Genomic DNA, 69,946 nt, shown 5'->3' on the forward strand with positions numbered 1-69,946 from the left:
CTCTCTTGGGGACCAGGATCAAAGGGTTGGGCAGCAAAAACTTCACCCACATGGGATACAGTTGCTTGAATGTCTGGAGAGGCAAAGGAGCTGAAAGGCAGCACCTGTGATTTTTTGGCTCATTTTAAATGTGCTGGGGCGGCTAAAGCCTTTTCCCTCTTGATCTTGCAGGAGGCTCTGGAGATGCTGCTCTCAGAGGGGCCTGCAACAGCTCAAGGCCATCCCATGGCTGATTATCATTACGCAGGTAAGCAAAGCAGAGCTTCTTGCGTCCCTGACAGATGCTGCCGTCCCCTTCATTCTTGTGGCAAGGGTTTCTGCTTCAAGAAATTGTGCTTAACACCAGCACAAGGTCTTGTCTCCTCTGCAGCTGGGGAAAGCACCAGCATCTAGTCCTTCAGCTTTACTTGTTTTCCAATCCTTCTCCCCGGGCAAGGCCTGCTCTTGTCTTCACGACCTTCTGAGGGAGCAGACACGTACACACACGTGAATGACGGCCTGCGACCGTTTTCTTTCGGCAGCCAGTGGGATCTACTTGGTGTGGATCAAGGGATCCCTTTACTACCCGCTGCTTTTTATTGCCAGGCTCTGATAGATGGACACCTGAGGAGAAGGAGTCCTTCCAAAAGGCTTTCCACACCTACGGCAAGGATTTTCATCTCATCCAGAAGCAGGTAAAGCCACGGGACATTCTTTACCCGAGCAGATCAGCAGCAGGAAAGCTGGGTTATTTCTGGGAACAAGCACCGGGCTTCAGTCTCTCTCTTCTCAAGGAGCAAGTATCTTCAAGTAGTAACAAAAGGGGACATCAAAAGCCTGTGTCAAAAGGATGATCCTGCCTCTCCAGCCCTTTGCTCCAAGCTCTTTTGGAAGATGAAGCTTTATTCTGTCAGACTTGTGGCACAGGTCTGCTGCTGCTTCCACAAGACGCTGTGCTGGCACAACTGGAGTGAAGCGGGGAAAGAAGAACTGTGCTAGATGGATTTGTTGTTGATCTGTGCATTGCGTGTATTAGCACCTAGCATAAGACACGCTTTAAGACATTGCATGATGCCTCTCTTTCCCCATGTTGATTTCATTTTACACCCTACTCCATTTACTTCATGCTTTTACTTCCTAGTTGACTCCATAGTCTACTTTTTCCCCAGTGCACCCGACACCATTTTCGATTCCTTCTTTTTCTCTTCACAACAGATCCAGACTAAGACCGTGGCCCAGTGTGTGGAGTACTACTACTCCTGGAAAAAGGAGCATAAACTTGCCAGCACTCTTGCTCAGGTGAGGGGCAAGAAAATGGAGACGTGCCAGGAAGGTCGAGAAACTGGGAGAAAAGCTGCTGGCGAGCCATGCCAGACGCCCCTTTGCCAGGATCACATCGTCCCGTACGCTGGGAAAGGCACAGCAGATGCTGCCCGGGCCTTCCTTGTGCTGCTGCCCTGAAGTATGCAATTCTGGAGCCTAACTTTGACCCAAGAAAGCAGCACCGCCACCAAAATGGGCTTTGACTCTCTACAGATGGGCTTCTCAAGGGCTGGCACCCTCGCTGACTCCAATCAGACCCCAAATTCCCCACTGCTTGCTGACATCAGCAATCCGGGCTGCCTTTGTGGATATGCTGCAGATTTTCAGGGAGTTTTTCTAGCATGCCAGCATAGTCCCCAAGAAGGAGCTGCTGGTGCTGTGGCTCCCCTAAAACTTTCCTTACTGGCAAAGAGCAATTTGCTTCCCATCATGTGAGAGAGAGAGAGAGAGAGAGACAGGGAGGGAGATTATTTTGGGGACTAGAAAATGGCTAACCACGTGTCTACCCTAATTGGACTGAATTGAAATGCCATTGCCTAGACATTTGTGGAGGAAAAGCAGAGAGAAATAGATGTTAGGCAGAAAGGTAGAAATAAGAAATGTAGAGCTCTAAATAGCCAGGTATTTATCCCACCCCTTTGGCCTGTAGAAAAGAGGAGTATTTTCCTCCAAGCTCTGGCTTGGCAGCCCACCGCAGCCCATTGGCAAAGACAGCCGGTTTCTCAGCTCTTGAGGCTTTGGAAGGATTTGCTTAGGCCGATAGATTTTTCTGCTGGATGCTCTGATTTCCAGCTTTGTGAGAGGAAGGAAGCATTGATAAGGACTCTTTGATTTCCAGAGTGTGGGCAAAGCAAAGAGGAGCAAAAGCCCTCCCAGAAAGGAGAACGGGGAGCCAGGGAAGAGAAGCCGCAAGAGGGCTCGCAGCGCCCAGTGTCCCTGCTGCCAACCGCGCCAGCCGCCCCCTTCGGCGGGAGGCCCCTTTCCCTGCGGGCAGTGCAAACGGTGCGTAAGTTCCTCCTCTTTCTGCTCAAAGCTGCGCCTTTGGACTAAAAGGGGCTGACCCTTTTCAAAGGCACCGCAGGGGAAGCTGGGGGCACTTGCAGCATCGCCCCCGGCAGCCGTGCTCAAGCTTAACACCCACCTCAAACCCAAAGAGCTTAGGTAAAACCCAGCCTTCACAATGAAACCTTGCCGTGCCCCAACAAGACCCAGTTGATACAAGTAGGAATAGATCCATCAAAGCTTGGTTTGATGCTGCTGATCAAGTTCAAAAGAGGATGCAGCAAAAGGAGGAAGACATTTCAAGGCATTGAAAGTAGAACCATCAGACTCATGGTGCTGATCCATTGACAAATGCCACTGCCCGAAAAGACAGAAATTCATACTCAAACGGAGATCTCGGCACTTGCTTTCATGGTGTGTACTAGCGTCAGCAATGGATGGTTTGTTTCCTATCTTGCAGGGTGTTTGAAAGCATGAAGGAAAGGAACAAACACAGCAGAAGACATCGGCCTCGGAAGGAAGCAGAGCCTCTCCCCAAGAAGAAAAGACTCTGAAGTTAGACAAGCCTGCAGCTTGTCCAGGGCTAGCAAGAGTTAGGTGTCAATAGGACTAGATAGGAATAGGACTGTTTTTTAAGCTTTTAGGGTAGTTGAATCTTCTACATAGTTAGTGATAGGACATGATAGGAATCTCCTCAATTTAGTAGTTAAGATCCATTAGTATTGTTCAAGATTCATTCGTTTCATTAGATTTCTCAATAAATTTCAAAGGTTGGGTGTTGTCTATGCTCTGCCTTTTGTCATTTTGCCTTTGTGGAGAGCCAATGGGTCTTTATCATTAAACCAAAGTTTGTTCCATTTTGTCTTTTTGTCTGTGTAAAAACACTCCGGCAATGTTTGTTCCATTTGCCTGGTGTTGCAAAGACGGCACTTGCCCTGAGAGAAGAAGCTGGGCAGGCGCCACCTCCCCCAGGCCCAGCCCCTTGCTCAGCTGGCAGGACTAAGTGAGGTGTGTCTCCTTTACTGCCAGTGATGTAATGCTGGGGCTTCAGCCTTTGATTCCTCAACATCTCAGCTGGGAGTGGAAAGGGAGGCTTTGTTTAGTTCACTGAATTGCATCTAGATGAGTGGTCTGGTCTCCCCATATTTTCTGGCATAAAAGCAGCGGCTTGAGTCCTTTTTGGAGCCCAGCCAGAAAACTTGCTTTCATTTTGGGGGACTGATGGAGCTGACCACCTTGGAGGACGTTTCTAAGCCCTCCGATTCTATCCAATTCCTATCGGCATGCACCACAAAGGCATGGCTAGTTCAGTTTCAGTTTCTCCTGAAAGGACCAGTGTCCCGCTCTGGGCCTCCAGCAATCTCCTTAGCTAAAGCCGAGCGGGTGTGATCATTATCCTCTGACTTGTCACAGCTGGGGCACTTGCGCCAAAGAAGAATCCAAGTCACTCTTTTATTGAGGCCAGCAAATGGCCCTGCCTAGCAAGGCTTTGGTGGCAGGGGCTGTGGAGGGTGGATGGAGAGGGGGCGAGGGAGGGGGCAATTGCCAGGCTGCTTCTGGGAAGCCGAGGCAAGCTTGCCCTTGTCTGATGGAGCCCGTGCAGGTGGGCTTTGGAGGTTACAAAGTATCTGCCTTGCAGTGGGACTTGTTCCAGCTGCCCCCTCAGTTTGCTGGCCAGTGGGTAACATGCAGGCTGGGAAGGAAGCAAGATTGGGACTGAAGCAAGATTTGCTTTTCTTTAAGGACAGGCAGGAAAGCAGCAAAGCTGCCTGGCTTTTGTCATATCGGCGATCTAGGCGTTAAAAGCAATGTGAAGGCCAGCAGTGTGCAAAGGTAATTCTGTTAGTGTTGCTTCCTTAGAGGAATGCCAGAGCCTTTTGGGACAACCACCGAGCTTCTCCAAGGGAGCTGGAAGAGGGATCTAGAAATTCTGCCTGAATGTTTGCTAGAGAAATGCCCGTGTGCTGTCCCTGTGTGTGTGTGTGTGTGTGTGTGTGTGTGTCCCCATCAGTTGGCCTGAAAAACATCCTGTTTCTCCAAGTTTCAAGGGAGGAGTGATGAGGTGAGAGACCAGCTCAGAGGCCCAAAGGAGGGAAACCATGCAGTGACATTATTGGGCAGCAAAAGGAGAATTGAGAAAGGGGGCAGGATGAATGCCTCCACTTTGAGAGGAAGCTTTGGAGTTGGCTTTGCGCTGGACAACTTGCAAATTCCAGCTCCTCTCAGAGCTGGAGGAGAGCCAGTGGGAGGAGCCCTTCCGGCTCTCCAGGGCAGGAGATGAGGTCTGGGCCCTTGCACAGAGGCAGGCTCCTGTGCACCTGCAGCTGGAGGCACCTTGCAAAGAAGCACCGGGAAGAGCCAGGGCTGTCCCTGCACTGCTTTTGCCCGTCTCATCAGACGACTGAGGAGAAAAGGCCCAATGGGAAGCTTCTCAGAGCAAACTTGCAGCAGAAGAAGTACAAGGGGCAGAGGCGGCCCATGCCCCTTTCTGTCCCATGGCTCCCCCGGGGGTTCTAGATGGAATGTTGGGCTGTGCCCATAGCAACTGTCGTTGTCTCCTGCTCCTGCGGCCCTTGCTGGAACACTGCTGGAGCAGCGCTGGAGCAGCAGCTGCAGGATCAGCTCCTGGGCTGTCCCTGACCAGCCGCCTTCTGCACTCAGCACCAGACCCGGCCTCTGCACCGACATCCCGGTCTCCTCGTCTGCCTCCGGGCATCCCCAGAGCACTTGGGAACCCTCCAAGGTAAGAAAATCCCCGTTTGCCCTCAAAGCACTAGCACAAGGGCAGGAGGCTCCAGCTGCCTCTCCCACCAAGCACGACACACAGGCTGCGTGCTCACTTTCCCCAGACGAGCTTCCACGTGAAAGCAGGGTGCAGCTTCTGAAGGAATCGTCTTGCCTCCAGGGGAAACACAGACCTTTCCACAGAGGACCTAGAGAGGTGTCCCAGTGCAGTTGCAGATCCTCGTCCACGCATCACCTGATTAAACGTTCTTAGCACCCATTTCAGTCCTCAAACTATCTTGTGCTGACCCCAAAACAAATTGTTCCTGGCTGAGCAGGTCAGGGCTTCAGTGTCAACAAATCCCCTTATGCCCTGACTCTGCTCACACCCGCTCCAAAGCTTCAAACACCACAATGATGGCACTTCTCCTCTGGCATCCCTGTCGTTCAGGGCATGGAAGCATTTGACTGGGCTTCTCCTCAAACACAGGCTTTCAACTTTAAAAACCATCTGGTATCAGCAATTCTTATCTACTTACCTAGTTCCATTGCTTCTAGATCCATTCTATTTTAATATCTTTAGAGATTCTTTTTTCAGTGCATGTAGGGCTGGTTCTACCTCATGCTCAGGGGCGGCCGTCAAATGCCATCTCCTCAAGAGCACAATCACAGTAGCACAGAATTTTTTGGCTTGGAAGGGATTCTGAAAGATCACTGAGCCCAACTGCAGGGCCTGCCCGGGGCAGCCTCAACAATCACAGCCAGTGCCCAAGAGCAGTGTCCAAACACTTTTGGAGCTCAGTCAGCCTTGGTGCTGTGCCCCCTTCCCTGGGGAGGCTGTTGCAGTGCCCAAGCAGCCTCTGGCTGATGAAGCTTTTCCTTCTATCCAACCTAAGCCTGCACTGGCACATCTCCCCTGCCATTCTCTTGGCTCTTCTCCGTGGCCCCGGGAGTGAAGAGAGTAGTGCATGGCCTTCTGCTTGCCCTCCTGAGGAAGCTGCTGACTGCTGGAGGGTCCTGCCTAGGACATTCCATGTCAAAAAGGCGGCAATGACAGCAAAGAGAAAGGAGCTGGGACACAGGAGCTCGGGCTTTGCAATGATGAGGATGAGAAGGAAGGCTACCAACACATCCTTGGCAGAAGGATTTTGAACTGGAGCATTGCTTTGATCTCTTTCAGGTGGAAAGGAGAGGCACAATGAAAAGGAAAGCAAGAGCCCAGATTCAGCCGTGAGTTTTGGCCTAGGGTTAAAGCACAGCAAACTGGAGGAATGGCAAGGAGGAGAACTGCTCTTTCAGAGTCAGGCTGGGATTGGTTCAAGCCTGTGGGTGCACAGCAAGGCTCTCTTGACCACTTGCCTTTCTCACCTCCACCTCCTTCTTCCTTTAGACGCATCAATGTTGGCAGCGACTTTCAGGCTGAGCTCCCAGAGCTGCAGAGCAGAGCAGCAAGTGAGGATGAAGAGCCTGCAAGCCTGGTCTGGAAGCCCTGGGGGGAGGATGACTCTGACATGGAAAAACCTGACAGAGGTAGCTTTGCTTCAAGCTTTTCTTCCAGCCCTGAGCTACTTGGGTCTTGAAAAGGCTCCTTTTGCCTAAAAAGGCAGCCTTTTGAAGGCTCTGCTTCTCTCCTTGTCTTGCCCATCTTCCCATGTAGAAGTGTTAGAGACAGGAGAAAGAGCAAGCACCTTGCTCTCCAAATTGGTCAGGGCCGTTTGCCACTGGAAGAGCGGAGATTGGCCCCCACTTCTTCTTACAGAAGCTGCTTTGGAGGGAGAGCCAGCACTGCGTGGGCCCTTGCTTCAGCTGGCCCTGTCTTTGCTCTCCTTTTCATGCTCTCTCTCCAAGCTGCTGTCTTTAGCTCCCAGCCTTTCCTTCTGCCTTGCATGGCAAGCTTTGCCCTTGCTGGCCTCCAGGCTGACTTTCGGTGGGTTTTTTCTTGTGCTTGCAGTAAGAGAACTGTTGGACATGGCCAGCTCCCGTGGCATTCCCGGGGCAGCAGCTAACCTGGAGCGCGCCCTGCACTGCCTGCACCAGGCACGCGGCAGCGTTCCGGTAAGAAGCGGCTGTTTGGGCGCAGAGGAGAGGGCACAGGGAATGCAGAAGGCCCGGGCACTGGGACAGCCTTTCCTGGCTGCTCTTGGAAGAAGGGTCTTAACAGGGAGCAGAGCACTTGCTGCCTGCTGGGTCTCCTCCAGCTGCGTCAGGGCTGAGCCCAAAGGGCTCCAGCAGGGAGAATCTCCCTCCTGGAGGCGGCGGCGGCGGAAGGTCCTGCTGCCTTGTAAATGGCCTGGAGATTTGGGTTCTCTAAGATATTTGGAGGGGAAATTCCCAGAAGCCTCAGTCAGCTGAGGCCATTCTGGCTGCAGGAGCAGCAAAATCCTCAGCTTGGTGAGCAAAAGGCCTCTCTTGGGGACCAGGATCAAAGGGTTGGGCAGCAAAAACTTCACCCACATGGGATACAGTTGCTTGAATGTCTGGAGAGGCAAAGGAGCTGCAAGGCAGCACCTGTGATTTTTTGGCTCATTTTAAATGTGCTGGGGCGGCTAAAGCCTTTTCCCTCTTGATCTTGCAGGAGGCTCTGGAGATGCTGCTCTCAGAGGGGCCTGCAACAGCTCAAGGCCATCCCATGGCTGATTATCATTACGCAGGTAAGCAAAGCAGAGCTTCTTGCGTCCCTGACAGATGCTGCCGTCCCCTTCATTCTTGTGGCAAGGGTTTCTGCTTCAAGAAATTGTGCTTAACACCAGCACAAGGTCTTGTCTCCTCTGCAGCTGGGGAAAGCACCAGCATCTAGTCCTTCAGCTTTACTTGTTTTCCAATCCTTCTCCCCGGGCAAGGCCTGCTCTTGTCTTCACGACCTTCTGAGGGAGCAGACACGTACACACACGTGAATGACGGCCTGCGACCGTTTTCTTTCGGCAGCCAGTGGGATCTACTTGGTGTGGATCAAGGGATCCCTTTACTACCCGCTGCTTTTTATTGCCAGGCTCTGATAGATGGACACCTGAGGAGAAGGAGTCCTTCCAAAAGGCTTTCCACACCTACGGCAAGGATTTTCATCTCATCCAGAAGCAGGTAAAGCCACGGGACATTCTTTACCCGAGCAGATCAGCAGCAGGAAAGCTTGCTTATTTCTGGGAACAAGCACCGGGCTTCAGTCTCTCTCTTCTCAAGGAGCAAGTATCTTCAAGTAGTAACAAAAGGGGACATCAAAAGCCTGTGTCAAAAGGATGATCCTGCCTCTCCAGCCCTTTTCTCCAAGCTCTTTTGGAAGATGAAGCTTTATTCTGTCAGACTTGTGGCACAGGTCTGCTGCTGCTTCCACAAGACGCTGTGCTGGCATAACTGGAGTGAAGCGGGGAAAGAAGAACTGTGCTAGGTGGATTTGTTGTTGATCTGTGCATTGCGTGTATTAGCACCTAGCATCATACAGGGTTTAAGACATTGCATGATGCCTCTCTTTCCCCATGTTGATTTCATTTTACACCCTACTCCATTTACTTCATGCTTTTACTTCCTAGTTGACTCCATAGTCTACTTTTTCCCCAGTGCACCCGACACCATTTTCGATTCCTTCTTTTTCTCTTCACAACAGATCCAGACTAAGACCGTGGCCCAGTGTGTGGAGTACTACTACTCCTGGAAAAAGGAGCATAAACTTGCCAGCACTCTTGCTCAGGTGAGGGGCAAGAAAATGGAGACGTGCCAGGAAGGTCGAGAAACTGGGAGAAAAGCTGCTGGCGAGCCATGCCAGACGCCCCTTTGCCAGGATCACATCGTCCCATACGCTGGGAAAGGCACAGCAGATGCTGCCCGGGCCTTCCTTGTGCTGCTGCCCTGAAGTATGCAATTCTGGAGCCTAACTTTGACCCAAGAAAGCAGCACCGCCACCAAAATGGGCTTTGACTCTCTACAGATGGGCTTCTCAAGGGCTGGCACCCTCGCTGACTCCAATCAGACCCCAAATTCCCCACTGCTTGCTGACATCAGCAATCCGGGCTGCCTTTGTGGATATGCTGCAGATTTTCAGGGAGTTTTTCTAGCATGCCAGCATAGTCCCCAAGAAGGAGCTGCTGGTGCTGTGGCTCCCCTAAAACTTTCCTTACTGGCAAAGAGCAATTTGCTTCCCATCATGTGAGAGAGAGAGAGAGAGAGAGACAGGGAGGGAGATTATTTTGGGGACTAGAAAATGGCTAACCACGTGTCTACCCTAATTGGACTGAATTGAAATGCCATTGCCTAGACATTTGTGGAGGAAAAGCAGAGAGAAATAGATGTTAGGCAGAAAGGTAGAAATAAGAAATGTAGAGCTCTAAATAGCCAGGTATTTATCCCACCCCTTTGGCCTGTAGAAAAGAGGAGTATTTTCCTCCAAGCTCTGGCTTGGCAGCCCACCGCAGCCCATTGGCAAAGACAGCCGGTTTCTCAGCTCTTGAGGCTTTGGAAGGATTTGCTTAGGCCGATAGATTTTTCTGCTGGATGCTCTGATTTCCAGCTTTGTGAGAGGAAGGAAGCATTGATAAGGACTCTTTGATTTCCAGAGTGTGGGCAAAGCAAAGAGGAGCAAAAGCCCTCCCAGAAAGGAGAACGGGGAGCCAGGGAAGAGAAGCCGCAAGAGGGCTCGCAGCGCCCAGTGTCCCTGCTGCCAACCGCGCCAGCCGCCCCCTTCGGCGGGAGGCCCCTTTCCCTGCGGGCAGTGCAAACGGTGCGTAAGTTCCTCCTCTTTCTGCTCAAAGCTGCGCCTTTGGACTAAAAGGGGCTGACCCTTTTCAAAGGCACCGCAGGGGAAGCTGGGGGCACTTGCAGCATCGCCCCCGGCAGCCGTGCTCAAGCTTAACACCCACCTCAAACCCAAAGAGCTTAGGTAAAACCCAGCCTTCACAATGAAACCTTGCCGTGCCCCAACAAGACCCAGTTGATACAAGTAGGAATAGATCCATCAAAGCTTGGTTTGATGCTGCTGATCAAGTTCAAAAGAGGATGCAGCAAAAGGAGGAAGACATTTCAAGGCATTGAAAGTAGAACCATCAGACTCATGGTGCTGATCCATTGACAAATGCCACTGCCCGAAAAGACAGAAATTCATACTCAAACGGAGATCTCGGCACTTGCTTTCATGGTGTGTACTAGCGTCAGCAATGGATGGTTTGTTTCCTATCTTGCAGGGTGTTTGAAAGCATGAAGGAAAGGAACAAACACAGCAGAAGACATCGGCCTCGGAAGGAAGCAGAGCCTCTCCCCAAGAAGAAAAGACTCTGAAGTTAGACAAGCCTGCAGCTTGTCCAGGGCTAGCAAGAGTTAGGTGTCAATAGGACTAGATAGGAATAGGACTGTTTTTTAAGCTTTTAGGGTAGTTGAATCTTCTACATAGTTAGTGATAGGACATGATAGGAATCTCCTCAATTTAGTAGTTAAGATCCATTAGTATTGTTCAAGATTCATTCGTTTCATTAGATTTCTCAATAAATTTCAAAGGTTGGGTGTTGTCTATGCTCTGCCTTTTGTCATTTTGCCTTTGTGGAGAGCCAATGGGTCTTTATCATTAAACCAAAGTTTGTTCCATTTTGTCTTTTTGTCTGTGTAAAAACACTCCGGCAATGTTTGTTCCATTTGCCTGGTGTTGCAAAGACGGCACTTGCCCTGAGAGAAGAAGCTGGGCAGGCGCCACCTCCCCCAGGCCCAGCCCCTTGCTCAGCTGGCAGGACTAAGTGAGGTGTGTCTCCTTTACTGCCAGTGATGTAATGCTGGGGCTTCAGCCTTTGATTCCTCAACATCTCAGCTGGGAGTGGAAAGGGAGGCTTTGTTTAGTTCACTGAATTGCATCTAGATGAGTGGTCTGGTCTCCCCATATTTTCTGGCATAAAAGCAGCGGCTTGAGTCCTTTTTGGAGCCCAGCCAGAAAACTTGCTTTCATTTTGGGGGACTGATGGAGCTGACCACCTTGGAGGACGTTTCTAAGCCCTCCGATTCTATCCAATTCCTATCGGCATGCACCACAAAGGCATGGCTAGTTCAGTTTCAGTTTCTCCTGAAAGGACCAGTGTCCCGCTCTGGGCCTCCAGCAATCTCCTTAGCTAAAGCCGAGCGGGTGTGATCATTATCCTCTGACTTGTCACAGCTGGGGCACTTGCGCCAAAGAAGAATCCAAGTCACTCTTTTATTGAGGCCAGCAAATGGCCCTGCCTAGCAAGGCTTTGGTGGCAGGGGCTGTGGAGGGTGGATGGAGAGGGGGCGAGGGAGGGGGCAATTGCCAGGCTGCTTCTGGGAAGCCGAGGCAAGCTTGCCCTTGTCTGATGGAGCCCGTGCAGGTGGGCTTTGGAGGTTACAAAGTATCTGCCTTGCAGTGGGACTTGTTCCAGCTGCCCCCTCAGTTTGCTGGCCAGTGGGTAACATGCAGGCTGGGAAGGAAGCAAGATTGGGACTGAAGCAAGATTTGCTTTTCTTTAAGGACAGGCAGGAAAGCAGCAAAGCTGCCTGGCTTTTGTCATATCGGCGATCTAGGCGTTAAAAGCAATGTGAAGGCCAGCAGTGTGCAAAGGTAATTCTGTTAGTGTTGCTTCCTTAGAGGAATGCCAGAGCCTTTTGGGACAACCACCGAGCTTCTCCAAGGGAGCTGGAAGAGGGATCTAGAAATTCTGCCTGAATGTTTGCTAGAGAAATGCCCGTGTGCTGTCCCTGTGTGTGTGTGTGTGTGTGTGTGTGTGTGTCCCCATCAGTTGGCCTGAAAAACATCCTGTTTCTCCAAGTTTCAAGGGAGGAGTGATGAGGTGAGAGACCAGCTCAGAGGCCCAAAGGAGGGAAACCATGCAGTGACATTATTGGGCAGCAAAAGGAGAATTGAGAAAGGGGGCAGGATGAATGCCTCCACTTTGAGAGGAAGCTTTGGAGTTGGCTTTGCGCTGGACAACTTGCAAATTCCAGCTCCTCTCAGAGCTGGAGGAGAGCCAGTGGGAGGAGCCCTTCCGGCTCTCCAGGGCAGGAGATGAGGTCTGGGCCCTTGCACAGAGGCAGGCTCCTGTGCACCTGCAGCTGGAGGCACCTTGCAAAGAAGCACCGGGAAGAGCCAGGGCTGTCCCTGCACTGCTTTTGCCCGTCTCATCAGACGACTGAGGAGAAAAGGCCCAATGGGAAGCTTCTCAGAGCAAACTTGCAGCAGAAGAAGTACAAGGGGCAGAGGCGGCCCATGCCCCTTTCTGTCCCATGGCTCCCCCGGGGGTTCTAGATGGAATGTTGGGCTGTGCCCATAGCAACTGTCGTTGTCTCCTGCTCCTGCGGCCCTTGCTGGAACACTGCTGGAGCAGCGCTGGAGCAGCAGCTGCAGGATCAGCTCCTGGGCTGTCCCTGACCAGCCGCCTTCTGCACTCAGCACCAGACCCGGCCTCTGCACCGACATCCCGGTCTCCTCGTCTGCCTCCGGGCATCCCCAGAGCACTTGGGAACCCTCCAAGGTAAGAAAATCCCCGTTTGCCCTCAAAGCACTAGCACAAGGGCAGGAGGCTCCAGCTGCCTCTCCCACCAAGCACGACACACAGGCTGCGTGCTCACTTTCCCCAGACGAGCTTCCACGTGAAAGCAGGGTGCAGCTTCTGAAGGAATCGTCTTGCCTCCAGGGGAAACACAGACCTTTCCACAGAGGACCTAGAGAGGTGTCCCAGTGCAGTTGCAGATCCTCGTCCACGCATCACCTGATTAAACGTTCTTAGCACCCATTTCAGTCCTCAAACTATCTTGTGCTGACCCCAAAACAAATTGTTCCTGGCTGAGCAGGTCAGGGCTTCAGTGTCAACAAATCCCCTTATGCCCTGACTCTGCTCACACCCGCTCCAAAGCTTCAAACACCACAATGATGGCACTTCTCCTCTGGCATCCCTGTCGTTCAGGGCATGGAAGCATTTGACTGGGCTTCTCCTCAAACACAGGCTTTCAACTTTAAAAACCATCTGGTATCAGCAATTCTTATCTACTTACCTAGTTCCATTGCTTCTAGATCCATTCTATTTTAATATCTTTAGAGATTCTTTTTTCAGTGCATGTAGGGCTGGTTCTACCTCATGCTCAGGGGCGGCCGTCAAATGCCATCTCCTCAAGAGCACAATCACAGTAGCACAGAATTTTTTGGCTTGGAAGGGATTCTGAAAGATCACTGAGCCCAACTGCAGGGCCTGCCCGGGGCAGCCTCAACAATCACAGCCTGTGCCCAAGAGCAGTGTCCAAACACTTTTGGAGCTCAGTCAGCCTTGGTGCTGTGCCCCCTTCCCTGGGGAGGCTGTTGCAGTGCCCAAGCAGCCTCTGGCTGAAGAAGCTTTTCCTTCTATCCAACCTAAGCCTGCACTGGCACATCTCCCCTGCCATTCTCTTGGCTCTTCTCCGTGGCCCCGGGAGTGAAGAGAGTAGTGCATGGCCTTCTGCTTGCCCTCCTGAGGAAGCTGCTGACTGCTGGAGGGTCCTGCCTAGGACATTCCATGTCAAAAAGGCGGCAATGACAGCAAAGAGAAAGGAGCTGGGACACAGGAGCTCGGGCTTTGCAATGATGAGGATGAGAAGGAAGGCTACCAACACATCCTTGGCAGAAGGATTTTGAACTGGAGCATTGCTTTGATCTCTTTCAGGTGGAAAGGAGAGGCACAATGAAAAGGAAAGCAAGAGCCCAGATTCAGCCGTGAGTTTTGGCCTAGGGTTAAAGCACAGCAAACTGGAGGAATGGCAAGGAGGAGAACTGCTCTTTCAGAGTCAGGCTGGGATTGGTTCAAGCCTGTGGGTGCACAGCAAGGCTCTCTTGACCACTTGCCTTTCTCACCTCCACCTCCTTCTTCCTTTAGACGCATCAATGTTGGCAGCGACTTTCAGGCTGAGCTCCCAGAGCTGCAGAGCAGAGCAGCAAGTGAGGATGAAGAGCCTGCAAGCCTGGTCTGGAAGCCCTGGGGGGAGGATGACTCTGACATGGAAAAACCTGACAGAGGTAGCTTTGCTTCAAGCTTTTCTTCCAGCCCTGAGCTACTTGGGTCTTGAAAAGGCTCCTTTTGCCTAAAAAGGCAGCCTTTTGAAGGCTCTGCTTCTCTCCTTGTCTTGCCCATCTTCCCATGTAGAAGTGTTAGAGACAGGAGAAAGAGCAAGCACCTTGCTCTCCAAATTGGTCAGGGCCGTTTGCCACTGGAAGAGCGGAGATTGGCCCCCACTTCTTCTTACAGAAGCTGCTTTGGAGGGAGAGCCAGCACTGCGTGGGCCCTTGCTTCAGCTGGCCCTGTCTTTGCTCTCCTTTTCATGCTCTCTCTCCAAGCTGCTGTCTTTAGCTCCCAGCCTTTCCTTCTGCCTTGCATGGCAAGCTTTGCCCTTGCTGGCCTCCAGGCTGACTTTCGGTGGGTTTTTTCTTGTGCTTGCAGTAAGAGAACTGTTGGACATGGCCAGCTCCCGTGGCATTCCCGGGGCAGCAGCTAACCTGGAGCGCGCCCTGCACTGCCTGCACCAGGCACGCGGCAGCGTTCCGGTAAGAAGCGGCTGTTTGGGCGCAGAGGAGAGGGCACAGGGAATGCAGAAGGCCCGGGCACTGGGACAGCCTTTCCTGGCTGCTCTTGGAAGAAGGGTCTTAACAGGGAGCAGAGCACTTGCTGCCTGCTGGGTCTCCTCCAGCTGCGTCAGGGCTGAGCCCAAAGGGCTCCAGCAGGGAGAATCTCCCTCCTGGAGGCGGCGGCGGCGGAAGGTCCTGCTGCCTTGTAAATGGCCTGGAGATTTGGGTTCTCTAAGATATTTGGAGGGGAAATTCCCAGAAGCCTCAGTCAGCTGAGGCCATTCTGGCTGCAGGAGCAGCAAAATCCTCAGCTTGGTGAGCAAAAGGCCTCTCTTGGGGACCAGGATCAAAGGGTTGGGCAGCAAAAACTTCACCCACATGGGATACAGTTGCTTGAATGTCTGGAGAGGCAAAGGAGCTGAAAGGCAGCACCTGTGATTTTTTGGCTCATTTTAAATGTGCTGGGGCGGCTAAAGCCTTTTCCCTCTTGATCTTGCAGGAGGCTCTGGAGATGCTGCTCTCAGAGGGGCCTGCAACAGCTCAAGGCCATCCCATGGCTGATTATCATTACGCAGGTAAGCAAAGCAGAGCTTCTTGCGTCCCTGACAGATGCTGCCGTCCCCTTCATTCTTGTGGCAAGGGTTTCTGCTTCAAGAAATTGTGCTTAACACCAGCACAAGGTCTTGTCTCCTCTGCAGCTGGGGAAAGCACCAGCATCTAGTCCTTCAGCTTTACTTGTTTTCCAATCCTTCTCCCCGGGCAAGGCCTGCTCTTGTCTTCACGACCTTCTGAGGGAGCAGACACGTACACACACGTGAATGACGGCCTGCGACCGTTTTCTTTCGGCAGCCAGTGGGATCTACTTGGTGTGGATCAAGGGATCCCTTTACTACCCGCTGCTTTTTATTGCCAGGCTCTGATAGATGGACACCTGAGGAGAAGGAGTCCTTCCAAAAGGCTTTCCACACCTACGGCAAGGATTTTCATCTCATCCAGAAGCAGGTAAAGCCACGGGACATTCTTTACCCGAGCAGATCAGCAGCAGGAAAGCTTGCTTATTTCTGGGAACAAGCACCGGGCTTCAGTCTCTCTCTTCTCAAGGAGCAAGTATCTTCAAGTAGTAACAAAAGGGGACATCAAAAGCCTGTGTCAAAAGGATGATCCTGCCTCTCCAGCCCTTTTCTCCAAGCTCTTTTGGAAGATGAAGCTTTATTCTGTCAGACTTGTGGCACAGGTCTGCTGCTGCTTCCACAAGACGCTGTGCTGGCATAACTGGAGTGAAGCGGGGAAAGAAGAACTGTGCTAGGTGGATTTGTTGTTGATCTGTGCATTGCGTGTATTAGCACCTAGCATCATACAGGGTTTAAGACATTGCATGATGCCTCTCTTTCCCCATGTTGATTTCATTTTACACCCTACTCCATTTACTTCATGCTTTTACTTCCTAGTTGACTCCATAGTCTACTTTTTCCCCAGTGCACCCGACACCATTTTCGATTCCTTCTTTTTCTCTTCACAACAGATCCAGACTAAGACCGTGGCCCAGTGTGTGGAGTACTACTACTCCTGGAAAAAGGAGCATAAACTTGCCAGCACTCTTGCTCAGGTGAGGGGCAAGAAAATGGAGACGTGCCAGGAAGGTCGAGAAACTGGGAGAAAAGCTGCTGGCGAGCCATGCCAGACGCCCCTTTGCCAGGATCACATCGTCCCGTACGCTGGGAAAGGCACAGCAGATGCTGCCCGGGCCTTCCTTGTGCTGCTGCCCTGAAGTATGCAATTCTGGAGCCTAACTTTGACCCAAGAAAGCAGCACCGCCACCAAAATGGGCTTTGACTCTCTACAGATGGGCTTCTCAAGGGCTGGCACCCTCGCTGACTCCAATCAGACCCCAAATTCCCCACTGCTTGCTGACATCAGCAATCCGGGCTGCCTTTGTGGATATGCTGCAGATTTTCAGGGAGTTTTTCTAGCATGCCAGCATAGTCCCCAAGAAGGAGCTGCTGGTGCTGTGGCTCCCCTAAAACTTTCCTTACTGGCAAAGAGCAATTTGCTTCCCATCATGTGAGAGAGAGAGAGAGAGAGAGACAGGGAGGGAGATTATTTTGGGGACTAGAAAATGGCTAACCACGTGTCTACCCTAATTGGACTGAATTGAAATGCCATTGCCTAGACATTTGTGGAGGAAAAGCAGAGAGAAATAGATGTTAGGCAGAAAGGTAGAAATAAGAAATGTAGAGCTCTAAATAGCCAGGTATTTATCCCACCCCTTTGGCCTGTAGAAAAGAGGAGTATTTTCCTCCAAGCTCTGGCTTGGCAGCCCACCGCAGCCCATTGGCAAAGACAGCCGGTTTCTCAGCTCTTGAGGCTTTGGAAGGATTTGCTTAGGCCGATAGATTTTTCTGCTGGATGCTCTGATTTCCAGCTTTGTGAGAGGAAGGAAGCATTGATAAGGACTCTTTGATTTCCAGAGTGTGGGCAAAGCAAAGAGGAGCAAAAGCCCTCCCAGAAAGGAGAACGGGGAGCCAGGGAAGAGAAGCCGCAAGAGGGCTCGCAGCGCCCAGTGTCCCTGCTGCCAACCGCGCCAGCCGCCCCCTTCGGCGGGAGGCCCCTTTCCCTGCGGGCAGTGCAAACGGTGCGTAAGTTCCTCCTCTTTCTGCTCAAAGCTGCGCCTTTGGACTAAAACGGGCTGACCCTTTTCAAAGGCACCGCAGGGGAAGCTGGGGGCACTTGCAGCATCGCCCCCGGCAGCCGTGCTCAAGCTTAACACCCACCTCAAACCCAAAGAGCTTAGGTAAAACCCAGCCTTCACAATGAAACCTTGCCGTGCCCCAACAAGACCCAGTTGATACAAGTAGGAATAGATCCATCAAAGCTTGGTTTGATGCTGCTGATCAAGTTCAAAAGAGGATGCAGCAAAAGGAGGAAGACATTTCAAGGCATTGAAAGTAGAACCATCAGACTCATGGTGCTGATCCATTGACAAATGCCACTGCCCGAAAAGACAGAAATTCATACTCAAACGGAGATCTCGGCACTTGCTTTCATGGTGTGTACTAGCGTCAGCAATGGATGGTTTGTTTCCTATCTTGCAGGGTGTTTGAAAGCATGAAGGAAAGGAACAAACACAGCAGAAGACATCGGCCTCGGAAGGAAGCAGAGCCTCTCCCCAAGAAGAAAAGACTCTGAAGTTAGACAAGCCTGCAGCTTGTCCAGGGCTAGCAAGAGTTAGGTGTCAATAGGACTAGATAGGAATAGGACTGTTTTTTAAGCTTTTAGGGTAGTTGAATCTTCTACATAGTTAGTGATAGGACATGATAGGAATCTCCTCAATTTAGTAGTTAAGATCCATTAGTATTGTTCAAGATTCATTCGTTTCATTAGATTTCTCAATAAATTTCAAAGGTTGGGTGTTGTCTATGCTCTGCCTTTTGTCATTTTGCCTTTGTGGAGAGCCAATGGGTCTTTATCATTAAACCAAAGTTTGTTCCATTTTGTCTTTTTGTCTGTGTAAAAACACTCCGGCAATGTTTGTTCCATTTGCCTGGTGTTGCAAAGACGGCACTTGCCCTGAGAGAAGAAGCTGGGCAGGCGCCACCTCCCCCAGGCCCAGCCCCTTGCTCAGCTGGCAGGACTAAGTGAGGTGTGTCTCCTTTACTGCCAGTGATGTAATGCTGGGGCTTCAGCCTTTGATTCCTCAACATCTCAGCTGGGAGTGGAAAGGGAGGCTTTGTTTAGTTCACTGAATTGCATCTAGATGAGTGGTCTGGTCTCCCCATATTTTCTGGCATAAAAGCAGCGGCTTGAGTCCTTTTTGGAGCCCAGCCAGAAAACTTGCTTTCATTTTGGGGGACTGATGGAGCTGACCACCTTGGAGGACGTTTCTAAGCCCTCCGATTCTATCCAATTCCTATCGGCATGCACCACAAAGGCATGGCTAGTTCAGTTTCAGTTTCTCCTGAAAGGACCAGTGTCCCGCTCTGGGCCTCCAGCAATCTCCTTAGCTAAAGCCGAGCGGGTGTGATCATTATCCTCTGACTTGTCACAGCTGGGGCACTTGCGCCAAAGAAGAATCCAAGTCACTCTTTTATTGAGGCCAGCAAATGGCCCTGCCTAGCAAGGCTTTGGTGGCAGGGGCTGTGGAGGGTGGATGGAGAGGGGGCGAGGGAGGGGGCAATTGCCAGGCTGCTTCTGGGAAGCCGAGGCAAGCTTGCCCTTGTCTGATGGAGCCGGTGCAGGTGGGCTTTGGAGGCTACAAAGTATCTGCCTTGCAGTGGGACTTGTTCCAGCTGCCCCCTCAGTTTGCTGGCCAGTGGGTAACATGCAGGCTGGGAAGGAAGCAAGATTGGGACTGAAGCAAGATTTGCTTTTCTTTAAGGACAGGCAGGAAAGCAGCAAAGCTGCCTGGCTTTTGTCATATCGGCGATCTAGGCGTTAAAAGCAATGTGAAGGCCAGCAGTGTGCAAAGGTAATTCTGTTAGTGTTGCTTCCTTAGAGGAATGCCAGAGCCTTTTGGGACAACCACCGAGCTTCTCCAAGGGAGCTGGAAGAGGGATCTAGAAATTCTGCCTGAATGTTAGCTAGGGAAATGCCCGTGTGCTGTCCCTGTGTGTGTGTGTGTGTGTGTGTGTGTCCCCATCAGTTGGCCTGAAAAACATCCTGTTTCTCCAAGTTTCAAGGGAGGAGTGATGAGGTGAGAGACCAGCTCAGAGGCCCAAAGGAGGGAAACCATGCAGTGACATTATTGGGCAGCAAAAGGAGAATTGAGAAAGGGGGCAGGATGAATGCCTCCACTTTGAGAGGAAGCTTTGGAGTTGGCTTTGCGCTGGACAACTTGCAAATTCCAGCTCCTCTCAGAGCTGGAGGAGAGCCAGTGGGAGGAGCCCTTCCGGCTCTCCAGGGCAGGAGATGAGGTCTGGGCCCTTGCACAGAGGCAGGCTCCTGTGCACCTGCAGCTGGAGGCACCTTGCAAAGAAGCACCGGGAAGAGCCAGGGCTGTCCCTGCACTGCTTTTGCCCGTCTCATCAGACGACTGAGGAGAAAAGGCCCAATGGGAAGCTTCTCAGAGCAAACTTGCAGCAGAAGAAGTACAAGGGGCAGAGGCGGCCCATGCCCCTTTCTGTCCCATGGCTCCCCCGGGGGTTCTAGATGGAATGTTGGGCTGTGCCCATAGCAACTGTCGTTGTCTCCTGCTCCTGCAGCCCTTGCTGGAACACTGCTGGAGCAGCGCTGGAGCAGCAGCTGCAGGATCAGCTCCTGGGCTGTCCCTGACCAGCCGCCTTCTGCACTCAGCGCCAGACCCGGCCTCTGCACCGACATCCCGGTCTCCTCGTCTGCCTCCGGGCATCCCCAGAGCACTTGGGAACCCTCCAAGGTAAGAAAATCCCCGTTTGCCCTCAAAGCACTAGCACAAGGGCAGGAGGCTCCAGCTGCCTCTCCCACCAAGCACGACACACAGGCTGCGTGCTCACTTTCCCCAGACGAGCTTCCACGTGAAAGCAGGGTGCAGCTTCTGAAGGAATCGTCTTGCCTCCAGGGGAAACACAGACCTTTCCACAGAGGACCTAGAGAGGTGTCCCAGTGCAGTTGCAGATCCTCGTCCACGCATCACCTGATTAAACGTTCTTAGCACCCATTTCAGTCCTCAAACTATCTTGTGCTGACCCCTAAACAAATTGTTCCTGGCTGAGCAGGTCAGGGCTTCAGTGTCAACAAATCCCCTTATGCCCTGACTCTGCTCACACCCGCTCCAAAGCTTCAAACACCACAATGATGGCACTTCTCCTCTGGCATCCCTGTCGTTCAGGGCATGGAAGCATTTGACTGGGCTTCTCCTCAAACACAGGCTTTCAACTTTAAAAACCATCTGGTATCAGCAATTCTTATCTACTTACCTAGTTCCATCGCTTCTAGATCCATTCTATTTTAATATCTTTAGAGATTCTTTTTTCAGTGCATGTAGGGCTGGTTCTACCTCATGCTCAGGGGCGGCCGTCAAATGCCATCTCCTCAAGAGCACAATCACAGTAGCACAGAATTTTTTGGCTTGGAAGGGATTCTGAAAGATCACTGAGCCCAACTGCAGGGCCTGCCCGGGGCAGCCTCAACAATCACAGCCAGTGCCCAAGAGCAGTGTCCAAACACTTTTGGAGCTCAGTCAGCCTTGGTGCTGTGCCCCCTTCCCTGGGGAGGCTGTTGCAGTGCCCAAGCAGCCTCTGGCTGAAGAAGCTTTTCCTTCTATCCAACCTAAGCCTGCACTGGCACATCTCCCCTGCCATTCTCTTGGCTCTTCTCCGTGGCCCCGGGAGTGAAGAGAGTAGTGCATGGCCTTCTGCTTGCCCTCCTGAGGAAGCTGCTGACTGCTGGAGGGTCCTGCCTAGGACATTCCATGTCAAAAAGGCGGCAATGACAGCAAAGAGAAAGGAGCTGGGACACAGGAGCTCGGGCTTTGCAATGATGAGGATGAGAAGGAAGGCTACCAACACATCCTTGGCAGAAGGATTTTGAACTGGAGCATTGTTTTGATCTCTTTCAGGTGGAAAGGAGAGGCACAATGAAAAGGAAAGCAAGAGCCCAGATTCAGCCGTGAGTTTTGGCCTAGGGTTAAAGCACAGCAAACTGGAGGAATGGCAAGGAGGAGAACTGCTCTTTCAGAGTCAGGCTGGGATTGGTTCAAGCCTGTGGGTGCACAGCAAGGCTCTCTTGACCACTTGCCTTTCTCACCTCCACCTCCTTCTTCCTTTAGACGCATCAATGTTGGCAGCGACTTTCAGGCTGAGCTCCCAGAGCTGCAGAGCAGAGCAGCAAGTGAGGATGAAGAGCCTGCAAGCCTGGTCTGGAAGCCCTGGGGGGAGGATGACTCTGACATGGAAAAACCTGACAGAGGTAGCTTTGCTTCAAGCTTTTCTTCCAGCCCTGAGCTACTTGGGTCTTGAAAAGGCTCCTTTTGCCTAAAAAGGCAGCCTTTTGAAGGCTCTGCTTCTCTCCTTGTCTTGCCCATCTTCCCATGTAGAAGTGTTAGAGACAGGAGAAAGAGCAAGCACCTTGCTCTCCAAATTGGTCAGGGCCGTTTGCCACTGGAAGAGCGGAGATTGGCCCCCACTTCTTCTTACAGAAGCTGCTTTGGAGGGAGAGCCAGCACTGCGTGGGCCCTTGCTTCAGCTGGCCCTGTCTTTGCTCTCCTTTTCATGCTCTCTCTCCAAGCTGCTGTCTTTAGCTCCCAGCCTTTCCTTCTGCCTTGCATGGCAAGCTTTGCCCTTGCTGGCCTCCAGGCTGACTTTCGGTGGGTTTTTTCTTGTGCTTGCAGTAAGAGAACTGTTGGACATGGCCAGCTCCCGTGGCATTCCCGGGGCAGCAGCTAACCTGGAGCGCGCCCTGCACTGCCTGCACCAGGCACGCGGCAGCGTTCCGGTAAGAAGCGGCTGTTTGGGCGCAGAGGAGAGGGCACAGGGAATGCAGAAGGCCCGGGCACTGGGACAGCCTTTCCTGGCTGCTCTTGGAAGAAGGGTCTTAACAGGGAGCAGAGCACTTGCTGCCTGCTGGGTCTCCTCCGGCTGCGTCAGGGCTGAGCCCAAAGGGCTCCAGCAGGGAGAATCTCCCTCCTGGAGGCGGCGGCGGCGGAAGGTCCTGCTGCCTTGTAAATGGCCTGGAGATTTGGGTTCTCTAAGATATTTGGAGGGGAAATTCCCAGAAGCCTCAGTCAGCTGAGGCCATTCTGGCTGCAGGAGCAGCAAAATCCTCAGCTTGGTGAGCAAAAGGCCTCTCTTGGGGACCAGGATCAAAGGGTTGGGCAGCAAAAACTTCACCCACATGGGATACAGTTGCTTGAATGTCTGGAGAGGCAAAGGAGCTGAAAGGCAGCACCTGTGATTTTTTGGCTCATTTTAAATGTGCTGGGGCGGCTAAAGCCTTTTCCCTCTTGATCTTGCAGGAGGCTCTGGAGATGCTGCTCTCAGAGGGGCCTGCAACAGCTCAAGGCCATCCCATGGCTGATTATCATTACGCAGGTAAGCAAAGCAGAGCTTCTTGCGTCCCTGACAGATGCTGCCGTCCCCTTCATTCTTGTGGCAAGGGTTTCTGCTTCAAGAAATTGTGCTTAACACCAGCACAAGGTCTTGTCTCCTCTGCAGCTGGGGAAAGCACCAGCATCTAGTCCTTCAGCTTTACTTGTTTTCCAATCCTTCTCCCCGGGCAAGGCCTGCTCTTGTCTTCACGACCTTCTGAGGGAGCAGACACGTACACACACGTGAATGACGGCCTGCGACCGTTTTCTTTCGGCAGCCAGTGGGATCTACTTGGTGTGGATCAAGGGATCCCTTTACTACCCGCTGCTTTTTATTGCCAGGCTCTGATAGATGGACACCTGAGGAGAAGGAGTCCTTCCAAAAGGCTTTCCACACCTACGGCAAGGATTTTCATCTCATCCAGAAGCAGGTAAAGCCACGGGACATTCTTTACCCGAGCAGATCAGCAGCAGGAAAGCTGGGTTATTTCTGGGAACAAGCACCGGGCTTCAGTCTCTCTCTTCTCAAGGAGCAAGTATCTTCAAGTAGTAACAAAAGGGGACATCAAAAGCCTGTGTCAAAAGGATGATCCTGCCTCTCCAGCCCTTTGCTCCAAGCTCTTTTGGAAGATGAAGCTTTATTCTGTCAGACTTGTGGCACAGGTCTGCTGCTGCTTCCACAAGACGCTGTGCTGGCACAACTGGAGTGAAGCGGGGAAAGAAGAACTGTGCTAGATGGATTTGTTGTTGATCTGTGCATTGCGTGTATTAGCACCTAGCATAAGACACGCTTTAAGACATTGCATGATGCCTCTCTTTCCCCATGTTGATTTCATTTTACACCCTACTCCATTTACTTCATGCTTTTACTTCCTAGTTGACTCCATAGTCTACTTTTTCCCCAGTGCACCCGACACCATTTTCGATTCCTTCTTTTTCTCTTCACAACAGATCCAGACTAAGACCGTGGCCCAGTGTGTGGAGTACTACTACTCCTGGAAAAAGGAGCATAAACTTGCCAGCACTCTTGCTCAGGTGAGGGGCAAGAAAATGGAGACGTGCCAGGAAGGTCGAGAAACTGGGAGAAAAGCTGCTGGCGAGCCATGCCAGACGCCCCTTTGCCAGGATCACATCGTCCCGTACGCTGGGAAAGGCACAGCAGATGCTGCCCGGGCCTTCCTTGTGCTGCTGCCCTGAAGTATGCAATTCTGGAGCCTAACTTTGACCCAAGAAAGCAGCACCGCCACCAAAATGGGCTTTGACTCTCTACAGATGGGCTTCTCAAGGGCTGGCACCCTCGCTGACTCCAATCAGACCCCAAATTCCCCACTGCTTGCTGACATCAGCAATCCGGGCTGCCTTTGTGGATATGCTGCAGATTTTCAGGGAGTTTTTCTAGCATGCCAGCATAGTCCCCAAGAAGGAGCTGCTGGTGCTGTGGCTCCCCTAAAACTTTCCTTACTGGCAAAGAGCAATTTGCTTCCCATCATGTGAGAGAGAGAGAGAGAGAGAGACAGGGAGGGAGATTATTTTGGGGACTAGAAAATGGCTAACCACGTGTCTACCCTAATTGGACTGAATTGAAATGCCATTGCCTAGACATTTGTGGAGGAAAAGCAGAGAGAAATAGATGTTAGGCAGAAAGGTAGAAATAAGAAATGTAGAGCTCTAAATAGCCAGGTATTTATCCCACCCCTTTGGCCTGTAGAAAAGAGGAGTATTTTCCTCCAAGCTCTGGCTTGGCAGCCCACCGCAGCCCATTGGCAAAGACAGCCGGTTTCTCAGCTCTTGAGGCTTTGGAAGGATTTGCTTAGGCCGATAGATTTTTCTGCTGGATGCTCTGATTTCCAGCTTTGTGAGAGGAAGGAAGCATTGATAAGGACTCTTTGATTTCCAGAGTGTGGGCAAAGCAAAGAGGAGCAAAAGCCCTCCCAGAAAGGAGAACGGGGAGCCAGGGAAGAGAAGCCGCAAGAGGGCTCGCAGCGCCCAGTGTCCCTGCTGCCAACCGCGCCAGCCGCCCCCTTCGGCGGGAGGCCCCTTTCCCTGCGGGCAGTGCAAACGGTGCGTAAGTTCCTCCTCTTTCTGCTCAAAGCTGCGCCTTTGGACTAAAACGGGCTGACCCTTTTCAAAGGCACCGCAGGGGAAGCTGGGGGCACTTGCAGCATCGCCCCCGGCAGCCGTGCTCAAGCTTAACACCCACCTCAAACCCAAAGAGCTTAGGTAAAACCCAGCCTTCACAATGAAACCTTGCCGTGCCCCAACAAGACCCAGTTGATACAAGTAGGAATAGATCCATCAAAGCTTGGTTTGATGCTGCTGATCAAGTTCAAAAGAGGATGCAGCAAAAGGAGGAAGACATTTCAAGGCATTGAAAGTAGAACCATCAGACTCATGGTGCTGATCCATTGACAAATGCCACTGCCCGAAAAGACAGAAATTCATACTCAAACGGAGATCTCGGCACTTGCTTTCATGGTGTGTACTAGCGTCAGCAATGGATGGTTTGTTTCCTATCTTGCAGGGTGTTTGAAAGCATGAAGGAAAGGAACAAACACAGCAGAAGACATCGGCCTCGGAAGGAAGCAGAGCCTCTCCCCAAGAAGAAAAGACTCTGAAGTTAGACAAGCCTGCAGCTTGTCCAGGGCTAGCAAGAGTTAGGTGTCAATAGGACTAGATAGGAATAGGACTGTTTTTTAAGCTTTTAGGGTAGTTGAATCTTCTACATAGTTAGTGATAGGACATGATAGGAATCTCCTCAATTTAGTAGTTAAGATCCATTAGTATTGTTCAAGATTCATTCGTTTCATTAGATTTCTCAATAAATTTCAAAGGTTGGGTGTTGTCTATGCTCTGCCTTTTGTCATTTTGCCTTTGTGGAGAGCCAATGGGTCTTTATCATTAAACCAAAGTTTGTTCCATTTTGTCTTTTTGTCTGTGTAAAAACACTCCGGCAATGTTTGTTCCATTTGCCTGGTGTTGCAAAGACGGCACTTGCCCTGAGAGAAGAAGCTGGGCAGGCGCCACCTCCCCCAGGCCCAGCCCCTTGCTCAGCTGGCAGGACTAAGTGAGGTGTGTCTCCTTTACTGCCAGTGATGTAATGCTGGGGCTTCAGCCTTTGATTCCTCAACATCTCAGCTGGGAGTGGAAAGGGAGGCTTTGTTTAGTTCACTGAATTGCATCTAGATGAGTGGTCTGGTCTCCCCATATTTTCTGGCATAAAAGCAGCGGCTTGAGTCCTTTTTGGAGCCCAGCCAGAAAACTTGCTTTCATTTTGGGGGACTGATGGAGCTGACCACCTTGGAGGACGTTTCTAAGCCCTCCGATTCTATCCAATTCCTATCGGCATGCACCACAAAGGCATGGCTAGTTCAGTTTCAGTTTCTCCTGAAAGGACCAGTGTCCCGCTCTGGGCCTCCAGCAATCTCCTTAGCTAAAGCCGAGCGGGTGTGATCATTATCCTCTGACTTGTCACAGCTGGGGCACTTGCGCCAAAGAAGAATCCAAGTCACTCTTTTATTGAGGCCAGCAAATGGCCCTGCCTAGCAAGGCTTTGGTGGCAGGGGCTGTGGAGGGTGGATGGAGAGGGGGCGAGGGAGGGGGCAATTGCCAGGCTGCTTCTGGGAAGCCGAGGCAAGCTTGCCCTTGTCTGATGGAGCCCGTGCAGGTGGGCTTTGGAGGCTACAAAGTATCTGCCTTGCAGTGGGACTTGTTCCAGCTGCCCCCTCAGTTTGCTGGCCAGTGGGTAACATGCAGGCTGGGAAGGAAGCAAGATTGGGACTGAAGCAAGATTTGCTTTTCTTTAAGGACAGGCAGGAAAGCAGCAAAGCTGCCTGGCTTTTGTCATATCGGCGATCTAGGCGTTAAAAGCAATGTGAAGGCCAGCAGTGTGCAAAGGTAATTCTGTTAGTGTTGCTTCCTTAGAGGAATGCCAGAGCCTTTTGGGACAACCACCGAGCTTCTCCAAGGGAGCTGGAAGAGGGATCTAGAAATTCTGCCTGAATGTTAGCTAGGGAAATGCCCGTGTGCTGTCCCTGTGTGTGTGTGTGTGTGTGTGTGTGTCCCCATCAGTTGGCCTGAAAAACATCCTGTTTCTCCAAGTTTCAAGGGAGGAGTGATGAGGTGAGAGACCAGCTCAGAGGCCCAAAGGAGGGAAACCATGCAGTGACATTATTGGGCAGCAAAAGGAGAATTGAGAAAGGGGGCAGGATGAATGCCTCCACTTTGAGAGGAAGCTTTGGAGTTGGCTTTGCGCTGGACAACTTGCAAATTCCAGCTCCTCTCAGAGCTGGAGGAGAGCCAGTGGGAGGAGCCCTTCCGGCTCTCCAGGGCAGGAGATGAGGTCTGGGCCCTTGCACAGAGGCAGGCTCCTGTGCACCTGCAGCTGGAGGCACCTTGCAAAGAAGCACCGGGAAGAGCCAGGGCTGTCCCTGCACTGCTTTTGCCCGTCTCATCAGACGACTGAGGAGAAAAGGCCCAATGGGAAGCTTCTCAGAGCAAACTTGCAGCAGAAGAAGTACAAGGGGCAGAGGCGGCCCATGCCCCTTTCTGTCCCATGGCTCCCCCGGGGGTTCTAGATGGAATGTTGGGCTGTGCCCATAGCAACTGTCGTTGTCTCCTGCTCCTGCAGCCCTTGCTGGAACACTGCTGGAGCAGCGCTGGAGCAGCAGCTGCAGGATCAGCTCCTGGGCTGTCCCTGACCAGCCGCCTTCTGCACTCAGCGCCAGACCCGGCCTCTGCACCGACATCCCGGTCTCCTCGTCTGCCTCCGGGCATCCCCAGAGCACTTGGGAACCCTCCAAGGTAAGAAAATCCCCGTTTGCCCTCAAAGCACTAGCACAAGGGCAGGAGGCTCCAGCTGCCTCTCCCACCAAGCACGACACACAGGCTGCGTGCTCACTTTCCCCAGACGAGCTTCCACGTGAAAGCAGGGTGCAGCTTCTGAAGGAATCGTCTTGCCTCCAGGGGAAACACAGACCTTTCCACAGAGGACCTAGAGAGGTGTCCCAGTGCAGTTGCAGATCCTCGTCCACGCATCACCTGATTAAACGTTCTTAGCACCCATTTCAGTCCTCAAACTATCTTGTGCTGACCCCTAAACAAATTGTTCCTGGCTGAGCAGGTCAGGGCTTCAGTGTCAACAAATCCCCTTATGCCCTGACTCTGCTCACACCCGCTCCAAAGCTTCAAACACCACAATGATGGCACTTCTCCTCTGGCATCCCTGTCGTTCAGGGCATGGAAGCATTTGACTGGGCTTCTCCTCAAACACAGGCTTTCAACTTTAAAAACCATCTGGTATCAGCAATTCTTATCTACTTACCTAGTTCCATCGCTTCTAGATCCATTCTATTTTAATATCTTTAGAGATTCTTTTTTCAGTGCATGTAGGGCTGGTTCTACCTCATGCTCAGGGGCGGCCGTCAAATGCCATCTCCTCAAGAGCACAATCACAGTAGCACAGAATTTTTTGGCTTGGAAGGGATTCTGAAAGATCACTGAGCCCAACTGCAGGGCCTGCCCGGGGCAGCCTCAACAATCACAGCCAGTGCCCAAGAGCAGTGTCCAAACACTTTTGGAGCTCAGTCAGCCTTGGTGCTGTGCCCCCTTCCCTGGGGAGGCTGTTGCAGTGCCCAAGCAGCCTCTGGCTGAAGAAGCTTTTCCTTCTATCCAACCTAAGCCTGCACTGGCACATCTCCCCTGCCATTCTCTTGGCTCTTCTCCGTGGCCCCGGGAGTGAAGAGAGTAGTGCATGGCCTTCTGCTTGCCCTCCTGAGGAAGCTGCTGACTGCTGGAGGGTCCTGCCTAGGACATTCCATGTCAAAAAGGCGGCAATGACAGCAAAGAGAAAGGAGCTGGGACACAGGAGCTCGGGCTTTGCAATGATGAGGATGAGAAGGAAGGCTACCAACACATCCTTGGCAGAAGGATTTTGAACTGGAGCATTGTTTTGATCTCTTTCAGGTGGAAAGGAGAGGCACAATGAAAAGGAAAGCAAGAGCCCAGATTCAGCCGTGAGTTTTGGCCTAGGGTTAAAGCACAGCAAACTGGAGGAATGGCAAGGAGGAGAACTGCTCTTTCAGAGTCAGGCTGGGATTGGTTCAAGCCTGTGGGTGCACAGCAAGGCTCTCTTGACCACTTGCCTTTCTCACCTCCACCTCCTTCTTCCTTTAGACGCATCAATGTTGGCAGCGACTTTCAGGCTGAGCTCCCAGAGCTGCAGAGCAGAGCAGCAAGTGAGGATGAAGAGCCTGCAAGCCTGGTCTGGAAGCCCTGGGGGGAGGATGACTCTGACATGGAAAAACCTGACAGAGGTAGCTTTGCTTCAAGCTTTTCTTCCAGCCCTGAGCTACTTGGGTCTTGAAAAGGCTCCTTTTGCCTAAAAAGGCAGCCTTTTGAAGGCTCTGCTTCTCTCCTTGTCTTGCCCATCTTCCCATGTAGAAGTGTTAGAGACAGGAGAAAGAGCAAGCACCTTGCTCTCCAAATTGGTCAGGGCCGTTTGCCACTGGAAGAGCGGAGATTGGCCCCCACTTCTTCTTACAGAAGCTGCTTTGGAGGGAGAGCCAGCACTGCGTGGGCCCTTGCTTCAGCTGGCCCTGTCTTTGCTCTCCTTTTCATGCTCTCTCTCCAAGCTGCTGTCTTTAGCTCCCAGCCTTTCCTTCTGCCTTGCATGGCAAGCTTTGCCCTTGCTGGCCTCCAGGCTGACTTTCGGTGGGTTTTTTCTTGTGCTTGCAGTAAGAGAACTGTTGGACATGGCCAGCTCCCGTGGCATTCCCGGGGCAGCAGCTAACCTGGAGCGCGCCCTGCACTGCCTGCACCAGGCACGCGGCAGCGTTCCGGTAAGAAGCGGCTGTTTGGGCGCAGAGGAGAGGGCACAGGGAATGCAGAAGGCCCGGGCACTGGGACAGCCTTTCCTGGCTGCTCTTGGAAGAAGGGTCTTAACAGGGAGCAGAGCACTTGCTGCCTGCTGGGTCTCCTCCGGCTGCGTCAGGGCTGAGCCCAAAGGGCTCCAGCAGGGAGAATCTCCCTCCTGGAGGCGGCGGCGGCGGAAGGTCCTGCTGCCTTGTAAATGGCCTGGAGATTTGGGTTCTCTAAGATATTTGGAGGGGAAATTCCCAGAAGCCTCAGTCAGCTGAGGCCATTCTGGCTGCAGGAGCAGCAAAATCCTCAGCTTGGTGAGCAAAAGGCCTCTCTTGGGGACCAGGATCAAAGGGTTGGGCAGCAAAAACTTCACCCACATGGGATACAGTTGCTTGAATGTCTGGAGAGGCAAAGGAGCTGAAAGGCAGCACCTGTGATTTTTTGGCTCATTTTAAATGTGCTGGGGCGGCTAAAGCCTTTTCCCTCTTGATCTTGCAGGAGGCTCTGGAGATGCTGCTCTCAGAGGGGCCTGCAACAGCTCAAGGCCATCCCATGGCTGATTATCATTACGCAGGTAAGCAAAGCAGAGCTTCTTGCGTCCCTGACAGATGCTGCCGTCCACTTCATTCTTGTGGCAAGGGTTTCTGCTTCAAGAAATTGTGCTTAACACCAGCACAAGGTCTTGTCTCCTCTGCAGCTGGGGAAAGCACCAGCATCTAGTCCTTCAGCTTTACTTGTTTTCCAATCCTTCTCCCCGGGCAAGGCCTGCTCTTGTCTTCACGACCTTCTGAGGGAGCAGACACGTACACACACGTGAATGACGGCCTGCGACCGTTTTCTTTCGGCAGCCAGTGGGATCTACTTGGTGTGGATCAAGGGATCCCTTTACTACCCGCTGCTTTTTATTGCCAGGCTCTGATAGATGGACACCTGAGGAGAAGGAGTCCTTCCAAAAGGCTTTCCACACCTACGGCAAGGATTTTCATCTCATCCAGAAGCAGGTAAAGCCACGGGACATTCTTTACCCGAGCAGATCAGCAGCAGGAAAGCTGGGTTATTTCTGGGAACAAGCACCGGGCTTCAGTCTCTCTCTTCTCAAGGAGCAAGTATCTTCAAGTAGTAACAAAAGGGGACATCAAAAGCCTGTGTCAAAAGGATGATCCTGCCTCTCCAGCCCTTTGCTCCAAGCTCTTTTGGAAGATGAAGCTTTATTCTGTCAGACTTGTGGCACAGGTCTGCTGCTGCTTCCACAAGACGCTGTGCTGGCACAACTGGAGTGAAGCGGGGAAAGAAGAACTGTGCTAGATGGATTTGTTGTTGATCTGTGCATTGCGTGTATTAGCACCTAGCATAAGACACGCTTTAAGACATTGCATGATGCCTCTCTTTCCCCATGTTGATTTCATTTTACACCCTACTCCATTTACTTCATGCTTTTACTTCCTAGTTGACTCCATAGTCTACTTTTTCCCCAGTGCACCCGACACCATTTTCGATTCCTTCTTTTTCTCTTCACAACAGATCCAGACTAAGACCGTGGCCCAGTGTGTGGAGTACTACTACTCCTGGAAAAAGGAGCATAAACTTGCCAGCACTCTTGCTCAGGTGAGGGGCAAGAAAATGGAGACGTGCCAGGAAGGTCGAGAAACTGGGAGAAAAGCTGCTGGCGAGCCATGCCAGACGCCCCTTTGCCAGGATCACATCGTCCCGTACGCTGGGAAAGGCACAGCAGATGCTGCCCGGGCCTTCCTTGTGCTGCTGCCCTGAAGTATGCAATTCTGGAGCCTAACTTTGACCCAAGAAAGCAGCACCGCCACCAAAATGGGCTTTGACTCTCTACAGATGGGCTTCTCAAGGGCTGGCACCCTCGCTGACTCCAATCAGACCCCAAATTCCCCACTGCTTGCTGACATCAGCAATCCGGGCTGCCTTTGTGGATATGCTGCAGATTTTCAGGGAGTTTTTCTAGCATGCCAGCATAGTCCCCAAGAAGGAGCTGCTGGTGCTGTGGCTCCCCTAAAACTTTCCTTACTGGCAAAGAGCAATTTGCTTCCCATCATGTGAGAGAGAGAGAGAGAGAGAGACAGGGAGGGAGATTATTTTGGGGACTAGAAAATGGCTAACCACGTGTCTACCCTAATTGGACTGAATTGAAATGCCATTGCCTAGACATTTGTGGAGGAAAAGCAGAGAGAAATAGATGTTAGGCAGAAAGGTAGAAATAAGAAATGTAGAGCTCTAAATAGCCAGGTATTTATCCCACCCCTTTGGCCTGTAGAAAAGAGGAGTATTTTCCTCCAAGCTCTGGCTTGGCAGCCCACCGCAGCCCATTGGCAAAGACAGCCGGTTTCTCAGCTCTTGAGGCTTTGGAAGGATTTGCTTAGGCCGATAGATTTTTCTGCTGGATGCTCTGATTTCCAGCTTTGTGAGAGGAAGGAAGCATTGATAAGGACTCTTTGATTTCCAGAGTGTGGGCAAAGCAAAGAGGAGCAAAAGCCCTCCCAGAAAGGAGAACGGGGAGCCAGGGAAGAGAAGCCGCAAGAGGGCTCGCAGCGCCCAGTGTCCCTGCTGCCAACCGCGCCAGCCGCCCCCTTCGGCGGGAGGCCCCTTTCCCTGCGGGCAGTGCAAACGGTGCGTAAGTTCCTCCTCTTTCTGCTCAAAGCTGCGCCTTTGGACTAAAACGGGCTGACCCTTTTCAAAGGCACCGCAGGGGAAGCTGGGGGCACTTGCAGCATCGCCCCCGGCAGCCGTGCTCAAGCTTAACACCCACCTCAAACCCAAAGAGCTTAGGTAAAACCCAGCCTTCACAATGAAACCTTGCCGTGCCCCAACAAGACCCAGTTGATACAAGTAGGAATAGATCCATCAAAGCTTGGTTTGATGCTGCTGATCAAGTTCAAAAGAGGATGCAGCAAAAGGAGGAAGACATTTCAAGGCATTGAAAGTAGAACCATCAGACTCATGGTGCTGATCCATTGACAAATGCCACTGCCCGAAAAGACAGAAATTCATACTCAAACGGAGATCTCGGCACTTGCTTTCATGGTGTGTACTAGCGTCAGCAATGGATGGTTTGTTTCCTATCTTGCAGGGTGTTTGAAAGCATGAAGGAAAGGAACAAACACAGCAGAAGACATCGGCCTCGGAAGGAAGCAGAGCCTCTCCCCAAGAAGAAAAGACTCTGAAGTTAGACAAGCCTGCAGCTTGTCCAGGGCTAGCAAGAGTTAGGTGTCAATAGGACTAGATAGGAATAGGACTGTTTTTTAAGCTTTTAGGGTAGTTGAATCTTCTACATAGTTAGTGATAGGACATGATAGGAATCTCCTCAATTTAGTAGTTAAGATCCATTAGTATTGTTCAAGATTCATTCGTTTCATTAGATTTCTCAATAAATTTCAAAGGTTGGGTGTTGTCTATGCTCTGCCTTTTGTCATTTTGCCTTTGTGGAGAGCCAATGGGTCTTTATCATTAAACCAAAGTTTGTTCCATTTTGTCTTTTTGTCTGTGTAAAAACACTCCGGCAATGTTTGTTCCATTTGCCTGGTGTTGCAAAGACGGCACTTGCCCTGAGAGAAGAAGCTGGGCAGGCGCCACCTCCCCCAGGCCCAGCCCCTTGCTCAGCTGGCAGGACTAAGTGAGGTGTGTCTCCTTTACTGCCAGTGATGTAATGCTGGGGCTTCAGCCTTTGATTCCTCAACATCTCAGCTGGGAGTGGAAAGGGAGGCTTTGTTTAGTTCACTGAATTGCATCTAGATGAGTGGTCTGGTCTCCCCATATTTTCTGGCATAAAAGCAGCGGGTTTAGTCCTTTTTGGAGCCCAGCCAGAAAACTTTCTTTCATTTTGGGGGACTGATGGAGCTGACCACCTTGGAGGACGTTTCTAAGCCCTCCGATTCTATCCAATTCCTATCGGCATGCACCACAAAGGCATGGCTAGTTCAGTTTCAGTTTCTCCTGAAAGGACCAGTGTCCCGCTCTGGGCCTCCAGCAATCTCCTTAGCTAAAGCCGAGCGGGTGTGATCATTATCCTCTGACTTGTCACAGCTGGGGCACTTGCGCCAAAGAAGAATCCAAGTCACTCTTTTATTGAGGCCAGCAAATGGCCCTGCCTAGCAAGGCTTTGGTGGCAGGGGCTGTGGAGGGTGGATGGAGAGGGGGCGAGGGAGGGGGCAATTGCCAGGCTGCTTCTGGGAAGCCGAGGCAAGCTTGCCCTTGTCTGATGGAGCCCGTGCAGGTGGGCTTTGGAGGCTACAAAGTATCTGCCTTGCAGTGGGACTTGTTCCAGCTGCCCCCTCAGTTTGCTGGCCAGTGGGTAACATGCAGGCTGGGAAGGAAGCAAGATTGGGACTGAAGCAAGATTTGCTTTTCTTTAAGGACAGGCAGGAAAGCAGCAAAGCTGCCTGGCTTTTGTCATATCGGCGATCTAGGCGTTAAAAGCAATGTGAAGGCCAGCAGTGTGCAAAGGTAATTCTGTTAGTGTTGCTTCCTTAGAGGAATGCCAGAGCCTTTTGGGACAACCACCGAGCTTCTCCAAGGGAGCTGGAAGAGGGATCTAGAAATTCTGCCTGAATGTTAGCTAGGGAAATGCCCGTGTGCTGTCCCTGTGTGTGTGTGTGTGTGTGTGTGTGTCCCCATCAGTTGGCCTGAAAAACATCCTGTTTCTCCAAGTTTCAAGGGAGGAGTGATGAGGTGAGAGACCAGCTCAGAGGCCCAAAGGAGGGAAACCATGCAGTGACATTATTGGGCAGCAAAAGGAGAATTGAGAAAGGGGGCAGGATGAATGCCTCCACTTTGAGAGGAAGCTTTGGAGTTGGCTTTGCGCTGGACAACTTGCAAATTCCAGCTCCTCTCAGAGCTGGAGGAGAGCCAGTGGGAGGAGCCCTTCCGGCTCTCCAGGGCAGGAGATGAGGTCTGGGCCCTTGCACAGAGGCAGGCTCCTGTGCACCTGCAGCTGGAGGCACCTTGCAAAGAAGCACCGGGAAGAGCCAGGGCTGTCCCTGCACTGCTTTTGCCCGTCTCATCAGACGACTGAGGAGAAAAGGCCCAATGGGAAGCTTCTCAGAGCAAACTTGCAGCAGAAGAAGTACAAGGGGCAGAGGCGGCCCATGCCCCTTTCTGTCCCATGGCTCCCCCGGGGGTTCTAGATGGAATGTTGGGCTGTGCCCATAGCAACTGTCGTTGTCTCCTGCTCCTGCAGCCCTTGCTGGAACACTGCTGGAGCAGCGCTGGAGCAGCAGCTGCAGGATCAGCTCCTGGGCTGTCCCTGACCAGCCGCCTTCTGCACTCAGCGCCAGACCCGGCCTCTGCACCGACATCCCGGTCTCCTCGTCTGCCTCCGGGCATCCCCAGAGCACTTGGGAACCCTCCAAGGTAAGAAAATCCCCGTTTGCCCTCAAAGCACTAGCACAAGGGCAGGAGGCTCCAGCTGCCTCTCCCACCAAGCACGACACACAGGCTGCGTGCTCACTTTCCCCAGACGAGCTTCCACGTGAAAGCAGGGTGCAGCTTCTGAAGGAATCGTCTTGCCTCCAGGGGAAACACAGACCTTTCCACAGAGGACCTAGAGAGGTGTCCCAGTGCAGTTGCAGATCCTCGTCCACGCATCACCTGATTAAACGTTCTTAGCACCCATTTCAGTCCTCAAACTATCTTGTGCTGACCCCTAAACAAATTGTTCCTGGCTGAGCAGGTCAGGGCTTCAGTGTCAACAAATCCCCTTATGCCCTGACTCTGCTCACACCCGCTCCAAAGCTTCAAACACCACAATGATGGCACTTCTCCTCTGGCATCCCTGTCGTTCAGGGCATGGAAGCATTTGACTGGGCTTCTCCTCAAACACAGGCTTTCAACTTTAAAAACCATCTGGTATCAGCAATTCTTATCTACTTACCTAGTTCCATCGCTTCTAGATCCATTCTATTTTAATATCTTTAGAGATTCTTTTTTCAGTGCATGTAGGGCTGGTTCTACCTCATGCTCAGGGGCGGCCGTCAAATGCCATCTCCTCAAGAGCACAATCACAGTAGCACAGAATTTTTTGGCTTGGAAGGGATTCTGAAAGATCACTGAGCCCAACTGCAGGGCCTGCCCGGGGCAGCCTCAACAATCACAGCCAGTGCCCAAGAGCAGTGTCCAAACACTTTTGGAGCTCAGTCAGCCTTGGTGCTGTGCCCCCTTCCCTGGGGAGGCTGTTGCAGTGCCCAAGCAGCCTCTGGCTGAAGAAGCTTTTCCTTCTATCCAACCTAAGCCTGCACTGGCACATCTCCCCTGCCATTCTCTTGGCTCTTCTCCGTGGCCCCGGGAGTGAAGAGAGTAGTGCATGGCCTTCTGCTTGCCCTCCTGAGGAAGCTGCTGACTGCTGGAGGGTCCTGCCTAGGACATTCCATGTCAAAAAGGCGGCAATGACAGCAAAGAGAAAGGAGCTGGGACACAGGAGCTCGGGCTTTGCAATGATGAGGATGAGAAGGAAGGCTACCAACACATCCTTGGCAGAAGGATTTTGAACTGGAGCATTGTTTTGATCTCTTTCAGGTGGAAAGGAGAGGCACAATGAAAAGGAAAGCAAGAGCCCAGATTCAGCCGTGAGTTTTGGCCTAGGGTTAAAGCACAGCAAACTGGAGGAATGGCAAGGAGGAGAACTGCTCTTTCAGAGTCAGGCTGGGATTGGTTCAAGCCTGTGGGTGCACAGCAAGGCTCTCTTGACCACTTGCCTTTCTCACCTCCACCTCCTTCTTCCTTTAGACGCATCAATGTTGGCAGCGACTTTCAGGCTGAGCTCCCAGAGCTGCAGAGCAGAGCAGCAAGTGAGGATGAAGAGCCTGCAAGCCTGGTCTGGAAGCCCTGGGGGGAGGATGACTCTGACATGGAAAAACCTGACAGAGGTAGCTTTGCTTCAAGCTTTTCTTCCAGCCCTGAGCTACTTGGGTCTTGAAAAGGCTCCTTTTGCCTAAAAAGGCAGCCTTTTGAAGGCTCTGCTTCTCTCCTTGTCTTGCCCATCTTCCCATGTAGAAGTGTTAGAGACAGGAGAAAGAGCAAGCACCTTGCTCTCCAAATTGGTCAGGGCCGTTTGCCACTGGAAGAGCGGAGATTGGCCCCCACTTCTTCTTACAGAAGCTGCTTTGGAGGGAGAGCCAGCACTGCGTGGGCCCTTGCTTCAGCTGGCCCTGTCTTTGCTCTCCTTTTCATGCTCTCTCTCCAAGCTGCTGTCTTTAGCTCCCAGCCTTTCCTTCTGCCTTGCATGGCAAGCTTTGCCCTTGCTGGCCTCCAGGCTGACTTTCGGTGGGTTTTTTCTTGTGCTTGCAGTAAGAGAACTGTTGGACATGGCCAGCTCCCGTGGCATTCCCGGGGCAGCAGCTAACCTGGAGCGCGCCCTGCACTGCCTGCACCAGGCACGCGGCAGCGTTCCGGTAAGAAGCGGCTGTTTGGGCGCAGAGGAGAGGGCACAGGGAATGCAGAAGGCCCGGGCACTGGGACAGCCTTTCCTGGCTGCTCTTGGAAGAAGGGTCTTAACAGGGAGCAGAGCACTTGCTGCCTGCTGGGTCTCCTCCGGCTGCGTCAGGGCTGAGCCCAAAGGGCTCCAGCAGGGAGAATCTCCCTCCTGGAGGCGGCGGCGGCGGAAGGTCCTGCTGCCTTGTAAATGGCCTGGAGATTTGGGTTCTCTAAGATATTTGGAGGGGAAATTCCCAGAAGCCTCAGTCAGCTGAGGCCATTCTGGCTGCAGGAGCAGCAAAATCCTCAGCTTGGTGAGCAAAAGGCCTCTCTTGGGGACCAGGATCAAAGGGTTGGGCAGCAAAAACTTCACCCACATGGGATACAGTTGCTTGAATGTCTGGAGAGGCAAAGGAGCTGAAAGGCAGCACCTGTGATTTTTTGGCTCATTTTAAATGTGCTGGGGCGGCTAAAGCCTTTTCCCTCTTGATCTTGCAGGAGGCTCTGGAGATGCTGCTCTCAGAGGGGCCTGCAACAGCTCAAGGCCATCCCATGGCTGATTATCATTACGCAGGTAAGCAAAGCAGAGCTTCTTGCGTCCCTGACAGATGCTGCCGTCCCCTTCATTCTTGTGGCAAGGGTTTCTGCTTCAAGAAATTGTGCTTAACACCAGCACAAGGTCTTGTCTCCTCTGCAGCTGGGGAAAGCACCAGCATCTAGTCCTTCAGCTTTACTTGTTTTCCAATCCTTCTCCCCGGGCAAGGCCTGCTCTTGTCTTCACGACCTTCTGAGGGAGCAGACACGTACACACACGTGAATGACGGCCTGCGACCGTTTTCTTTCGGCAGCCAGTGGGATCTACTTGGTGTGGATCAAGGGATCCCTTTACTACCCGCTGCTTTTTATTGCCAGGCTCTGATAGATGGACACCTGAGGAGAAGGAGTCCTTCCAAAAGGCTTTCCACACCTACGGCAAGGATTTTCATCTCATCCAGAAGCAGGTAAAGCCACGGGACATTCTTTACCCGAGCAGATCAGCAGCAGGAAAGCTGGGTTATTTCTGGGAACAAGCACCGGGCTTCAGTCTCTCTCTTCTCAAGGAGCAAGTATCTTCAAGTAGTAACAAAAGGGGACATCAAAAGCCTGTGTCAAAAGGATGATCCTGCCTCTCCAGCCCTTTGCTCCAAGCTCTTTTGGAAGATGAAGCTTTATTCTGTCAGACTTGTGGCACAGGTCTGCTGCTGCTTCCACAAGACGCTGTGCTGGCACAACTGGAGTGAAGCGGGGAAAGAAGAACTGTGCTAGATGGATTTGTTGTTGATCTGTGCATTGCGTGTATTAGCACCTAGCATCATACACGCTTTAAGACATTGCATGATGCCTCTCTTTCCCCATGTTGATTTCATTTTACACCCTACTCCATTTACTTCATGCTTTTACTTCCTAGTTGACTCCATAGTCTACTTTTTCCCCAGTGCACCCGACACCATTTTCGATTCCTTCTTTTTCTCTTCACAACAGATCCAGACTAAGACCGTGGCCCAGTGTGTGGAGTACTACTACTCCTGGAAAAAGGAGCATAAACTTGCCAGCACTCTTGCTCAGGTGAGGGGCAAGAAAATGGAGACGTGCCAGGAAGGTCGAGAAACTGGGAGAAAAGCTGCTGGCGAGCCATGCCAGACGCCCCTTTGCCAGGATCACATCGTCCCGTACGCTGGGAAAGGCACAGCAGATGCTGCCCGGGCCTTCCTTGTGCTGCTGCCCTGAAGTATGCAATTCTGGAGCCTAACTTTGACCCAAGAAAGCAGCACCGCCACCAAAATGGGCTTTGACTCTCTACAGATGGGCTTCTCAAGGGCTGGCACCCTCGCTGACTCCAATCAGACCCCAAATTCCCCACTGCTTGCTGACATCAGCAATCCGGGCTGCCTTTGTGGATATGCTGCAGATTTTCAGGGAGTTTTTCTAGCATGCCAGCATAGTCCCCAAGAAGGAGCTGCTGGTGCTGTGGCTCCCCTAAAACTTTCCTTACTGGCAAAGAGCAATTTGCTTCCCATCATGTGAGAGAGAGAGAGAGAGAGAGACAGGGAGGGAGATTATTTTGGGGACTAGAAAATGGCTAACCACGTGTCTACCCTAATTGGACTGAATTGAAATGCCATTGCCTAGACATTTGTGGAGGAAAAGCAGAGAGAAATAGATGTTAGGCAGAAAGGTAGAAATAAGAAATGTAGAGCTCTAAATAGCCAGGTATTTATCCCACCCCTTTGGCCTGTAGAAAAGAGGAGTATTTTCCTCCAAGCTCTGGCTTGGCAGCCCACCGCAGCCCATTGGCAAAGACAGCCGGTTTCTCAGCTCTTGAGGCTTTGGAAGGATTTGCTTAGGCCGATAGATTTTTCTGCTGGATGCTCTGATTTCCAGCTTTGTGAGAGGAAGGAAGCATTGATAAGGACTCTTTGATTTCCAGAGTGTGGGCAAAGCAAAGAGGAGCAAAAGCCCTCCCAGAAAGGAGAACGGGGAGCCAGGGAAGAGAAGCCGCAAGAGGGCTCGCAGCGCCCAGTGTCCCTGCTGCCAACCGCGCCAGCCGCCCCCTTCGGCGGGAGGCCCCTTTCCCTGCGGGCAGTGCAAACGGTGCGTAAGTTCCTCCTCTTTCTGCTCAAAGCTGCGCCTTTGGACTAAAACGGGCTGACCCTTTTCAAAGGCACCGCAGGGGAAGCTGGGGGCACTTGCAGCATCGCCCCCGGCAGCCGTGCTCAAGCTTAACACCCACCTCAAACCCAAAGAGCTTAGGTAAAACCCAGCCTTCACAATGAAACCTTGCCGTGCCCCAACAAGACCCAGTTGATACAAGTAGGAATAGATCCATCAAAGCTTGGTTTGATGCTGCTGATCAAGTTCAAAAGAGGATGCAGCAAAAGGAGGAAGACATTTCAAGGCATTGAAAGTAGAACCATCAGACTCATGGTGCTGATCCATTGACAAATGCCACTGCCCGAAAAGACAGAAATTCATACTCAAACGGAGATCTCGGCACTTGCTTTCATGGTGTGTACTAGCGTCAGCAATGGATGGTTTGTTTCCTATCTTGCAGGGTGTTTGAAAGCATGAAGGAAAGGAACAAACACAGCAGAAGACATCGGCCTCGGAAGGAAGCAGAGCCTCTCCCCAAGAAGAAAAGACTCTGAAGTTAGACAAGCCTGCAGCTTGTCCAGGGCTAGCAAGAGTTAGGTGTCAATAGGACTAGATAGGAATAGGACTGTTTTTTAAGCTTTTAGGGTAGTTGAATCTTCTACATAGTTAGTGATAGGACATGATAGGAATCTCCTCAATTTAGTAGTTAAGATCCATTAGTATTGTTCAAGATTCATTCGTTTCATTAGATTTCTCAATAAATTTCAAAGGTTGGGTGTTGTCTATGCTCTGCCTTTTGTCATTTTGCCTTTGTGGAGAGCCAATGGGTCTTTATCATTAAACCAAAGTTTGTTCCATTTTGTCTTTTTGTCTGTGTAAAAACACTCCGGCAATGTTTGTTCCATTTGCCTGGTGTTGCAAAGACGGCACTTGCCCTGAGAGAAGAAGCTGGGCAGGCGCCACCTCCCCCAGGCCCAGCCCCTTGCTCAGCTGGCAGGACTAAGTGAGGTGTGTCTCCTTTACTGCCAGTGATGTAATGCTGGGGCTTCAGCCTTTGATTCCTCAACATCTCAGCTGGGAGTGGAAAGGGAGGCTTTGTTTAGTTCACTGAATTGCATCTAGATGAGTGGTCTGGTCTCCCCATATTTTCTGGCATAAAAGCAGCGGCTTGAGTCCTTTTTGGAGCCCAGCCAGAAAACTTGCTTTCATTTTGGGGGACTGATGGAGCTGACCACCTTGGAGGACGTTTCTAAGCCCTCCGATTCTATCCAATTCCTATCGGCATGCACCACAAAGGCATGGCTAGTTCAGTTTCAGTTTCTCCTGAAAGGACCAGTGTCCCGCTCTGGGCCTCCAGCAATCTCCTTAGCTAAAGCCGAGCGGGTGTGATCATTATCCTCTGACTTGTCACAGCTGGGGCACTTGCGCCAAAGAAGAATCCAAGTCACTCTTTTATTGAGGCCAGCAAATGGCCCTGCCTAGCAAGGCTTTGGTGGCAGGGGCTGTGGAGGGTGGATGGAGAGGGGGCGAGGGAGGGGGCAATTGCCAGGCTGCTTCTGGGAAGCCGAGGCAAGCTTGCCCTTGTCTGATGGAGCCCGTGCAGGTGGGCTTTGGAGGCTACAAAGTATCTGCCTTGCAGTGGGACTTGTTCCAGCTGCCCCCTCAGTTTGCTGGCCAGTGGGTAACATGCAGGCTGGGAAGGAAGCAAGATTGGGACTGAAGCAAGATTTGCTTTTCTTTAAGGACAGGCAGGAAAGCAGCAAAGCTGCCTGGCTTTTGTCATATCGGCGATCTAGGCGTTAAAAGCAATGTGAAGGCCAGCAGTGTGCAAAGGTAATTCTGTTAGTGTTGCTTCCTTAGAGGAATGCCAGAGCCTTTTGGGACAACCACCGAGCTTCTCCAAGGGAGCTGGAAGAGGGATCTAGAAATTCTGCCTGAATGTTAGCTAGGGAAATGCCCGTGTGCTGTCCCTGTGTGTGTGTGTGTGTGTGTGTGTGTCCCCATCAGTTGGCCTGAAAAACATCCTGTTTCTCCAAGTTTCAAGGGAGGAGTGATGAGGTGAGAGACCAGCTCAGAGGCCCAAAGGAGGGAAACCATGCAGTGACATTATTGGGCAGCAAAAGGAGAATTGAGAAAGGGGGCAGGATGAATGCCTCCACTTTGAGAGGAAGCTTTGGAGTTGGCTTTGCGCTGGACAACTTGCAAATTCCAGCTCCTCTCAGAGCTGGAGGAGAGCCAGTGGGAGGAGCCCTTCCGGCTCTCCAGGGCAGGAGATGAGGTCTGGGCCCTTGCACAGAGGCAGGCTCCTGTGCACCTGCAGCTGGAGGCACCTTGCAAAGAAGCACCGGGAAGAGCCAGGGCTGTCCCTGCACTGCTTTTGCCCGTCTCATCAGACGACTGAGGAGAAAAGGCCCAATGGGAAGCTTCTCAGAGCAAACTTGCAGCAGAAGAAGTACAAGGGGCAGAGGCGGCCCATGCCCCTTTCTGTCCCATGGCTCCCCCGGGGGTTCTAGATGGAATGTTGGGCTGTGCCCATAGCAACTGTCGTTGTCTCCTGCTCCTGCAGCCCTTGCTGGAACACTGCTGGAGCAGCGCTGGAGCAGCAGCTGCAGGATCAGCTCCTGGGCTGTCCCTGACCAGCCGCCTTCTGCACTCAGCGCCAGACCCGGCCTCTGCACCGACATCCCGGTCTCCTCGTCTGCCTCCGGGCATCCCCAGAGCACTTGGGAACCCTCCAAGGTAAGAAAATCCCCGTTTGCCCTCAAAGCACTAGCACAAGGGCAGGAGGCTCCAGCTGCCTCTCCCACCAAGCACGACACACAGGCTGCGTGCTCACTTTCCCCAGACGAGCTTCCACGTGAAAGCAGGGTGCAGCTTCTGAAGGAATCGTCTTGCCTCCAGGGGAAACACAGACCTTTCCACAGAGGACCTAGAGAGGTGTCCCAGTGCAGTTGCAGATCCTCGTCCACGCATCACCTGATTAAATGTTCTTAGCACCCATTTCAGTCCTCAAACTATCTTGTGCTGACCCCTAAACAAATTGTTCCTGGCTGAGCAGGTCAGGGCTTCAGTGTCAACAAATCCCCTTATGCCCTGACTCTGCTCACACCCGCTCCAAAGCTTCAAACACCACAATGATGGCACTTCTCCTCTGGCATCCCTGTCGTTCAGGGCATGGAAGCATTTGACTGGGCTTCTCCTCAAACACAGGCTTTCAACTTTAAAAACCATCTGGTATCAGCAATTCTTATCTACTTACCTAGTTCCATCGCTTCTAGATCCATTCTATTTTAATATCTTTAGAGATTCTTTTTTCAGTGCATGTAGGGCTGGTTCTACCTCATGCTCAGGGGCGGCCGTCAAATGCCATCTCCTCAAGAGCACAATCACAGTAGCACAGAATTTTTTGGCTTGGAAGGGATTCTGAAAGATCACTGAGCCCAACTGCAGGGCCTGCCCGGGGCAGCCTCAACAATCACAGCCAGTGCCCAAGAGCAGTGTCCAAACACTTTTGGAGCTCAGTCAGCCTTGGTGCTGTGCCCCCTTCCCTGGGGAGGCTGTTGCAGTGCCCAAGCAGCCTCTGGCTGAAGAAGCTTTTCCTTCTATCCAACCTAAGCCTGCACTGGCACATCTCCCCTGCCATTCTCTTGGCTCTTCTCCGTGGCCCCGGGAGTGAAGAGAGTAGTGCATGGCCTTCTGCTTGCCCTCCTGAGGAAGCTGCTGACTGCTGGAGGGTCCTGCCTAGGACATTCCATGTCAAAAAGGCGGCAATGACAGCAAAGAGAAAGGAGCTGGGACACAGGAGCTCGGGCTTTGCAATGATGAGGATGAGAAGGAAGGCTACCAACACATCCTTGGCAGAAGGATTTTGAACTGGAGCATTGTTTTGATCTCTTTCAGGTGGAAAGGAGAGGCACAATGAAAAGGAAAGCAAGAGCCCAGATTCAGCCGTGAGTTTTGGCCTAGGGTTAAAGCACAGCAAACTGGAGGAATGGCAAGGAGGAGAACTGCTCTTTCAGAGTCAGGCTGGGATTGGTTCAAGCCTGTGGGTGCACAGCAAGGCTCTCTTGACCACTTGCCTTTCTCACCTCCACCTCCTTCTTCCTTTAGACGCATCAATGTTGGCAGCGACTTTCAGGCTGAGCTCCCAGAGCTGCAGAGCAGAGCAGCAAGTGAGGATGAAGAGCCTGCAAGCCTGGTCTGGAAGCCCTGGGGGGAGGATGACTCTGACATGGAAAAACCTGACAGAGGTAGCTTTGCTTCAAGCTTTTCTTCCAGCCCTGAGCTACTTGGGTCTTGAAAAGGCTCCTTTTGCCTAAAAAGGCAGCCTTTTGAAGGCTCTGCTTCTCTCCTTGTCTTGCCCATCTTCCCATGTAGAAGTGTTAGAGACAGGAGAAAGAGCAAGCACCTTGCTCTCCAAATTGGTCAGGGCCGTTTGCCACTGGAAGAGCGGAGATTGGCCCCCACTTCTTCTTACAGAAGCTGCTTTGGAGGGAGAGCCAGCACTGCGTGGGCCCTTGCTTCAGCTGGCCCTGTCTTTGCTCTCCTTTTCATGCTCTCTCTCCAAGCTGCTGTCTTTAGCTCCCAGCCTTTCCTTCTGCCTTGCATGGCAAGCTTTGCCCTTGCTGGCCTCCAGGCTGACTTTCGGTGGGTTTTTTCTTGTGCTTGCAGTAAGAGAACTGTTGGACATGGCCAGCTCCCGTGGCATTCCCGGGGCAGCAGCTAACCTGGAGCGCGCCCTGCACTGCCTGCACCAGGCACGCGGCAGCGTTCCGGTAAGAAGCGGCTGTTTGGGCGCAGAGGAGAGGGCACAGGGAATGCAGAAGGCCCGGGCACTGGGACAGCCTTTCCTGGCTGCTCTTGGAAGAAGGGTCTTAACAGGGAGCAGAGCACTTGCTGCCTGCTGGGTCTCCTCCGGCTGCGTCAGGGCTGAGCCCAAAGGGCTCCAGCAGGGAGAATCTCCCTCCTGGAGGCGGCGGCGGCGGAAGGTCCTGCTGCCTTGTAAATGGCCTGGAGATTTGGGTTCTCTAAGATATTTGGAGGGGAAATTCCCAGAAGCCTCAGTCAGCTGAGGCCATTCTGGCTGCAGGAGCAGCAAAATCCTCAGCTTGGTGAGCAAAAGGCCTCTCTTGGGGACCAGGATCAAAGGGTTGGGCAGCAAAAACTTCACCCACATGGGATACAGTTGCTTGAATGTCTGGAGAGGCAAAGGAGCTGAAAGGCAGCACCTGTGATTTTTTGGCTCATTTTAAATGTGCTGGGGCGGCTAAAGCCTTTTCCCTCTTGATCTTGCAGGAGGCTCTGGAGATGCTGCTCTCAGAGGGGCCTGCAACAGCTCAAGGCCATCCCATGGCTGATTATCATTACGCAGGTAAGCAAAGCAGAGCTTCTTGCGTCCCTGACAGATGCTGCCGTCCACTTCATTCTTGTGGCAAGGGTTTCTGCTTCAAGAAATTGTGCTTAACACCAGCACAAGGTCTTGTCTCCTCTGCAGCTGGGGAAAGCACCAGCATCTAGTCCTTCAGCTTTACTTGTTTTCCAATCCTTCTCCCCGGGCAAGGCCTGCTCTTGTCTTCACGACCTTCTGAGGGAGCAGACACGTACACACACGTGAATGACGGCCTGCGACCGTTTTCTTTCGGCAGCCAGTGGGATCTACTTGGTGTGGATCAAGGGATCCCTTTACTACCCGCTGCTTTTTATTGCCAGGCTCTGATAGATGGACACCTGAGGAGAAGGAGTCCTTCCAAAAGGCTTTCCACACCTACGGCAAGGATTTTCATCTCATCCAGAAGCAGGTAAAGCCACGGGACATTCTTTACCCGAGCAGATCAGCAGCAGGAAAGCTGGGTTATTTCTGGGAACAAGCACCGGGCTTCAGTCTCTCTCTTCTCAAGGAGCAAGTATCTTCAAGTAGTAACAAAAGGGGACATCAAAAGCCTGTGTCAAAAGGATGATCCTGCCTCTCCAGCCCTTTGCTCCAAGCTCTTTTGGAAGATGAAGCTTTATTCTGTCAGACTTGTGGCACAGGTCTGCTGCTGCTTCCACAAGACGCTGTGCTGGCACAACTGGAGTGAAGCGGGGAAAGAAGAACTGTGCTAGATGGATTTGTTGTTGATCTGTGCATTGCGTGTATTAGCACCTAGCATAAGACACGCTTTAAGACATTGCATGATGCCTCTCTTTCCCCATGTTGATTTCATTTTACACCCTACTCCATTTACTTCATGCTTTTACTTCCTAGTTGACTCCATAGTCTACTTTTTCCCCAGTGCACCCGACACCATTTTCGATTCCTTCTTTTTCTCTTCACAACAGATCCAGACTAAGACCGTGGCCCAGTGTGTGGAGTACTACTACTCCTGGAAAAAGGAGCATAAACTTGCCAGCACTCTTGCTCAGGTGAGGGGCAAGAAAATGGAGACGTGCCAGGAAGGTCGAGAAACTGGGAGAAAAGCTGCTGGCGAGCCATGCCAGACGCCCCTTTGCCAGGATCACATCGTCCCGTACGCTGGGAAAGGCACAGCAGATGCTGCCCGGGCCTTCCTTGTGCTGCTGCCCTGAAGTATGCAATTCTGGAGCCTAACTTTGACCCAAGAAAGCAGCACCGCCACCAAAATGGGCTTTGACTCTCTACAGATGGGCTTCTCAAGGGCTGGCACCCTCGCTGACTCCAATCAGACCCCAAATTCCCCACTGCTTGCTGACATCAGCAATCCGGGCTGCCTTTGTGGATATGCTGCAGATTTTCAGGGAGTTTTTCTAGCATGCCAGCATAGTCCCCAAGAAGGAGCTGCTGGTGCTGTGGCTCCCCTAAAACTTTCCTTACTGGCAAAGAGCAATTTGCTTCCCATCATGTGAGAGAGAGAGAGAGAGAGAGACAGGGAGGGAGATTATTTTGGGGACTAGAAAATGGCTAACCACGTGTCTACCCTAATTGGACTGAATTGAAATGCCATTGCCTAGACATTTGTGGAGGAAAAGCAGAGAGAAATAGATGTTAGGCAGAAAGGTAGAAATAAGAAATGTAGAGCTCTAAATAGCCAGGTATTTATCCCACCCCTTTGGCCTGTAGAAAAGAGGAGTATTTTCCTCCAAGCTCTGGCTTGGCAGCCCACCGCAGCCCATTGGCAAAGACAGCCGGTTTCTCAGCTCTTGAGGCTTTGGAAGGATTTGCTTAGGCCGATAGATTTTTCTGCTGGATGCTCTGATTTCCAGCTTTGTGAGAGGAAGGAAGCATTGATAAGGACTCTTTGATTTCCAGAGTGTGGGCAAAGCAAAGAGGAGCAAAAGCCCTCCCAGAAAGGAGAACGGGGAGCCAGGGAAGAGAAGCCGCAAGAGGGCTCGCAGCGCCCAGTGTCCCTGCTGCCAACCGCGCCAGCCGCCCCCTTCGGCGGGAGGCCCCTTTCCCTGCGGGCAGTGCAAACGGTGCGTAAGTTCCTCCTCTTTCTGCTCAAAGCTGCGTCTTTGGACTAAAAGGGGCTGACCCTTTTCAAAGGCACCGCAGGGGAAGCTGGGGGCACTTGCAGCATCGCCCCCGGCAGCCGTGCTCAAGCTTAACACCCACCTCAAACCCAAAGAGCTTAGGTAAAACCCAGCCTTCACAATGAAACCTTGCCGTGCCCCAACAAGACCCAGTTGATACAAGTAGGAATAGATCCATCAAAGCTTGGTTTGATGCTGCTGATCAAGTTCAAAAGAGGATGCAGCAAAAGGAGGAAGACATTTCAAGGCATTGAAAGTAGAACCATCAGACTCATGGTGCTGATCCATTGACAAATGCCACTGCCCGAAAAGACAGAAATTCATACTCAAACGGAGATCTCGGCACTTGCTTTCATGGTGTGTACTAGCGTCAGCAATGGATGGTTTGTTTCCTATCTTGCAGGGTGTTTGAAAGCATGAAGGAAAGGAACAAACACAGCAGAAGACATCGGCCTCGGAAGGAAGCAGAGCCTCTCCCCAAGAAGAAAAGACTCTGAAGTTAGACAAGCCTGCAGCTTGTCCAGGGCTAGCAAGAGTTAGGTGTCAATAGGACTAGATAGGAATAGGACTGTTTTTTAAGCTTTTAGGGTAGTTGAATCTTCTACATAGTTAGTGATAGGACATGATAGGAATCTCCTCAATTTAGTAGTTAAGATCCATTAGTATTGTTCAAGATTCATTCGTTTCATTAGATTTCTCAATAAATTTCAAAGGTTGGGTGTTGTCTATGCTCTGCCTTTTGTCATTTTGCCTTTGTGGAGAGCCAATGGGTCTTTATCATTAAACCAAAGTTTGTTCCATTTTGTCTTTTTGTCTGTGTAAAAACACTCCGGCAATGTTTGTTCCATTTGCCTGGTGTTGCAAAGACGGCACTTGCCCTGAGAGAAGAAGCTGGGCAGGCGCCACCTCCCCCAGGCCCAGCCCCTTGCTCAGCTGGCAGGACTAAGTGAGGTGTGTCTCCTTTACTGCCAGTGATGTAATGCTGGGGCTTCAGCCTTTGATTCCTCAACATCTCAGCTGGGAGTGGAAAGGGAGGCTTTGTTTAGTTCACTGAATTGCATCTAGATGAGTGGTCTGGTCTCCCCATATTTTCTGGCATAAAAGCAGCGGGTTTAGTCCTTTTTGGAGCCCAGCCAGAAAACTTTCTTTCATTTTGGGGGACTGATGGAGCTGACCACCTTGGAGGACGTTTCTAAGCCCTCCGATTCTATCCAATTCCTATCGGCATGCACCACAAAGGCATGGCTAGTTCAGTTTCAGTTTCTCCTGAAAGGACCAGTGTCCCGCTCTGGGCCTCCAGCAATCTCCTTAGCTAAAGCCGAGCGGGTGTGATCATTATCCTCTGACTTGTCACAGCTGGGGCACTTGCGCCAAAGAAGAATCCAAGTCACTCTTTTATTGAGGCCAGCAAATGGCCCTGCCTAGCAAGGCTTTGGTGGCAGGGGCTGTGGAGGGTGGATGGAGAGGGGGCGAGGGAGGGGGCAATTGCCAGGCTGCTTCTGGGAAGCCGAGGCAAGCTTGCCCTTGTCTGATGGAGCCGGTGCAGGTGGGCTTTGGAGGCTACAAAGTATCTGCCTTGCAGTGGGACTTGTTCCAGCTGCCCCCTCAGTTTGCTGGCCAGTGGGTAACATGCAGGCTGGGAAGGAAGCAAGATTGGGACTGAAGCAAGATTTGCTTTTCTTTAAGGACAGGCAGGAAAGCAGCAAAGCTGCCTGGCTTTTGTCATATCGGCGATCTAGGCGTTAAAAGCAATGTGAAGGCCAGCAGTGTGCAAAGGTAATTCTGTTAGTGTTGCTTCCTTAGAGGAATGCCAGAGCCTTTTGGGACAACCACCGAGCTTCTCCAAGGGAGCTGGAAGAGGGATCTAGAAATTCTGCCTGAATGTTAGCTAGGGAAATGCCCGTGTGCTGTCCCTGTGTGTGTGTGTGTGTGTGTGTGTGTCCCCATCAGTTGGCCTGAAAAACATCCTGTTTCTCCAAGTTTCAAGGGAGGAGTGATGAGGTGAGAGACCAGCTCAGAGGCCCAAAGGAGGGAAACCATGCAGTGACATTATTGGGCAGCAAAAGGAGAATTGAGAAAGGGGGCAGGATGAATGCCTCCACTTTGAGAGGAAGCTTTGGAGTTGGCTTTGCGCTGGACAACTTGCAAATTCCAGCTCCTCTCAGAGCTGGAGGAGAGCCAGTGGGAGGAGCCCTTCCGGCTCTCCAGGGCAGGAGATGAGGTCTGGGCCCTTGCACAGAGGCAGGCTCCTGTGCACCTGCAGCTGGAGGCACCTTGCAAAGAAGCACCGGGAAGAGCCAGGGCTGTCCCTGCACTGCTTTTGCCCGTCTCATCAGACGACTGAGGAGAAAAGGCCCAATGGGAAGCTTCTCAGAGCAAACTTGCAGCAGAAGAAGTACAAGGGGCAGAGGCGGCCCATGCCCCTTTCTGTCCCATGGCTCCCCCGGGGGTTCTAGATGGAATGTTGGGCTGTGCCCATAGCAACTGTCGTTGTCTCCTGCTCCTGCAGCCCTTGCTGGAACACTGCTGGAGCAGCGCTGGAGCAGCAGCTGCAGGATCAGCTCCTGGGCTGTCCCTGACCAGCCGCCTTCTGCACTCAGCGCCAGACCCGGCCTCTGCACCGACATCCCGGTCTCCTCGTCTGCCTCCGGGCATCCCCAGAGCACTTGGGAACCCTCCAAGGTAAGAAAATCCCCGTTTGCCCTCAAAGCACTAGCACAAGGGCAGGAGGCTCCAGCTGCCTCTCCCACCAAGCACGACACACAGGCTGCGTGCTCACTTTCCCCAGACGAGCTTCCACGTGAAAGCAGGGTGCAGCTTCTGAAGGAATCGTCTTGCCTCCAGGGGAAACACAGACCTTTCCACAGAGGACCTAGAGAGGTGTCCCAGTGCAGTTGCAGATCCTCGTCCACGCATCACCTGATTAAACGTTCTTAGCACCCATTTCAGTCCTCAAACTATCTTGTGCTGACCCCTAAACAAATTGTTCCTGGCTGAGCAGGTCAGGGCTTCAGTGTCAACAAATCCCCTTATGCCCTGACTCTGCTCACACCCGCTCCAAAGCTTCAAACACCACAATGATGGCACTTCTCCTCTGGCATCCCTGTCGTTCAGGGCATGGAAGCATTTGACTGGGCTTCTCCTCAAACACAGGCTTTCAACTTTAAAAACCATCTGGTATCAGCAATTCTTATCTACTTACCTAGTTCCATCGCTTCTAGATCCATTCTATTTTAATATCTTTAGAGATTCTTTTTTCAGTGCATGTAGGGCTGGTTCTACCTCATGCTCAGGGGCGGCCGTCAAATGCCATCTCCTCAAGAGCACAATCACAGTAGCACAGAATTTTTTGGCTTGGAAGGGATTCTGAAAGATCACTGAGCCCAACTGCAGGGCCTGCCCGGGGCAGCCTCAACAATCACAGCCAGTGCCCAAGAGCAGTGTCCAAACACTTTTGGAGCTCAGTCAGCCTTGGTGCTGTGCCCCCTTCCCTGGGGAGGCTGTTGCAGTGCCCAAGCAGCCTCTGGCTGAAGAAGCTTTTCCTTCTATCCAACCTAAGCCTGCACTGGCACATCTCCCCTGCCATTCTCTTGGCTCTTCTCCGTGGCCCCGGGAGTGAAGAGAGTAGTGCATGGCCTTCTGCTTGCCCTCCTGAGGAAGCTGCTGACTGCTGGAGGGTCCTGCCTAGGACATTCCATGTCAAAAAGGCGGCAATGACAGCAAAGAGAAAGGAGCTGGGACACAGGAGCTCGGGCTTTGCAATGATGAGGATGAGAAGGAAGGCTACCAACACATCCTTGGCAGAAGGATTTTGAACTGGAGCATTGTTTTGATCTCTTTCAGGTGGAAAGGAGAGGCACAATGAAAAGGAAAGCAAGAGCCCAGATTCAGCCGTGAGTTTTGGCCTAGGGTTAAAGCACAGCAAACTGGAGGAATGGCAAGGAGGAGAACTGCTCTTTCAGAGTCAGGCTGGGATTGGTTCAAGCCTGTGGGTGCACAGCAAGGCTCTCTTGACCACTTGCCTTTCTCACCTCCACCTCCTTCTTCCTTTAGACGCATCAATGTTGGCAGCGACTTTCAGGCTGAGCTCCCAGAGCTGCAGAGCAGAGCAGCAAGTGAGGATGAAGAGCCTGCAAGCCTGGTCTGGAAGCCCTGGGGGGAGGATGACTCTGACATGGAAAAACCTGACAGAGGTAGCTTTGCTTCAAGCTTTTCTTCCAGCCCTGAGCTACTTGGGTCTTGAAAAGGCTCCTTTTGCCTAAAAAGGCAGCCTTTTGAAGGCTCTGCTTCTCTCCTTGTCTTGCCCATCTTCCCATGTAGAAGTGTTAGAGACAGGAGAAAGAGCAAGCACCTTGCTCTCCAAATTGGTCAGGGCCGTTTGCCACTGGAAGAGCGGAGATTGGCCCCCACTTCTTCTTACAGAAGCTGCTTTGGAGGGAGAGCCAGCACTGCGTGGGCCCTTGCTTCAGCTGGCCCTGTCTTTGCTCTCCTTTTCATGCTCTCTCTCCAAGCTGCTGTCTTTAGCTCCCAGCCTTTCCTTCTGCCTTGCATGGCAAGCTTTGCCCTTGCTGGCCTCCAGGCTGACTTTCGGTGGGTTTTTTCTTGTGCTTGCAGTAAGAGAACTGTTGGACATGGCCAGCTCCCGTGGCATTCCCGGGGCAGCAGCTAACCTGGAGCGCGCCCTGCACTGCCTGCACCAGGCACGCGGCAGCGTTCCGGTAAGAAGCGGCTGTTTGGGCGCAGAGGAGAGGGCACAGGGAATGCAGAAGGCCCGGGCACTGGGACAGCCTTTCCTGGCTGCTCTTGGAAGAAGGGTCTTAACAGGGAGCAGAGCACTTGCTGCCTGCTGGGTCTCCTCCGGCTGCGTCAGGGCTGAGCCCAAAGGGCTCCAGCAGGGAGAATCTCCCTCCTGGAGGCGGCGGCGGCGGAAGGTCCTGCTGCCTTGTAAATGGCCTGGAGATTTGGGTTCTCTAAGATATTTGGAGGGGAAATTCCCAGAAGCCTCAGTCAGCTGAGGCCATTCTGGCTGCAGGAGCAGCAAAATCCTCAGCTTGGTGAGCAAAAGGCCTCTCTTGGGGACCAGGATCAAAGGGTTGGGCAGCAAAAACTTCACCCACATGGGATACAGTTGCTTGAATGTCTGGAGAGGCAAAGGAGCTGAAAGGCAGCACCTGTGATTTTTTGGCTCATTTTAAATGTGCTGGGGCGGCTAAAGCCTTTTCCCTCTTGATCTTGCAGGAGGCTCTGGAGATGCTGCTCTCAGAGGGGCCTGCAACAGCTCAAGGCCATCCCATGGCTGATTATCATTACGCAGGTAAGCAAAGCAGAGCTTCTTGCGTCCCTGACAGATGCTGCCGTCCCCTTCATTCTTGTGGCAAGGGTTTCTGCTTCAAGAAATTGTGCTTAACACCAGCACAAGGTCTTGTCTCCTCTGCAGCTGGGGAAAGCACCAGCATCTAGTCCTTCAGCTTTACTTGTTTTCCAATCCTTCTCCCCGGGCAAGGCCTGCTCTTGTCTTCACGACCTTCTGAGGGAGCAGACACGTACACACACGTGAATGACGGCCTGCGACCGTTTTCTTTCGGCAGCCAGTGGGATCTACTTGGTGTGGATCAAGGGATCCCTTTACTACCCGCTGCTTTTTATTGCCAGGCTCTGATAGATGGACACCTGAGGAGAAGGAGTCCTTCCAAAAGGCTTTCCACACCTACGGCAAGGATTTTCATCTCATCCAGAAGCAGGTAAAGCCACGGGACATTCTTTACCCGAGCAGATCAGCAGCAGGAAAGCTGGGTTATTTCTGGGAACAAGCACCGGGCTTCAGTCTCTCTCTTCTCAAGGAGCAAGTATCTTCAAGTAGTAACAAAAGGGGACATCAAAAGCCTGTGTCAAAAGGATGATCCTGCCTCTCCAGCCCTTTGCTCCAAGCTCTTTTGGAAGATGAAGCTTTATTCTGTCAGACTTGTGGCACAGGTCTGCTGCTGCTTCCACAAGACGCTGTGCTGGCACAACTGGAGTGAAGCGGGGAAAGAAGAACTGTGCTAGATGGATTTGTTGTTGATCTGTGCATTGCGTGTATTAGCACCTAGCATCATACACGCTTTAAGACATTGCATGATGCCTCTCTTTCCCCATGTTGATTTCATTTTACACCCTACTCCATTTACTTCATGCTTTTACTTCCTAGTTGACTCCATAGTCTACTTTTTCCCCAGTGCACCCGACACCATTTTCGATTCCTTCTTTTTCTCTTCACAACAGATCCAGACTAAGACCGTGGCCCAGTGTGTGGAGTACTACTACTCCTGGAAAAAGGAGCATAAACTTGCCAGCACTCTTGCTCAGGTGAGGGGCAAGAAAATGGAGACGTGCCAGGAAGGTCGAGAAACTGGGAGAAAAGCTGCTGGCGAGCCATGCCAGACGCCCCTTTGCCAGGATCACATCGTCCCGTACGCTGGGAAAGGCACAGCAGATGCTGCCCGGGCCTTCCTTGTGCTGCTGCCCTGAAGTATGCAATTCTGGAGCCTAACTTTGACCCAAGAAAGCAGCACCGCCACCAAAATGGGCTTTGACTCTCTACAGATGGGCTTCTCAAGGGCTGGCACCCTCGCTGACTCCAATCAGACCCCAAATTCCCCACTGCTTGCTGACATCAGCAATCCGGGCTGCCTTTGTGGATATGCTGCAGATTTTCAGGGAGTTTTTCTAGCATGCCAGCATAGTCCCCAAGAAGGAGCTGCTGGTGCTGTGGCTCCCCTAAAACTTTCCTTACTGGCAAAGAGCAATTTGCTTCCCATCATGTGAGAGAGAGAGAGAGAGAGAGACAGGGAGGGAGATTATTTTGGGGACTAGAAAATGGCTAACCACGTGTCTACCCTAATTGGACTGAATTGAAATGCCATTGCCTAGACATTTGTGGAGGAAAAGCAGAGAGAAATAGATGTTAGGCAGAAAGGTAGAAATAAGAAATGTAGAGCTCTAAATAGCCAGGTATTTATCCCACCCCTTTGGCCTGTAGAAAAGAGGAGTATTTTCCTCCAAGCTCTGGCTTGGCAGCCCACCGCAGCCCATTGGCAAAGACAGCCGGTTTCTCAGCTCTTGAGGCTTTGGAAGGATTTGCTTAGGCCGATAGATTTTTCTGCTGGATGCTCTGATTTCCAGCTTTGTGAGAGGAAGGAAGCATTGATAAGGACTCTTTGATTTCCAGAGTGTGGGCAAAGCAAAGAGGAGCAAAAGCCCTCCCAGAAAGGAGAACGGGGAGCCAGGGAAGAGAAGCCGCAAGAGGGCTCGCAGCGCCCAGTGTCCCTGCTGCCAACCGCGCCAGCCGCCCCCTTCGGCGGGAGGCCCCTTTCCCTGCGGGCAGTGCAAACGGTGCGTAAGTTCCTCCTCTTTCTGCTCAAAGCTGCGTCTTTGGACTAAAAGGGGCTGACCCTTTTCAAAGGCACCGCAGGGGAAGCTGGGGGCACTTGCAGCATCGCCCCCGGCAGCCGTGCTCAAGCTTAACACCCACCTCAAACCCAAAGAGCTTAGGTAAAACCCAGCCTTCACAATGAAACCTTGCCGTGCCCCAACAAGACCCAGTTGATACAAGTAGGAATAGATCCATCAAAGCTTGGTTTGATGCTGCTGATCAAGTTCAAAAGAGGATGCAGCAAAAGGAGGAAGACATTTCAAGGCATTGAAAGTAGAACCATCAGACTCATGGTGCTGATCCATTGACAAATGCCACTGCCCGAAAAGACAGAAATTCATACTCAAACGGAGATCTCGGCACTTGCTTTCATGGTGTGTACTAGCGTCAGCAATGGATGGTTTGTTTCCTATCTTGCAGGGTGTTTGAAAGCATGAAGGAAAGGAACAAACACAGCAGAAGACATCGGCCTCGGAAGGAAGCAGAGCCTCTCCCCAAGAAGAAAAGACTCTGAAGTTAGACAAGCCTGCAGCTTGTCCAGGGCTAGCAAGAGTTAGGTGTCAATAGGACTAGATAGGAATAGGACTGTTTTTTAAGCTTTTAGGGTAGTTGAATCTTCTACATAGTTAGTGATAGGACATGATAGGAATCTCCTCAATTTAGTAGTTAAGATCCATTAGTATTGTTCAAGATTCATTCGTTTCATTAGATTTCTCAATAAATTTCAAAGGTTGGGTGTTGTCTATGCTCTGCCTTTTGTCATTTTGCCTTTGTGGAGAGCCAATGGGTCTTTATCATTAAACCAAAGTTTGTTCCATTTTGTCTTTTTGTCTGTGTAAAAACACTCCGGCAATGTTTGTTCCATTTGCCTGGTGTTGCAAAGACGGCACTTGCCCTGAGAGAAGAAGCTGGGCAGGCGCCACCTCCCCCAGGCCCAGCCCCTTGCTCAGCTGGCAGGACTAAGTGAGGTGTGTCTCCTTTACTGCCAGTGATGTAATGCTGGGGCTTCAGCCTTTGATTCCTCAACATCTCAGCTGGGAGTGGAAAGGGAGGCTTTGTTTAGTTCACTGAATTGCATCTAGATGAGTGGTCTGGTCTCCCCATATTTTCTGGCATAAAAGCAGCGGGTTTAGTCCTTTTTGGAGCCCAGCCAGAAAACTTGCTTTCATTTTGGGGGACTGATGGAGCTGACCACCTTGGAGGACGTTTCTAAGCCCTCCGATTCTATCCAATTCCTATCGGCATGCACCACAAAGGCATGGCTAGTTCAGTTTCAGTTTCTCCTGAAAGGACCAGTGTCCCGCTCTGGGCCTCCAGCAATCTCCTTAGCTAAAGCCGAGCGGGTGTGATCATTATCCTCTGACTTGTCACAGCTGGGGCACTTGCGCCAAAGAAGAATCCAAGTCACTCTTTTATGGAGGCCAGCAAATGGCCCTGCCTAGCAAGGCTTTGGTGGCAGGGGCTGTGGAGGGTGGATGGAGAGGGGGCGAGGGAGGGGGCAATTGCCAGGCTGCTTCTGGGAAGCCGAGGCAAGCTTGCCCTTGTCTGATGGAGCCCGTGCAGGTGGGCTTTGGAGGTTACAAAGTATCTGCCTTGCAGTGGGACTTGTTCCAGCTGCCCCCTCAGTTTGCTGGCCAGTGGGTAACATGCAGGCTGGGAAGGAAGCAAGATTGGGACTGAAGCAAGATTTGCTTTTCTTTAAGGACAGGCAGGAAAGCAGCAAAGCTGCCTGGCTTTTGTCATATCGGCGATCTAGGCGTTAAAAGCAATGTGAAGGCCAGCAGTGTGCAAAGGTAATTCTGTTAGTGTTGCTTCCTTAGAGGAATGCCAGAGCCTTTTGGGACAACCACCGAGCTTCTCCAAGGGAGCTGGAAGAGGGATCTAGAAATTCTGCCTGAATGTTTGCTAGAGAAATGCCCGTGTGCTGTCCCTGTGTGTGTGTGTGTGTGTGTGTGTGTGTGTCCCCATCAGTTGGCCTGAAAAACATCCTGTTTCTCCAAGTTTCAAGGGAGGAGTGATGAGGTGAGAGACCAGCTCAGAGGCCCAAAGGAGGGAAACCATGCAGTGACATTATTGGGCAGCAAAAGGAGAATTGAGAAAGGGGGCAGGATGAATGCCTCCACTTTGAGAGGAAGCTTTGGAGTTGGCTTTGCGCTGGACAACTTGCAAATTCCAGCTCCTCTCAGAGCTGGAGGAGAGCCAGTGGGAGGAGCCCTTCCGGCTCTCCAGGGCAGGAGATGAGGTCTGGGCCCTTGCACAGAGGCAGGCTCCTGTGCACCTGCAGCTGGAGGCACCTTGCAAAGAAGCACCGGGAAGAGCCAGGGCTGTCCCTGCACTGCTTTTGCCCGTCTCATCAGACGACTGAGGAGAAAAGGCCCAATGGGAAGCTTCTCAGAGCAAACTTGCAGCAGAAGAAGTACAAGGGGCAGAGGCGGCCCATGCCCCTTTCTGTCCCATGGCTCCCCCGGGGGTTCTAGATGGAATGTTGGGCTGTGCCCATAGCAACTGTCGTTGTCTCCTGCTCCTGCGGCCCTTGCTGGAACACTGCTGGAGCAGCGCTGGAGCAGCAGCTGCAGGATCAGCTCCTGGGCTGTCCCTGACCAGCCGCCTTCTGCACTCAGCGCCAGACCCGGCCTCTGCACCGACATCCCGGTCTCCTCGTCTGCCTCCGGGCATCCCCAGAGCACTTGGGAACCCTCCAAGGTAAGAAAATCCCCGTTTGCCCTCAAAGCACTAGCACAAGGGCAGGAGGCTCCAGCTGCCTCTCCCACCAAGCACGACACACAGGCTGCGTGCTCACTTTCCCCAGACGAGCTTCCACGTGAAAGCAGGGTGCAGCTTCTGAAGGAATCGTCTTGCCTCCAGGGGAAACACAGACCTTTCCACAGAGGACCTAGAGAGGTGTCCCAGTGCAGTTGCAGATCCTCGTCCACGCATCACCTGATTAAACGTTCTTAGCACCCATTTCAGTCCTCAAACTATCTTGTGCTGACCCCTAAACAAATTGTTCCTGGCTGAGCAGGTCAGGGCTTCAGTGTCAACAAATCCCCTTATGCCCTGACTCTGCTCACACCCGCTCCAAAGCTTCAAACACCACAATGATGGCACTTCTCCTCTGGCATCCCTGTCGTTCAGGGCATGGAAGCATTTGACTGGGCTTCTCCTCAAACACAGGCTTTCAACTTTAAAAACCATCTGGTATCAGCAATTCTTATCTACTTACCTAGTTCCATTGCTTCTAGATCCATTCTATTTTAATATCTTTAGAGATTCTTTTTTCAGTGCATGTAGGGCTGGTTCTACCTCATGCTCAGGGGCGGCCGTCAAATGCCATCTCCTCAAGAGCACAATCACAGTAGCACAGAATTTTTTGCCTTGGAAGGGATTCTGAAAGATCACTGAGCCCAACTGCAGGGCCTGCCCGGGGCAGCCTCAACAATCACAGCCTGTGCCCAAGAGCAGTGTCCAAACACTTTTGGAGCTCAGTCAGCCTTGGTGCTGTGCCCCCTTCCCTGGGGAGGCTGTTGCAGTGCCCAAGCAGCCTCTGGCTGATGAAGCTTTTCCTTCTATCCAACCTAAGCCTGCACTGGCACATCTCCCCTGCCATTTTCTTGGCTCTTCTCCGTGGCCCCGGGAGTGAAGAGAGTAGTGCATGGCCTTCTGCTTGCCCTCCTGAGGAAGCTGCTGACTGCTGGAGGGTCCTGCCTAGGACATTCCATGTCAAAAAGGCGGCAATGACAGCAAAGAGAAAGGAGCTGGGACACAGGAGCTCGGGCTTTGCAATGATGAGGATGAGAAGGAAGGCTACCAACACATCCTTGGCAGAAGGATTTTGAACTGGAGCATTGCTTTGATCTCTTTCAGGTGGAAAGGAGAGGCACAATGAAAAGGAAAGCAAGAACCCAGATTCAGCCGTGAGTTTTGGCCTAGGGTTAAAGCACAGCAAACTGGAGGAATGGCGAGGAGGAGAACTGCTCTTTCAGAGTCAGGCTGGGATTGGTTCAAGCCTGTGGGTGCACAGCAAGGCTCTCTTGACCACTTGCCTTTCTCACCTCCACCTCCTTCTTCCTTTAGACGCATCAATGTTGGCAGCGACTTTCAGGCTGAGCTCCCAGAGCTGCAGAGCAGAGCAGCAAGTGAGGATGAAGAGCCTGCAAGCCTGGTCTGGAAGCCCTGGGGGGAGGATGACTCTGACATGGAAAAACCTGACAGAGGTAGCTTTGCTTCAAGCTTTTCTTCCAGCCCTGAGCTACTTGGGTCTTGAAAAGGCTCCTTTTGCCTAAAAAGGCAGCCTTTTGAAGGCTCTGCTTCTCTCCTTGTCTTGCCCATCTTCCCATGTAGAAGTGTTAGAGACAGGAGAAAGAGCAAGCACCTTGCTCTCCAAATTGGTCAGGGCCGTTTGCCACTGGAAGAGCGGAGATTGGCCCCCACTTCTTCTTACAGAAGCTGCTTTGGAGGGAGAGCCAGCACTGCGTGGGCCCTTGCTTCAGCTGGCCCTGTCTTTGCTCTCCTTTTCATGCTCTCTCTCCAAGCTGCTGTCTTTAGCTGCCGGCCTTTCCTTCTGCCTTGCATGGCAAGCTTTGCCCTTGCTGGCCTCCAGGCTGACTTTCGGTGGGTTTTTTCTTGTGCTTGCAGTAAGAGAACTGTTGGACATGGCCAGCTCCCGTGGCATTCCCGGGGCAGCAGCTAACCTGGAGCGCGCCCTGCACTGCCTGCACCAGGCACGCGGCAGCGTTCCGGTAAGAAGCGGCTGTTTGGGCGCACAGAAGAGGGCACAGGGAATGCAGAAGGCCCGGGCACTGGGACAGCCTTTCCTGGCTGCTCTTGGAAGAAGGGTCTTAACAGGGAGCAGAGCACTTGCTGCCTGCTGGGTCTCCTCCAGCTGCGTCAGGGCTGAGCCCAAAGGGCTCCAGCAGGGAGAATCTCCCTCCTGGAGGCGGCGGCGGCGGAAGGTCCTGCTGCCTTGTAAATGGCCTGGAGATTTGGGTTCTCTAAGACATTTGGAGGGGAAATTCCCAGAAGCCTCAGTCAGCTGAGGCCATTCTGGCTGCAGGGGCAGCAAAATCCTCAGCTTGGTGAGCAAAAGGCCTCTCTTGGGGACCAGGATCAAAGGGTTGGGCAGCAAAAACTTCACCCACATGGGATACAGTTGCTTGAATGTCTGGAGAGGCAAAGGAGCTGAAAGGCAGCACCTGTGATTTTTTGGCTCATTTTAAATGTGCTGGGGCGGCTAAAGCCTTTTCCCTCTTGATCTTGCAGGAGGCTCTGGAGATGCTGCTCTCAGAGGGGCCTGCAACAGCTCAAGGCCATCCCATGGCTGATTATCATTACGCAGGTAAGCAAAGCAGAGCTTCTTGCGTCCCTGACAGATGCTGCCGTCCCCTTCATTCTTGTGGCAAGGGTTTCTGCTTCAAGAAATTGTGCTTAACACCAGCACAAGGTCTTGTCTCCTCTGCAGCTGGGGAAAGCACCAGCATCTAGTCCTTCAGCTTTACTTGTTTTCCAATCCTTCTCCCCGGGCAAGGCCTGCTCTTGTCTTCACGACCTTCTGAGGGAGCAGACACGTACACACACGTGAATGACGGCCTGCGACCGTTTTCTTTCGGCAGCCAGTGGGATCTACTTGGTGTGGATCAAGGGATCCCTTTACTACCCGCTGCTTTTTATTGCCAGGCTCTGATAGATGGACACCTGAGGAGAAGGAGTCCTTCCAAAAGGCTTTCCACACCTACGGCAAGGATTTTCATCTCATCCAGAAGCAGGTAAAGCCACGGGACATTCTTTACCCGAGCAGATCAGCAGCAGGAAAGCTGGGTTATTTCTGGGAACAAGCACCGGGCTTCAGTCTCTCTCTTCTCAAGGAGCAAGTATCTTCAAGTAGTAACAAAAGGGGACATCAAAAGCCTGTGTCAAAAGGATGATCCTGCCTCTCCAGCCCTTTTCTCCAAGCTCTTTTGGAAGATGAAGCTTTATTCTGTCAGACTTGTGGCACAGGTCTGCTGCTGCTTCCACAAGACGCTGTGCTGGCATAACTGGAGTGAAGCGGGGAAAGAAGAACTGTGCTAGGTGGATTTGTTGTTGATCTGTGCATTGCGTGTATTAGCACCTAGCATCATACAGGGTTTAAGACATTGCATGATGCCTCTCTTTCCCCATGTTGATTTCATTTTACACCCTACTCCATTTACTTCATGCTTTTACTTCCTAGTTGACTCCATAGTCTACTTTTTCCCCAGTGCACCCGACACCATTTTCGATTCCTTCTTTTTCTCTTCACAACAGATCCAGACTAAGACCGTGGCCCAGTGTGTGGAGTACTACTACTCCTGGAAAAAGGAGCATAAACTTGCCAGCACTCTTGCTCAGGTGAGGGGCAAGAAAATGGAGACGTGCCAGGAAGGTCGAGAAACTGGGAGAAAAGCTGCTGGCGAGCCATGCCAGACGCCCCTTTGCCAGGATCACATCGTCCCGTACGCTGGGAAAGGCACAGCAGATGCTGCCCGGGCCTTCCTTGTGCTGCTGCCCTGAAGTATGCAATTCTGGAGCCTAACTTTGACCCAAGAAAGCAGCACCGCCACCAAAATGGGCTTTGACTCTCTACAGATGGGCTTCTCAAGGGCTGGCACCCTCGCTGACTCCAATCAGACCCCAAATTCCCCACTGCTTGCTGACATCAGCAATCCGGGCTGCCTTTGTGGATATGCTGCAGATTTTCAGGGAGTTTTTCTAGCATGCCAGCATAGTCCCCAAGAAGGAGCTGCTGGTGCTGTGGCTCCCCTAAAACTTTCCTTACTGGCAAAGAGCAATTTGCTTCCCATCATGTGAGAGAGAGAGAGAGAGAGAGACAGGGAGGGAGATTATTTTGGGGACTAGAAAATGGCTAACCACGTGTCTACCCTAATTGGACTGAATTGAAATGCCATTGCCTAGACATTTGTGGAGGAAAAGCAGAGAGAAATAGATGTTAGGCAGAAAGGTAGAAATAAGAAATGTAGAGCTCTAAATAGCCAGGTATTTATCCCACCCCTTTGGCCTGTAGAAAAGAGGAGTATTTTCCTCCAAGCTCTGGCTTGGCAGCCCACCGCAGCCCATTGGCAAAGACAGCCGGTTTCTCAGCTCTTGAGGCTTTGGAAGGATTTGCTTAGGCCGATAGATTTTTCTGCTGGATGCTCTGATTTCCAGCTTTGTGAGAGGAAGGAAGCATTGATAAGGACTCTTTGATTTCCAGAGTGTGGGCAAAGCAAAGAGGAGCAAAAGCCCTCCCAGAAAGGAGAACGGGGAGCCAGGGAAGAGAAGCCGCAAGAGGGCTCGCAGCGCCCAGTGTCCCTGCTGCCAACCGCGCCAGCCGCCCCCTTCGGCGGGAGGCCCCTTTCCCTGCGGGCAGTGCAAACGGTGCGTAAGTTCCTCCTCTTTCTGCTCAAAGCTGCGTCTTTGGACTAAAAGGGGCTGACCCTTTTCAAAGGCACCGCAGGGGAAGCTGGGGGCACTTGCAGCATCGCCCCCGGCAGCCGTGCTCAAGCTTAACACCCACCTCAAACCCAAAGAGCTTAGGTAAAACCCAGCCTTCACAATGAAACCTTGCCGTGCCCCAACAAGACCCAGTTGATACAAGTAGGAATAGATCCATCAAAGCTTGGTTTGATGCTGCTGATCAAGTTCAAAAGAGGATGCAGCAAAAGGAGGAAGACATTTCAAGGCATTGAAAGTAGAACCATCAGACTCATGGTGCTGATCCATTGACAAATGCCACTGCCCGAAAAGACAGAAATTCATACTCAAACGGAGATCTCGGCACTTGCTTTCATGGTGTGTACTAGCGTCAGCAATGGATGGTTTGTTTCCTATCTTGCAGGGTGTTTGAAAGCATGAAGGAAAGGAACAAACACAGCAGAAGACATCGGCCTCGGAAGGAAGCAGAGCCTCTCCCCAAGAAGAAAAGACTCTGAAGTTAGACAAGCCTGCAGCTTGTCCAGGGCTAGCAAGAGTTAGGTGTCAATAGGACTAGATAGGAATAGGACTGTTTTTTAAGCTTTTAGGGTAGTTGAATCTTCTACATAGTTAGTGATAGGACATGATAGGAATCTCCTCAATTTAGTAGTTAAGATCCATTAGTATTGTTCAAGATTCATTCGTTTCATTAGATTTCTCAATAAATTTCAAAGGTTGGGTGTTGTCTATGCTCTGCCTTTTGTCATTTTGCCTTTGTGGAGAGCCAATGGGTCTTTATCATTAAACCAAAGTTTGTTCCATTTTGTCTTTTTGTCTGTGTAAAAACACTCCGGCAATGTTTGTTCCATTTGCCTGGTGTTGCAAAGACGGCACTTGCCCTGAGAGAAGAAGCTGGGCAGGCGCCACCTCCCCCAGGCCCAGCCCCTTGCTCAGCTGGCAGGACTAAGTGAGGTGTGTCTCCTTTACTGCCAGTGATGTAATGCTGGGGCTTCAGCCTTTGATTCCTCAACATCTCAGCTGGGAGTGGAAAGGGAGGCTTTGTTTAGTTCACTGAATTGCATCTAGATGAGTGGTCTGGTCTCCCCATATTTTCTGGCATAAAAGCAGCGGGTTTAGTCCTTTTTGGAGCCCAGCCAGAAAACTTTCTTTCATTTTGGGGGACTGATGGAGCTGACCACCTTGGAGGACGTTTCTAAGCCCTCCGATTCTATCCAATTCCTATCGGCATGCACCACAAAGGCATGGCTAGTTCAGTTTCAGTTTCTCCTGAAAGGACCAGTGTCCCGCTCTGGGCCTCCAGCAATCTCCTTAGCTAAAGCCGAGCGGGTGTGATCATTATCCTCTGACTTGTCACAGCTGGGGCACTTGCGCCAAAGAAGAATCCAAGTCACTCTTTTATTGAGGCCAGCAAATGGCCCTGCCTAGCAAGGCTTTGGTGGCAGGGGCTGTGGAGGGTGGATGGAGAGGGGGCGAGGGAGGGGGCAATTGCCAGGCTGCTTCTGGGAAGCCGAGGCAAGCTTGCCCTTGTCTGATGGAGCCGGTGCAGGTGGGCTTTGGAGGCTACAAAGTATCTGCCTTGCAGTGGGACTTGTTCCAGCTGCCCCCTCAGTTTGCTGGCCAGTGGGTAACATGCAGGCTGGGAAGGAAGCAAGATTGGGACTGAAGCAAGATTTGCTTTTCTTTAAGGACAGGCAGGAAAGCAGCAAAGCTGCCTGGCTTTTGTCATATCGGCGATCTAGGCGTTAAAAGCAATGTGAAGGCCAGCAGTGTGCAAAGGTAATTCTGTTAGTGTTGCTTCCTTAGAGGAATGCCAGAGCCTTTTGGGACAACCACCGAGCTTCTCCAAGGGAGCTGGAAGAGGGATCTAGAAATTCTGCCTGAATGTTAGCTAGGGAAATGCCCGTGTGCTGTCCCTGTGTGTGTGTGTGTGTGTGTGTGTGTCCCCATCAGTTGGCCTGAAAAACATCCTGTTTCTCCAAGTTTCAAGGGAGGAGTGATGAGGTGAGAGACCAGCTCAGAGGCCCAAAGGAGGGAAACCATGCAGTGACATTATTGGGCAGCAAAAGGAGAATTGAGAAAGGGGGCAGGATGAATGCCTCCACTTTGAGAGGAAGCTTTGGAGTTGGCTTTGCGCTGGACAACTTGCAAATTCCAGCTCCTCTCAGAGCTGGAGGAGAGCCAGTGGGAGGAGCCCTTCCGGCTCTCCAGGGCAGGAGATGAGGTCTGGGCCCTTGCACAGAGGCAGGCTCCTGTGCACCTGCAGCTGGAGGCACCTTGCAAAGAAGCACCGGGAAGAGCCAGGGCTGTCCCTGCACTGCTTTTGCCCGTCTCATCAGACGACTGAGGAGAAAAGGCCCAATGGGAAGCTTCTCAGAGCAAACTTGCAGCAGAAGAAGTACAAGGGGCAGAGGCGGCCCATGCCCCTTTCTGTCCCATGGCTCCCCCGGGGGTTCTAGATGGAATGTTGGGCTGTGCCCATAGCAACTGTCGTTGTCTCCTGCTCCTGCAGCCCTTGCTGGAACACTGCTGGAGCAGCGCTGGAGCAGCAGCTGCAGGATCAGCTCCTGGGCTGTCCCTGACCAGCCGCCTTCTGCACTCAGCGCCAGACCCGGCCTCTGCACCGACATCCCGGTCTCCTCGTCTGCCTCCGGGCATCCCCAGAGCACTTGGGAACCCTCCAAGGTAAGAAAATCCCCGTTTGCCCTCAAAGCACTAGCACAAGGGCAGGAGGCTCCAGCTGCCTCTCCCACCAAGCACGACACACAGGCTGCGTGCTCACTTTCCCCAGACGAGCTTCCACGTGAAAGCAGGGTGCAGCTTCTGAAGGAATCGTCTTGCCTCCAGGGGAAACACAGACCTTTCCACAGAGGACCTAGAGAGGTGTCCCAGTGCAGTTGCAGATCCTCGTCCACGCATCACCTGATTAAACGTTCTTAGCACCCATTTCAGTCCTCAAACTATCTTGTGCTGACCCCTAAACAAATTGTTCCTGGCTGAGCAGGTCAGGGCTTCAGTGTCAACAAATCCCCTTATGCCCTGACTCTGCTCACACCCGCTCCAAAGCTTCAAACACCACAATGATGGCACTTCTCCTCTGGCATCCCTGTCGTTCAGGGCATGGAAGCATTTGACTGGGCTTCTCCTCAAACACAGGCTTTCAACTTTAAAAACCATCTGGTATCAGCAATTCTTATCTACTTACCTAGTTCCATCGCTTCTAGATCCATTCTATTTTAATATCTTTAGAGATTCTTTTTTCAGTGCATGTAGGGCTGGTTCTACCTCATGCTCAGGGGCGGCCGTCAAATGCCATCTCCTCAAGAGCACAATCACAGTAGCACAGAATTTTTTGGCTTGGAAGGGATTCTGAAAGATCACTGAGCCCAACTGCAGGGCCTGCCCGGGGCAGCCTCAACAATCACAGCCAGTGCCCAAGAGCAGTGTCCAAACACTTTTGGAGCTCAGTCAGCCTTGGTGCTGTGCCCCCTTCCCTGGGGAGGCTGTTGCAGTGCCCAAGCAGCCTCTGGCTGAAGAAGCTTTTCCTTCTATCCAACCTAAGCCTGCACTGGCACATCTCCCCTGCCATTCTCTTGGCTCTTCTCCGTGGCCCCGGGAGTGAAGAGAGTAGTGCATGGCCTTCTGCTTGCCCTCCTGAGGAAGCTGCTGACTGCTGGAGGGTCCTGCCTAGGACATTCCATGTCAAAAAGGCGGCAATGACAGCAAAGAGAAAGGAGCTGGGACACAGGAGCTCGGGCTTTGCAATGATGAGGATGAGAAGGAAGGCTACCAACACATCCTTGGCAGAAGGATTTTGAACTGGAGCATTGTTTTGATCTCTTTCAGGTGGAAAGGAGAGGCACAATGAAAAGGAAAGCAAGAGCCCAGATTCAGCCGTGAGTTTTGGCCTAGGGTTAAAGCACAGCAAACTGGAGGAATGGCAAGGAGGAGAACTGCTCTTTCAGAGTCAGGCTGGGATTGGTTCAAGCCTGTGGGTGCACAGCAAGGCTCTCTTGACCACTTGCCTTTCTCACCTCCACCTCCTTCTTCCTTTAGACGCATCAATGTTGGCAGCGACTTTCAGGCTGAGCTCCCAGAGCTGCAGAGCAGAGCAGCAAGTGAGGATGAAGAGCCTGCAAGCCTGGTCTGGAAGCCCTGGGGGGAGGATGACTCTGACATGGAAAAACCTGACAGAGGTAGCTTTGCTTCAAGCTTTTCTTCCAGCCCTGAGCTACTTGGGTCTTGAAAAGGCTCCTTTTGCCTAAAAAGGCAGCCTTTTGAAGGCTCTGCTTCTCTCCTTGTCTTGCCCATCTTCCCATGTAGAAGTGTTAGAGACAGGAGAAAGAGCAAGCACCTTGCTCTCCAAATTGGTCAGGGCCGTTTGCCACTGGAAGAGCGGAGATTGGCCCCCACTTCTTCTTACAGAAGCTGCTTTGGAGGGAGAGCCAGCACTGCGTGGGCCCTTGCTTCAGCTGGCCCTGTCTTTGCTCTCCTTTTCATGCTCTCTCTCCAAGCTGCTGTCTTTAGCTCCCAGCCTTTCCTTCTGCCTTGCATGGCAAGCTTTGCCCTTGCTGGCCTCCAGGCTGACTTTCGGTGGGTTTTTTCTTGTGCTTGCAGTAAGAGAACTGTTGGACATGGCCAGCTCCCGTGGCATTCCCGGGGCAGCAGCTAACCTGGAGCGCGCCCTGCACTGCCTGCACCAGGCACGCGGCAGCGTTCCGGTAAGAAGCGGCTGTTTGGGCGCAGAGGAGAGGGCACAGGGAATGCAGAAGGCCCGGGCACTGGGACAGCCTTTCCTGGCTGCTCTTGGAAGAAGGGTCTTAACAGGGAGCAGAGCACTTGCTGCCTGCTGGGTCTCCTCCGGCTGCGTCAGGGCTGAGCCCAAAGGGCTCCAGCAGGGAGAATCTCCCTCCTGGAGGCGGCGGCGGCGGAAGGTCCTGCTGCCTTGTAAATGGCCTGGAGATTTGGGTTCTCTAAGATATTTGGAGGGGAAATTCCCAGAAGCCTCAGTCAGCTGAGGCCATTCTGGCTGCAGGAGCAGCAAAATCCTCAGCTTGGTGAGCAAAAGGCCTCTCTTGGGGACCAGGATCAAAGGGTTGGGCAGCAAAAACTTCACCCACATGGGATACAGTTGCTTGAATGTCTGGAGAGGCAAAGGAGCTGAAAGGCAGCACCTGTGATTTTTTGGCTCATTTTAAATGTGCTGGGGCGGCTAAAGCCTTTTCCCTCTTGATCTTGCAGGAGGCTCTGGAGATGCTGCTCTCAGAGGGGCCTGCAACAGCTCAAGGCCATCCCATGGCTGATTATCATTACGCAGGTAAGCAAAGCAGAGCTTCTTGCGTCCCTGACAGATGCTGCCGTCCCCTTCATTCTTGTGGCAAGGGTTTCTGCTTCAAGAAATTGTGCTTAACACCAGCACAAGGTCTTGTCTCCTCTGCAGCTGGGGAAAGCACCAGCATCTAGTCCTTCAGCTTTACTTGTTTTCCAATCCTTCTCCCCGGGCAAGGCCTGCTCTTGTCTTCACGACCTTCTGAGGGAGCAGACACGTACACACACGTGAATGACGGCCTGCGACCGTTTTCTTTCGGCAGCCAGTGGGATCTACTTGGTGTGGATCAAGGGATCCCTTTACTACCCGCTGCTTTTTATTGCCAGGCTCTGATAGATGGACACCTGAGGAGAAGGAGTCCTTCCAAAAGGCTTTCCACACCTACGGCAAGGATTTTCATCTCATCCAGAAGCAGGTAAAGCCACGGGACATTCTTTACCCGAGCAGATCAGCAGCAGGAAAGCTGGGTTATTTCTGGGAACAAGCACCGGGCTTCAGTCTCTCTCTTCTCAAGGAGCAAGTATCTTCAAGTAGTAACAAAAGGGGACATCAAAAGCCTGTGTCAAAAGGATGATCCTGCCTCTCCAGCCCTTTGCTCCAAGCTCTTTTGGAAGATGAAGCTTTATTCTGTCAGACTTGTGGCACAGGTCTGCTGCTGCTTCCACAAGACGCTGTGCTGGCACAACTGGAGTGAAGCGGGGAAAGAAGAACTGTGCTAGATGGATTTGTTGTTGATCTGTGCATTGCGTGTATTAGCACCTAGCATCATACACGCTTTAAGACATTGCATGATGCCTCTCTTTCCCCATGTTGATTTCATTTTACACCCTACTCCATTTACTTCATGCTTTTACTTCCTAGTTGACTCCATAGTCTACTTTTTCCCCAGTGCACCCGACACCATTTTCGATTCCTTCTTTTTCTCTTCACAACAGATCCAGACTAAGACCGTGGCCCAGTGTGTGGAGTACTACTACTCCTGGAAAAAGGAGCATAAACTTGCCAGCACTCTTGCTCAGGTGAGGGGCAAGAAAATGGAGACGTGCCAGGAAGGTCGAGAAACTGGGAGAAAAGCTGCTGGCGAGCCATGCCAGACGCCCCTTTGCCAGGATCACATCGTCCCGTACGCTGGGAAAGGCACAGCAGATGCTGCCCGGGCCTTCCTTGTGCTGCTGCCCTGAAGTATGCAATTCTGGAGCCTAACTTTGACCCAAGAAAGCAGCACCGCCACCAAAATGGGCTTTGACTCTCTACAGATGGGCTTCTCAAGGGCTGGCACCCTCGCTGACTCCAATCAGACCCCAAATTCCCCACTGCTTGCTGACATCAGCAATCCGGGCTGCCTTTGTGGATATGCTGCAGATTTTCAGGGAGTTTTTCTAGCATGCCAGCATAGTCCCCAAGAAGGAGCTGCTGGTGCTGTGGCTCCCCTAAAACTTTCCTTACTGGCAAAGAGCAATTTGCTTCCCATCATGTGAGAGAGAGAGAGAGAGAGAGACAGGGAGGGAGATTATTTTGGGGACTAGAAAATGGCTAACCACGTGTCTACCCTAATTGGACTGAATTGAAATGCCATTGCCTAGACATTTGTGGAGGAAAAGCAGAGAGAAATAGATGTTAGGCAGAAAGGTAGAAATAAGAAATGTAGAGCTCTAAATAGCCAGGTATTTATCCCACCCCTTTGGCCTGTAGAAAAGAGGAGTATTTTCCTCCAAGCTCTGGCTTGGCAGCCCACCGCAGCCCATTGGCAAAGACAGCCGGTTTCTCAGCTCTTGAGGCTTTGGAAGGATTTGCTTAGGCCGATAGATTTTTCTGCTGGATGCTCTGATTTCCAGCTTTGTGAGAGGAAGGAAGCATTGATAAGGACTCTTTGATTTCCAGAGTGTGGGCAAAGCAAAGAGGAGCAAAAGCCCTCCCAGAAAGGAGAACGGGGAGCCAGGGAAGAGAAGCCGCAAGAGGGCTCGCAGCGCCCAGTGTCCCTGCTGCCAACCGCGCCAGCCGCCCCCTTCGGCGGGAGGCCCCTTTCCCTGCGGGCAGTGCAAACGGTGCGTAAGTTCCTCCTCTTTCTGCTCAAAGCTGCGTCTTTGGACTAAAAGGGGCTGACCCTTTTCAAAGGCACCGCAGGGGAAGCTGGGGGCACTTGCAGCATCGCCCCCGGCAGCCGTGCTCAAGCTTAACACCCACCTCAAACCCAAAGAGCTTAGGTAAAACCCAGCCTTCACAATGAAACCTTGCCGTGCCCCAACAAGACCCAGTTGATACAAGTAGGAATAGATCCATCAAAGCTTGGTTTGATGCTGCTGATCAAGTTCAAAAGAGGATGCAGCAAAAGGAGGAAGACATTTCAAGGCATTGAAAGTAGAACCATCAGACTCATGGTGCTGATCCATTGACAAATGCCACTGCCCGAAAAGACAGAAATTCATACTCAAACGGAGATCTCGGCACTTGCTTTCATGGTGTGTACTAGCGTCAGCAATGGATGGTTTGTTTCCTATCTTGCAGGGTGTTTGAAAGCATGAAGGAAAGGAACAAACACAGCAGAAGACATCGGCCTCGGAAGGAAGCAGAGCCTCTCCCCAAGAAGAAAAGACTCTGAAGTTAGACAAGCCTGCAGCTTGTCCAGGGCTAGCAAGAGTTAGGTGTCAATAGGACTAGATAGGAATAGGACTGTTTTTTAAGCTTTTAGGGTAGTTGAATCTTCTACATAGTTAGTGATAGGACATGATAGGAATCTCCTCAATTTAGTAGTTAAGATCCATTAGTATTGTTCAAGATTCATTCGTTTCATTAGATTTCTCAATAAATTTCAAAGGTTGGGTG

This window comes from Agelaius phoeniceus, chromosome Z (assembly GCF_051311805.1).
Source record: "Agelaius phoeniceus isolate bAgePho1 chromosome Z, bAgePho1.hap1, whole genome shotgun sequence".
Lineage (NCBI taxonomy): Eukaryota > Metazoa > Chordata > Aves > Passeriformes > Icteridae > Agelaius > Agelaius phoeniceus.